Source organism: Cajanus cajan, chromosome 6 (assembly GCF_000230855.2).
Source record: "Cajanus cajan strain Asha chromosome 6, NIPB_CcT2T_4, whole genome shotgun sequence".
NCBI lineage: Eukaryota > Viridiplantae > Streptophyta > Magnoliopsida > Fabales > Fabaceae > Cajanus > Cajanus cajan.
In genome coordinates, this window is record NC_138522.1 from 18,728,848 (window position 1) to 18,800,936 (window position 72,089).

Here is a 72,089-nt window from a genome sequence, read left to right on the forward strand (position 1 = left end):
TTCTCTCTTTCCTCATTAAAAATTCTAAACCTAAACAGAACCAATAAAATAATTATGTCTGTAATTGTTCACTCTGACCGGGATCCGAAAGTGAATGGGTTGAGTTGGAGAGTGATGAGGAGACCATCTCTCCGGATCTGCAAAGACTGCTAGAACGAGAAGCTCGCCTACTCCAACTCGTCAAGAGAAATTGGAGACTGTGAATTTGGGGCATGGCCGAGAGATATAAGAGGTCAACATTGGGACCCATATCAGTGATGAAATAAGGACACATGTTTCCGCTATGATTATAATAAAATCATTCTTCATTGCTTCTTTTCTTGCTTATAATAAAATTCTAAACCACATTATTTTTAACCCTGTTTGAATAAACATGAATGAGGTTAAAATCATCTTAATAATAATAAACCCACATCGTTTTTATGTGGAGGTGTGTGTGACAACTTGGAGCACCTTCCCTTGGCCTTGACAAGTGCCATCATGGGTAAAAAGAAATCTTTCAAAATAAAAGAAGCTCGGCAGGAAACTCAAAAAGGGGACTGCGCAAAAATAAGAGCAAAAGACCCGCTAGGAATCCCACGAAAGGGTGACCTAGGCAAAAGTTAGGGTTACAAAAATAAACAAAAACAAAGGTCCGCTAAAACGCCACAAAAGGGTGTTTTAGGCAAAAATAAGGACAATCAAAAAACAAAAATAAATCCATGATGGTACCATGAACCGAATTCAAAAAGAAAGGTTCAAGGGAAGTTATCTAAGTTGTCAAATCACAACGTCAATAAACAAAGATTTTCTTAACTTCATAAGTGTTTAATCAAACAAGCCTAAACACATAAGCCTACCTTGGCCATCCATTCTTACAAAAACCATTTTTGAAAAATAAATCCCCTCTAAAACACAAACTTCAGAACAAAAAATATCTTTCCTTTCTTTTCTCTCTTGTCCCAAATGATTTTAGAATAATCTAGTGGAAGCATGGAGAAATAAATCATCACTGATAATGGATCTAATCTGAACAACAAAATGGTGGAAGAACTGTGCCAAGAATTCAAGATCCAACACCATAACTCTTCCCCATATCGGCCAAAGATGAAGGGGGCAGTCGAGGCAACCAATAAGAACATCAAGAAAATAGTGCAAAAGATGGTTGTCTCATTTAAAGACTGGCACGAGATGTTACCCTTCGCTTTCCATGGTTATAGGACTTCTGTACGCACATCTACAAGAGCTACTCCATTCTCCCTCGTCTATGGGATGGAGGCAATGCTACCCGTCGAAGTCGAAATACCTTCCCTAAGGGTAATCATGGAAGCAAAACTTTCCGAAGCAGAATGGGTTCAAAGCCGGTATGACCAGTTGAACCTCATTGAAGAAAAACGGCTGAACGCCATATGCCATGGTCAAGCCTATCAGAGGAAGATCAAAAAGGCTTTTGACAAGAAAGTCCACCCTCGAGTCTACCATGAGGGAGAGTTGGTAATGAAGAAATTGCTACCAACTCAAAAGGACAAAATCGGAAAGTGTGCCCCAAATCACGGAGGACCATACGTGGTAAAACGAGCCTTCTCAGGAGGAGCACTGATCCTCACAGACATGGATGGAAAAGAACTTCGATACCCAGTCAACGCTGACGTGGTAAAGAAGTACTATGCTTGAAGACGTTGCTTGCATAGGCCCGCTAGGATGAAAACCCAAAAAGGGCGTCCTAGGCAAAAGTTAGGGCAAAATAAAAAGCCCGCCAGTACAAGGGTACTAGGCAAAACAAAGGCGAATTTATCCCCGCTAGGATATGTCCTAGGCAAAAATTAGGGGCAAAAGAATAAGATACAAAAACAAAGCAAGCAACGATCACTTGAATCGAAAACCGAAAGGCGGCTCAAGTGATTATCTTCTAGAAGCAAGCGTCTTGCAGCATCTACACTCCTGGCTCAGGCATCTCACCCGAAGCAACTAGGGGAATGTAAAGAGCAACAATTACAGATATAATTGTTAAGCCCAATGTATAGCCTACCTTGGCCAGCCATTCTTCAGAAAATCCTTCTGTATATCTTTCTGTAAAAACACTTGTGAATATCAATAAAATATCTATTCATTTTCTCTTCTCTCTTGACCATGTGATTATGCCTCTAAAATTGGTATTTCATAAAAATTGTACGAAATTCCTTTAATAATCAGTCAATAAAGAAAATTGGAGGGGTTCCTATAAAATCCGTAATCTCCTGCATAAAAGGCTCACAAAAATCCTCCCTCGCGTCTATGACAGAAACTCCTCCAAAGAAGAAGAGGATAGGGAGAGCCATTCATTTTCTAAAAAAACATCAACAAAATTAACTTGCATTTTTGTGCATCACACACACATTAGTTGCACATTCAAAGACCTTATCATGAGGCAATTGCATAAAATAGAAAAAATAGAAAATTGCTTGTGTATGACAGCAGTCAACAAAAGCCAAAAAAAAAATGACAAAAAGGCAAAAATACAGAAAAAGCCAAAAAATTGACAAAAAAGGCAAAATACAGAAAAAGCCAAAAATCAACAAAAAAGGCAAAATACAGAAAACCCAACAAATTGTACAGAATAACTGAGCCTGGAGAGGCTTGCCGAAATAATACTCTCTCAGAAATAACTGAGCCTGGAGAGGCTTGCCGAAATAATACTCCTTCTTCATACAGAATAATTGAGCCTGGAGAGGCTTGCCGAAATAATACTCCTTCAGAATAACTGAGCCTGGAGAGGCTTGCCGAAATAATACTCCTTCAGAATAATTGAGCCTGGAGAGGCTCGCCGAAATAATACTCTCTCAGAATAATTGAGCCTGGAGAGGCTTGCAGAAACAATACTCCCTCACAGAATAACTGAGCCTGGAGAGGCTCGCCGAAATAATACTCTCTCAGAATAACTGAGCCTGGAGAGGCTCGCAGAAATAATACTCCCCAGAGAAACCTCAGCTTAAGCTCATGGAACAAATCCCCAGCGAGAGCTATCAAAGCAAGATCGTCAAAATCCCCAATGGAAGCGCGATCATCCAAGCAAAATATTCAGTCAAAGGACTTGAAACTTCCTCAGTGGAAGATAGCTCTCTGACTCAAGCGCTAAGTGAGGCTAAGCCTGCAGAGGCTTCCTAAATAATACTCTGGGATACATAAGATCCCCAAATCCCCAGTCGCCTACTCAAGAGGCACCCCTACAAAAGGAGAAAAATAAAAAAATCAATAACCATTCCCCAAGCGGAATCCGGCACTCAGCCGAACACCAAACATCAAGATAATTCGCCTACTCAGAGGCACTCCTTCAAAAAGAGGAAAAATCGAAAGATCAATAATCATTCCCCAAGTGGAATTCGGCATTCAGCCAAATCATTGAACGTCAAGATGATCCGCCTAACAGAAGAGGCTAATCACAACAAAACGACAAAATCCCCCAGCGGATGATAGCCTACACAGAGGCTACAAAAATCAGAAAATCAAAAGAGACACCCGAATAAGGATAACCGGGATACTCCACCAACGTCAAAGGACGTCAGCCAAACATAAGGCATCGCTCAATTCAAGAAGAGCATCTGTGTCTACACCCCAAGGAGTCAGAAATTCCCCATGGGTACCAACTATGCAAATGCAAGTTGGGGCACAAGAACCTATGAATGACTGCACATCCCCTAGACCGATCCCTGCGTTATCCAGCCCTCAGTGGCACAAAATCAGAAAAACCATCGAAGCAGCATAGTGGACTGTGGAGACAAAAAATCATCTCAGATCCCTGGAGAGGGTAAACTCGCATTGCCGAAGTGATCAGAAGACACGGACGCAGACCCTGGAGAGGGCAAACTCAGTTGCCTAGGTCGTCAGAGACAACCGAAGCAAAGTCTGGAGAGACGGTACTCAAAGTCTGGAGAGACGGTACTCAGAGTCTGGAGAGACGGTACTCAGAGTCTGGAGAGACGGTACTCAGAGTCTGGAGAGACGGTACTCAGAGTCTGGAGAGACGGTACTCAGAGTCTGGAGAGACGGTACTCAGAGTCTGGAGAGACGGTACTCAGAGTCTGGAGAGACGGTACTCAGAGTCTGGAGAGACGGTACTCAGAGTCTGGAGAGACGGTACTCAGAGTCTGGAGAGACGGTACTCAGAGTCTGGAGAGACGGTACTCAGAGTCTGGAGAGACGGTACTCAGAGTCTGGAGAGACGGTACTCAGAGTCTGGAGAGACGGTACTCAAAGTCTGGAGAGACGGTACTCAAAGTCTGGAGAGACGGTACTCAAAGCCTGGAGAGACGGTACTCAAAGCCTGGAGAGACGGTACTCAAAGTCTGGAGAGACGGTACTCAAGGTCTGGAGAGACGGTACTCAACCATCAGCGTCGTCAGAGGCACGTTGGTGTTCAACTTCCGGCTCGGGCGTCGAGTGAAGTTGACCCTGGAGAGGGTAAACTTAGCTACCGAGGTTGTCAGAAGTGCCGAGGTATGCAACACCCTGGAGAGGGCAGACTCAACTGCCTAGGATGTCAGAAGCACCGAAGCAGAGCCTGGAGAGGCGGTACTCACAGCTTCCAGCTTGGGCGGCAAGCGAAGCTAAGCCTGGAGAGGCGGTACTCACAACTTCCAGCTCGGGCGTCGAGTGAAGTTGAGCCTGGAGAGGCGGTACTCACGCTACCAGAGTGTTCAGAAGCACGGAGGTATGCAGCTTCCGGCTCGGGCGACGAGCGAAGCAAAACCTGGAGAGGCTACTCAGCAATTTTCCACCGGAAGACACTACAAGTCGGAAGGATGGCCTTATTCCTCGGACAATTGGGTCAACTCCTTTACTTATCAACCGGTACACTAAAAGGCCATTTGACTAAGTAAAGGGGGGGCAGCTGTAGACCCCTAAAATTGTCCGGGTCGGAAATAAGACTCGAAGACTCTCGAAGATCAAAGGAAAGTCAGCCAAAGGGACTCTTAGAAGACCGTGGGATGACAATCTGTAGGTTTAGAGGTATTAGAGTAGCAAAAAATAAGAAAGTGGAGGGAATGAAGCCCAATACGGCCTCCCAAAAGTTCAGTACGGCCGTATTGAACATTTTAAACTACAATACGGCCGCACTGAACTCAATACGGCCGTATTGAAGTTTCTGAACTTCAATACGGCCGTACTGAATTCAATACGGCCGTATTGTAGTTCAAAACTTCAATACGGACCGTATTGACCCCTAGAGGCCGTATTGCGCCTCATCCCTATAAATATGACGTCAATTGGACGTCATTCGACACTTTTACACACAGTTTTGACTCCCTCCTTGAGTATTCTGGGGTGTTTGAGCAGTGTTCTGCCCTAGAAATCTCTCTGGGAGTCGATCCGACGAAGTTCTGGAATTCCGAGCATTTAGCTTGGAGATTCGAACTTAGTCGAAGGGAAATCTCCGGATTTCCATAGTTAAAATTTTCTAGGAGGGAGCGAGCGGGCTTGTAGAGCGAGGGAACGCCAAAAAGCTTCCCAGTTTTACTTGATATATAAAAAGCACGCTTCAAGAGGTTTCTTTTCTAAAAATCCCTTCTTTTACCGCTTTCTGATTGTTGCATATTTAAATTTATCATCATGTAGATATTTAATTTACAATCGCTTATAATAAATAGGGGTAATTTAGTAATTTTGCGCTATTATTTAATAAATAATCTGTCATAGGGAACCCGAAAGGGGCGCTGTGGGGTGCTAACACCTTCCCCACGCGTAACCGACTCCCTTACCCGACTCTGGTTGTCATGGCCGAAGTCGATTTTTGAATCGATTGCTTTAAACTTCTTTTTCCAATGTTTTGAGTAAAACATTGGTGGCGACTCCATGAACCCTTCCTTTTTATGAAAACCGCTAATCCATGGAGGGTCCCGCTTGGGATTAATATGGATTGGTGAGCCTTTTAATAAAATTGCTCGTTTGACAAGGTCTCAGTTTGAGAATAAGTCATTCCAGCAATCCATATTTTTAAACAAATAAAAGAGTCCAACCATCCTTCGCGAATGCCGAAAGCCCGTTTCGGGCCGGTGGTGACAATTGTGTATATGCATAACTCTCATAGTAGTAGACCTAGTGTTAGAGATGAACTTAGGGAACTAAAAGAGTACCTAAGAAAAAAAGAAGAGGAAAACATAAAAAGAGAGGAAGAAATTAGAAAAAGGGAAAAAGAAAATGCAAAGAATAATGAAGAAATAAGACAATTACTTGCAAAATTAGTTGAGGGGAGAGAAACTAGTGGATCCAAACCTAGGGTTATTCCAACTAGGTCACAAATAGCCAAAGGGGTTAGAATCCTTAAGAGTATGCATGAGGAAGAAAATACAAAAAGAGAGGAAGAACTTATAAGAAAAGAAAAAGAAAAGAAAATAAAAATGATAAAGAAAGAAAAAAAGAAGAAAAGTATAGAGAGGGTTAAAGAATGGTTAGAACAAGAAAAACAACAACCAACACCCCTAATGAAGAGTAAAGAGGATAATATTTCTTCCAAAGGGCTTATGCTTAAAGAGAGTCACTTTACCATTGAAAATGATTTAAAAAAGACTATCTTCATTCATCAAGACCTTAACTCTTTCTCTCGTGTTGCCACTAGTCATGAAGTGGAGGTTAAAAAACAAGTACTTTTTAAAGAAAAAGAATCTCAACTTCAAGAATTAGTGAAGAAGAAGTGGACTTCACTTAGTCCTACTTCTTGTGCTACTTCCTTGGTGGTGCCCAAGGTAGATAAGCCTACTTTCTTTAAGACTCTTTCTACTTTAGTTGTCTTCATAAAGCACCCAACTGTTGGTTTGTACGGTTTGTTGGATACATCTCATGGTGTTGTATTTTCTATTTTTGATCTTGAGGGAAGTTATAACTTATTTGAACTTAACTTGACTATTTCTCTACAAGACAAACTTAGATTATATGAGTCTTCTAGACTTCGCTTAACACCTTTTTCTCATATGTATCTAACAAATAATGCAATACAAAGTAGTTTACATAAATTTTTAGTTAAGTTTTCTTTATTTTCCAAGACATTCCTAGGTTACTACATTGGGTACCTCCAACAAGATATTTTAGTTTTTATGACTAATGCTTTAGTGTGCTATAGTTTTAGTCTTTTTACCTTTTTAGGCTTTAGTTATAAACCTAGACTTCACCATGGGGAGGATCCTACCTTTAGCATTAGAGAGTCTAGTCCTTTTAGTTTATGCAATCTTTTTAGCATTTTTAGTGGAACTCCTCTTAGGATGCACTTTCCATTTATATCATATACTATTGCCCCTAATGCTTATTTTTATGTTTTTGTTGGTCATGACGTCCACCATGAAGAACCTCTTGATTTGAGGTCAAAACCTTTTCAAGAGGGAGGGAATGATGGAATCACACTAAGGCCAAGAAGACCAAGAGGTGATATATTGAAGGAGGCAAGAGGAATGGGTTAGTTTTGAAAACAATAAGAGGAGTGAGACTACTTTTGGGCCTTAGCTCCTAAGTTTTTATAGTATAGGATTTATTCCTATTTTTTCCCTTGTCTTTAATTTCCTATTTTACCCTTGTATTTTGGGTACCTTAGACATAGGATTTATTTTTCTTGTATTTCCTATTTTACCCTTGTATTATAGGGTGTCTTAAATTATAGGATTTTATTTTATAGCTAGGGTATTTGATTAAGGTTGGAAACTAGGCCTAGACATGTTTTTTTGGAGGCATTGGATTTATTTTTGGACTTGGCAAGGCTTAGGCCCAAGTAGAGGGCACCTAGGTTGCATGGTCTTATCATGCACCAAGAAGTAGCTTAACCAAACCCAAAGATTCCATCCTTGGCCACCAAGTAGCATTTAGGGTTAATTTAGGTTTCATTTGAAGTGCATTTGGATTGCATTACTTGGCGATGCACTCTCAAATGTAACCCTAAATGCATCCTCCCTTCTATAAATACCCTAGTCTAGCCTCCTTGTAAATACTTTGAAAATTAATATAGATTGAGCCTTTTGTGTCTTTATATTTTCCTTAGTCTCTCTTGGTCATTTTCAGCCAAGAACCCTACGTATCTCTACCTTGAGTAAAAATGATGGAGGACCATCCTTGAAGCATCATATAGGGCTTATCACAAGGTCCATGGCCAGGAGAGTAGAGGAAGATGAAGAACACACCACACTAAAGGCCATGGTCATCATGTGTGTGGAATTTGAGCCCTCTCCTTAATTTGTTGCTTTCTTTTACCATTTTGCCCTTATATTTTGGGGTAAATTAGATATTAGGATTTTATTTTGTATTTTTATTTAGCCTTTGTATTATGGTGAAAAATTAGTCTTATGATTTATTTTAGGAATTAAGCCTTATTTTTAAGGTCAAAAGTCCATTTCTTTCTTTTTTTTGACCTAAGGGTACTTTAGTCTTTTAGGAGGGATGAGAGCCATTTCATTTGGGATTCATTTAGGGTTCATTTAGGGTGCATCTGGACTCCAAAATTTCTGCCAAATGCTCCCAAGAAACCCTAGATGCCTTTCTCTCTCTATAAGTACTCTAGGTAACCCACCTTGTAGCCACTTTGGAAGTTAATGCTATTGAGTGAGCCTAGTGCCTCTTCATTCTTTCCTTATTCCCCTAGGAACTCCATGGCCCCCTATCCTCTCCTCTCTTCCTTGAGTGAGCTTGGGTCTTCCTTGGTTGGCCTTCATCATCCTAAGTGAAGTGAGCTAGCCTAAAGGAGCTACACCACCAAACACCATCCATTTTTCTCCTTCATTTTGTGCGTCACCCTTCACCTTCCCAAACACCAAATCCTCCACTTCCATACCCTTGAAGAGATAATCCTTCACATCATATCAACCTTGGAGAAGAGAAGGAATCAACCACTAGCTCTTATGGAGAAGTTGGTTCCATCATGTGGTATCAAGAGCCATGGTTGTCTTCAAGGGTAACTTGTCTCTTGTCTTTTGTGTCTTCTAAATGTTTCTTGTCATGTCTGTGTCTTCTCATATGTATTGATGTTATCCTCTAAAATATTGCTTAAAATGTTGTCTTCTTGTTGAGTGGTTCATTATTGGTTCATGAGCCTTCCTTTGTTGTGCTCTAGGTTTCCTTTAAAATAGGTTCTCGTGTGCTTTTCTCCATTTTCACCTTTGCTGGAAAAGTTTTTCAAGAACATGATGAACACTTTATGAACCCCATTTTAATCTTTATTTATCCAAGTTTTGTCTCAAGTTTGTGTTTCTCTCACTTTTTCACCCAAATACCAAGTATATACATAACACCTTCACTTGATGTATGTAACATGGAAATGAATGATGCATGTTTTGTTAGAAAAGAATGGCTCAATCCAAAAGGGGGGTGAATTGGATTCTATGACACTTTAAAAATTTTCAAAGTATTTAGGATCTTTATTTCAATTAAACTTTTCTAAAAATGAATTTTCAATGAAGTTTCTTAAAGACTTGTTATTGAAGAATGAATCTTATATGCTATCTTGATTAACCAAGTATGAGGTTCAAACCAATTTTATTCATGAATAAATATGTAATGCTTTGATTTAGTTCAAACCAATTTTATTCAAACACACATGTTAATCAAGAACAATCTTCTTTAATGCACAATCAAGATATTACACAAAGTAAAAGATAAGGGTAAGATAAGATTGCACAAGTCTTTTATCCTGGTTCAGCCACTCCACATGTGACCTACATCCAGTCCTCAATCATAACCTAATCAAGATTTGTTCCACTATCTTAATGAAGAAGGTTTACAAGCATACCACACATGCATATACTCCTACATTCAAGATAACCACTTTCTTGACCTCAAGAAAGCACCCCTTGTAGAAACCCACTACAAGAATTCCTTACCACTTGAGAAACCCTGTCAAGATTTACAAGTATTCACAAAGAATTAAGGAATGAATTCACCTGGAATTCAGAAGCAAATCTTAATCTCTTTCCTTTCAAGAATGTGATGATGATGATCTTTTCTCAAAGCTTTTCACAAACATTTTTCTTCTTGGATTCACAAAGAAAACTCTCCAAGATTGTCACAAAGACTTCACAAAAACGCTTTTATAATTTTGATTCTCAATTCTAACTCTGTTCTGAAGTTTCAAAATGTTCAAACTATTTATAAAAGTTTCGGATCCAGATAGTCGATTATTTTAAAGAATAATCGATTATTTTGTTCTTCAAATTTTCTGGAAATCCACCAAGAACAATTTAATCGATTATTTTGCTGGATAATCGATTATTCCAGAGAGTCATTTCTGGGATAATCGATTATTTCACAAATAATCGATTATTGCAGCAAGGCATCCCTTTTTTCCTGTTGTAGGAATAATCGATTATATTTAATGATAATCGATTATTTTGAGTTAGTTTTCAAAAATTTGTTTTAAGTCTCAAAATAACTTCTTAATCCTTTTAACTCATCATCATACACTCCCTAATCAGATTAGATATGGATTTAGCTTATGCACACAGCACACACAAAAGATAAACTCAATCAAAACAATTTTATACACTATAAACTACTCCTATTACATAGCATCTTCCTTTGACTTTGTTTTTGACTTCTTTGTTGTTGATGTCCTTGGTACACATTTGTTATCATCAAAACTCTTCAAACTTCAGAGGTGATCTCATTAATCTCAAGCTCTCCAATCCCAACATGTTTCCTCTCCTAAGTGGCTGGCCAAAATTTTTGCATGTTCTTAGAGGTCATTCATGCATGTTATTTAGTTCATGACATGTTCTAAAAGTTTGTTGAATTCCATGTGGATTTGTCTCCTATACATGCATGGTTAGCCACCCCTACATGCTCATCATCACATGATTGTCCCTTGTCCTTTGTATGACAACCAAGTAGTGTTTTGTTGCTGAAAAATCTGCCAAGAATGTGTGTTTTTTTGCTGAAAAAACTGCACCAAGTTAGTACACAGTACAAGACACATTCCACCTTACAAAAGTTGCTTTTTGCATGCCACTTGTCCTTTTTGTCTACTACTTTTTTGTGCTACTTTTAATTTACCCACAAGTGTAAAAACCAAGCAACATAACAAGGTTAAAATAAAAAATAAAAAACTGACCAAGGGGCTGCATCAAAATCTGGCTGGAAAAATACATGAGAAAAAAAATTCAAAAGGAAATTATTGCTAGACTTGTAGACAATTACCATTATATCCTTGCACACTTGGGGTTGGACTTGGACCATTTTTGGACCCATATTTGGACCCATTTTATAACCAAAACCGTGGCTGGACATTATGTAAGAGACCTTGCACTAATTGATTTCATTTAAGGACAAGGAACCTTAAACACTTAATTCTATTCTAGAACCGTTCTAGGATTTTTCTTTGAGTGCTTGCCTTCTTAAATGTGTCTTAATTTTTTGCTTGTCTTTCTTGGAATTCCTTTTGTTTTATCTCATCAATATTCCCCTTGAGTTTAGCCTTTCTAATTGAGCATTTTTAGTTTTTATTTCTTGGCCTCCTTTCTTGCTCTTGGTCGGTTTGTTTCACTTGGTGTAGATTAAGCCTACTTCCACACTTCCATGCAATTTTGGGGAAGATTGAGTTGGAGGAGTTGGCCATGAGATCCAAAGATCTTTGGGAGGGAACCATCACAAACTTAGAGTGCCAAACACATTGGGAGGAAACTAACCAATTTTGCTCATTGTGAAGGGAACACCAAATTGGAGCTCAAAGAATTTTCTTCTTTTGTTTCTTTACTCTTTCTTTTGCGCCAACTTTGTGTTGTTTTGATTGGGCCACTTGTGTCTTAATCCTTATTCATTGTCGCCACCCGCCGAAACGGACGTTGGCATTCGCGACGATGGTCGGACTCTTTTTAAGTTTTGAAAAATGATGGATTGTTAGAACGACTTATTCTCAAACTGAGACCTCATCGAGCTAACAATTTTGTTTAAATGACTCTCACCAATCCATGTTAATCCCAAGCGGGACCCTCCATGGATTAATGGTTTTCGCAAAAAGAAGGGGTTCTTGGAGTCGCCACCAATGTTTTACTCAAAACATTGGAAAAAGATATAAGGCAATTGATTTTCGCAAATCAACTTCGGCCATTACAACTAGAGTCGGGTAAGGGAGTCGGTTACGTGTGAGGAAGGTGTTAGCACCCCACAACGCCCCTTTCGGGTTCCCTATGACAGATTATTTCATAAATAATAGCGTAAAGTTACTAAATTACCCCCATTTATTAGAAACGATTATGAATAAAATATTTACATGATGAAAACTCTAAACATGCAATGCAACAATCAAAAAGCAATAAATAAAAGCGGTAAAAGAAGGGATTTGGAGAGAAAACCTTCGAAGCGGGCTTTTATATATTCAAAACGAAGTTTAGGAGGCTTTTTGGCGCTCCTTCCCACTACACGTCCGCTCGCTCCTTTCCCTAAAGATAATTTTTACTATGGAAATCAAAGAGATTTCCCTTCGACTTGTTCGAGTCTCAAGCTAATGGCTCATGACTCAAGAACTTCGTCGGATTGGCTCTCGGAGAGACTTCTAGGGCAGAGAATAGCTCAAAAACCCAAGAATACTCAGCACGAGGGTCCAAGAGTCTCGAAAAAGTGTGGGAGGACGTGCCAATGACGTCCTATTTATAGGATTGAGGCGCAATACGGCCTGGGAGGTCAATACGGCCCGTACTGGGTTTTTGAACTACAGTACGGCCGTATTGAATTTGGTACGGCCCGTACTGAGCCATTTTGAACTACAGTACGGCCGTATTGAATTTGGTACGGCCGTACTGAAGTTCAAAAACTTCAGTACGGCCGTATTGAGTTCACTACGGCCGTATTGCAGTTCAAATGGCTCAGTACGGCCGTACTGAACCTCTGGGAGGGTGTATTGAGCTCCAATCCTCGCACACCCTTATTCTAAGCTACTCTAAGACTTCTAGACCTACAAAGAATCATCCTAGGGTCTTCCAGGAGTCCTTCCGGCTGACTTTCCTTCGGTCTTTGAGAGTCTTTGAGCTTTATTTCCGACCCGAACAATTTTAGGGGTCTACAGCTGCCCCCCCTTTACTTAGTCGAACGGCTTTTTGGTGTAGCGGTTGACAAGTAAAGGAGTTGACCCAATTGTCCGGGGAGTAAGCCATCCTTCCAACTTGTAGTGTCTTCCGGTGGGAAAATTGTTGAGTGGCCTCTCCAGGTTGAGTATTAGTCGTCGCCTCTCCAGGCTCGTGCATACCTCGGTGTTTCTAACAACCTCGGTAGCGTGAGTTTGCCCTCTCCAGGGTCTGCATGCCTCCGTGTGTCTGACGACGTTGGCAGCTGCATACCTCCGTGTTTCTGACGACGGGGTAGCTGAGTATTGGTCGTCGCCTCTCCAGGCTCGTGCATACCTCGGTGTTTCTGACAACCTCGGTAGCTGCATACCTCCGTGTTTCTGACGACGGGGTAGCTGAGTATCGCCTCTCCAGGCTCGTGCATACCTCGGTGTTTTTGACAACCTCGATAGCTGCATACCTCCGTGTTTCTAACGACGGGGTAGCTGAGTACCGCCTCTCCAGGCTCGTGGATACCTCGGTGTTTCTGACAACCTCGGTAGCTGCATACCTCCGTGTTTCTGACGACGGGGTAGCTGAGTATTAGTCGTCGCCTCTCCAGGCTCGTGCATACCTCGGTGTTTCTGACAACCTCGGTAGCTGCATACCTCCGTGTTTCTGACGACGGGGTAGCTGAGTATTAGTCGTCGCCTCTCCAGGCTCGTGCATACCTCGGTGTTTCTGACAACCTCGGTAGCGTGAGTTTACCCTCTCCAGGGTCTGAGGTTTGCCCTCCCCAGGGTTGCATACCTCCGTGCTTCTAGTCACTTTGGTAGCGTGAGTTTTCCCTCTCCAAGGTCTGCGGTTTGCCCTCCCCAGGGTTGCATACCTCCGTGCTTCTGGTCACTTTGGTAGCGTGAGTTTGCCCTCTCCAGGGTCTGCGGTTTGCCCTCCCCAGGGTTGCATACCTCCGTGCTTCTGGTCACTTTGGTAGCGTGAGTTTGCCCTCTCCAGGGATTTGTGATGATTTTGTCTCGACAGTCCACGATGCTGCTTCGACGGTTGTTTTTGATTTTGGTGCCGCTGAGGGCTGGATAACGCAGGGATCCGTCTAGGGGATGTGCAGTTACTCATAGGTTCTTGTGTCCCAACTTTCCATTGCGTAGTTGGTGCCCACTGGGGAAATTCTGATTCCTTGGGGATGCAGACACAAAGATGCTCTTTCTGAGGTGAGCGATGCCTTATGATTGGCTGACGTCCTTTCGACGTTGGTGGAGTATCCCGGTTATCCTTATTCGGGTGACTCTTTTGATTTTCTGGTTTTGTTGCCTCTGCGTAGGCTGTTATCCGCTGGGGGATTCTGTTGTGATGATTTTGTCTCCACAGTCCACGATGCTGCTTCGACGGTTGTTTTTTGATTTTGGTGCCGCTGAAGGCTGGATAACGCAGGGATCCGTCTAGGGGATGTGCAGTTACTCATAGGTTCTTGTGTCCTAACTTTCCATTGCGTAGTTGGTGCCCACTAGGAAATTCTGATTCCGTGGGGATGCAGACACAAAGATGTTCTTCCTGAGGTGAGCGATGCCTTATGATTGGCTGACGTCCTTTCGACGTTGGTGGAGTATCCCGGTTATCCTTATTCGGGTGACTCTTTTGATTTTCTGTTTTGTTGCCTCTGCGTAGGCTGTTATCCGCTGGGGGATTCTGTCGTATTGATCTTGATTGGCCTCTTCTGTTAGGCGGATTATCTTGACGTTCGGTGTTTAGCTGAATACCGAATTCCGCTTGGGGAATGAGTATTGATCTTTTTGGATTTTCCTTTTTTTTGGAGGAGTGCCTCTGAGTAGGCGAGTGGGGATTGAGGATCTTATGTATCCCAGAGTATTATTTAGAAAGCCTCTGCAGGCTTAGCTTCACTCGTCGCTCGAGTTGGAAAGCTATCTTCCACTGAGGAAGTCTGAGTCCTTTGACTCGGATACTTTGTTTGGATGATCATGCTTCCATTGGGGAATCTTGCTGATCTTGCTCTGATAGCTTTCACTGGGAATTCGGCCCAAGAGTGCAAGCTGAGATGTCTCTGGGGAGTATTATTTCGGCAAGCCTCTCCAGGCTCAGTTATTTTGTACGATTTGTTGGATTTTCTGAATTTTTTGCCTTTTTTGTCGATTTTCGGCTTTTTCTGTACGAAGGGATCTCAAACACACTCACAGATAAAGTATGCAGAGGAATGAAGATGTTGTTGATGTACAAAAGAATGGGCCAATACGGGCCGTATTGAATTCAATACGCCCGTATTGGTGTGGACGTTATGGCCAATGCTGCCGTATTCATTTCAGTACGCCCGTATTTGAGTTGAAAATTTGTTCATAACCCTAATTTTAGTACGGGTGTACTGAACATGGTACGGGCGCTTTGTTTTTTCTGAAGTTTATATGTTTTTTTGTTTTTTTGTTTTTTTTGTTTTTTATTTGTTTTTTCAATAAACAGAGAATAAGTGATCTTCCAGTACACCTATCATTTGTATGCATGTATGCGGTATGATGCACTTAATTCTATTTGATTTATTTTTCAAAAGAATTAACCGATGCGTTTCTTTACTTGGATTTTTGCCATTCCTCTAGACGGGCTGTGCGCTGCCGATTTCTGTAACCGATGAATGATGCGTGTTATATCGAGATTGGTGTCATCAAACCAGTGATCCTTCCCTTCCTTTAGAAGATGTATTAACCTTCCTATTGACCACTATATCTCCATGTTTCCACTAGATTATTCTAAAATCGTTTGGGACAAGAGAAAAGAAGGGAAAGGTATTTTTGTTCAAAAGTTTGTGTTTTAGAGGGGATTATTTATTGTTTTGAAAACGGTTTTTGTAAGAATGGCTGGCCAAGGTAGGCTCATGTGTTTAGGCTTGTTTGATTAAACACTTATGAAGTTAAGAAAGTCTTGTTATTGACGTTGTGATTTGACAACTTAGATAGTTTCCCTTGAACCTTTCTTTTTGAATTCAGCTCATGGTACCATCATGGATTTCTTTTGCTTTTTGATTGTCCTTATTTTTTTGCCTAAAACACCCTTTTGTGGCGTCTCAGCGGACCTTTGTTTTTGTTTATTTTTGCAACCCTAATTTTTGCCTAGGTCACCCTTTCGTGGGATTCCTAGCGGGTTCTTGGCTCTTATTTTTGCGCAGCCCCCTTTTTGGGTTTCCTGCCGAGCTTTTTTGTTTTTATGATTTTTTGTTTTTAAAGGATTTCTTTTTTATCCATGATGGCACTTGTCGAGGCCAAGGAATGGTGCTCCAAGTTGTCATACACACTTCCACATAAAAATGATGCGGGTTTATTGTTATTAAGACAATTTTAACCTCATTTATGCTTATTCAAACAGGGTTAAAATAATGTGGTCTAGAAATTTATTGCAAGCAAGAAAAGAAGCAATAAGAAATAATAAAGAATGATTTTATTATAATTATAGCGGAAACATGTGCCCTATCGAGGCTCGGGGGTCGGGCTGTCCCCGAGGAGTAATCTCTAACAGTCATCAGGTCTATACATCCCTATCGGAAGGAGAAGAGCACTTGATGACGACGACCGGCCTTGACGCTTGTGAACCGGCTTTCCTAAAGATCTGGCTTAAAGAACGCCGAGAAGGATCTTGGTTCCTCTTCGTCCTTTGATCTTTATTAGGGTTGTATCCTAACCCTTGTTTCCCCGGATTATCCTTGATAATGGGTAGCTCGGGAATTCCTTGGGAATCCTTGCCAAGTCCTTGTCCAGGCAAGTATCCGTTCTTGGTGAGCATGTAGGCTACCTTCTTCATTTCTCGGGGAAACGTTTCGACATTGGTGATCTCCAATGCTTGGAAGGCGGTCTCTAGAGCTTCCTCTACTGTATCCACGTAAGGTATGGCAGATGGCTTGCTGATGAGCATGTCATCTTCAGCTTGTACGGTCACCAGCTTGTCACCCACTATGAATTTGACTTTCTGGTGGAGCGTAGAGGGAACAGCTTTCGCATCATGAATCCAAGGTCGGCCGAGGAGACAGCTGTACGTGGGAGTAATGTCCATCACTTGAAATTCGACATCAAAGATGGTGGGTCCAATTTGGATTGGAAGATTAATTTCTCCCACCACTTCTCTTTTAGAACCGTCGAAAGCTCGGACGATCATGTTGCTCGGGCGCATTTGGATTCCCTTGATTGCCATTTCATCGAACGTTCTTTTTGGCATCACATTCAAGGAAGATCCGTTATCCACCAAGACTTTAGCGATGTGGTATTCCTTGCACTTTACAGAGATGTGCAAGGGCTTGTTGTGATTCTGTCCCTCAGCGGGGATTTCTTCATCGGTGAAAGTGAGGTGATCATTAGCCGTGATGTGACTAACAATCCCCTCAAATTTGTCTTGGGAGATAGTGTGCGACACGTATGCCTCGTTCAAGACTTTCAACAGAGCTTGCCGATGCGGTTCGGAGCTTAGGATCAACGACAACAGAGTAATCTTTGCTGGCGTCCTATGAAGTTGATCCACGATGGAGTACTCGCTCTGTCGGATATATTTTAACAGCTCGTCAGTCTCCTCCTCGGATTCCTTATTTTCCTCGGTTTTTTCTTTTTCCTTTCCTTTATTCTTGGGAGCTTTATCATGAAGATCTTCGGGAGTGTAGATCCTGCCACTCCTAGTCATGCCCCCAAGTCCAGCGATGTTAGAGATATCGCTGTCGGCAGAAGAATGGATGTCGTATATCCATGGCACAGCCTTATTCGATTCGTAGGGAAAAGGTCTTGGAACAGTAATCTTCAACGGTGTCGGACCTTCCCCTTTATTCGTCTTGATTACCAACAACGGAGTTGATGTGCGTTCGCTTGGCGCGGTTGTTGGCTTACACTTAATAACAAATGGCGTGCGATCCATTCTGAACATACGCATCGATTAATCCTTTCTTTTTATTACTATTATTAGTAAATTACTAGGAGGGATGTATGAAATGCAAACCTAGATCCCTCCACGATCTTTGATAAGAATGCATGATATGAGATGATGGCGTTGAATATGCATACATTGTGTTTATTCAACTAAGCATTATCATGTTTTCAGGATGTTCCTAAGATGATGCATGATATTGCTTGGTTTGGATAAATAACCCTTTTTCTTTTTTGGGTATTTTGTTTTTGTGTATTTTTTTGGGTGAAAAGGGAAACTACCTATATGAATGTGATGAAGGTAGATGTTAACACCATGTAATGGAAGATTCTTATTCCTATTTATTCTTATTTTAAAAGGGAATGTTGTATGTTTAAAGAATGCAATGTATGCTCAAACAATGTCACATAAACAATGCACAAACAATTCACTCATCCACGAACAGTCACGAGCGAATCACGAGGTAGGGGTATCCTGCAGACAAGTGCATATTCAAGGAGGTTCTAACTGTTCTCACCGGTCCAAGGCCCCCAAGGTGCCCCCATTATAGGGACCCAATCCCTCTCGTCGTAAGTCGATGGAAAGCTCCAACGCACTGTCGGACTTGAGTTCATGGTTTTCACCTTGAGTGATACTTTCCGACAACGGTCTACGGGCACCTATAGACCCATTCGACAACCGGCCGTACTAGCATCCACTCCCTATGGCTTTCCACTCATGCCCCTGGGTATAGAGGGAACTGTTGTGTGCAAAGGTTTGTGTGCAGTTTATATTTCAAACAATTGCGAAAATTTAAACACCCAACAATTATTAAAGCCTGTAGACCCCTAAAATTGTCCGGGTCGGAAATAAGACTCAAAGACTCTCGAAGACCGAAGGAAAGTCAGCCGGAAGGACTCCTGGAAGACCCTAGGATGATTCTTTGTAAGTCTAGGAGTCTTAGAGTAGCTTAGAATAAGGGTGTGCGAGGATTGGAGCTCAATACGCCCTCCCAGAGGTTCATTACGGCCGTACTGAGCCATTTGAACTGCAATACGGCCGTAGTGAACTCAATACGGCCGTACTGAAGTTTTTGAACTTCAGTACGGCCGTACCAAATTCAATACGGCCGTACTGTAGTTCAAAAACCCAGTACGGGCCGTATTGACCTCCCAGGCCGTATTGCGCCTCAATCCTATAAATAGGACGTCATTTGCACGTCCTTCCACACTTTTTACACATTCCTCAACCCTCCTACTGAGTATTCTTGGGTTTTTGAGCTTTTCTCTGCCTAGATATCTCTCCGGGAGCCGATCCGACGAAGTTCTTGAGTCATGAGCCATTAGCTTGAGATTCGAACAAGTCGAAGGGAAATCTCTATGATTTCCATAGTAAAAATTTGTCTTTAGGGGAAAGGAACGAGCGGACGTGTAGTGGGAAGGAGCGCCAAAAAGCCTCCTAATGTTGTTCTGATATATATAAAAGCCCGCTTCGGAGGTTTCTTTCTAAATCCTTTCTTTTACCGCTTTCATTGATTTTTGATTGTCGCATTGCATGTTTAGAGCTTTCATCATGTAAATATTTAATCTATAATTGTTTCTAATAAATAGGGGTAATTTAGTAACTTTACACTGCTATTTATGAAATAATCCGTCATAGGGAACCCGAAAGGGGCGTTGTGGGGTGCTAACACCTTCCTCGCACGTAACCGACTCCCTTACCCGACTCTGGTTGTAGTGGCCAAAGTTGATTTATGAAAATCAATTGCCTTATATCTTTTTCCAATGTTTTGAGTAAAATATTGGTGGCGACTCCAAGAACCCTTCTTTTTACGAAAACCACTAATCCATGGAGGGTCCCGCTTGGGATTAACATGGATTGGTGAGAATCATTTAATAAGTATTGTTAGTTCGATGAGGTCTCAGTTTGAGAATAAGTCGTTCTAACAATCCCACATTTCTAAAACTAAAAAGAGTCCAACCATCGTCGCGAACGCCAAGGTCCGTTTCGGCGGGTGGCGACAAAGCCAATTAGGTAAAACATTTTATCATACAAGCGAGGGGTAATGAAGTAATTTTAAACTATCATTTTCGAAATAATCCATCACTAAATGGGACTGACTCTCGAGGCTTCCCCAGTGGAGTCGCCATCTGTCGCCACCCCGCCGAAACGGACGTTGGCATTCGCGACGATGGTCGGACTCTTTTTAAGTTTTGAAAAATGATGGATTGTTAGAACGACTTATTCTCAAACTGAGACCTCATCGAGCTAACAATTTTGTTTAAATGACTCTCACCAATCCATGTTAATCCCAAGCGGGACCCTCCATGGATTAATGGTTTTCGCAAAAAGAAGGGGTTCTTGGAGTCGCCACCAATGTTTTACTCAAAACATTGGAAAAAGATATAAGGCAATTGATTTTCGCAAATCAACTTCGGCCATTACAACCAGAGTCGGGTAAGGGAGTCGGTTACGTGTGAGGAAGGTGTTAACACCCCACAACGCCCCTTTCGGGTTCCCTATGACAGATTATTTCATAAATAATAGCGTAAAGTTACTAAATTACCCCCATTTATTAGAAACGATTATGAATAAAATATTTACATGATGAAAACTCTAAACATGCAATGCAACAATCAAAAAGCAATAAATAAGGTAAAAGAAGGGATTTGGAGAGAAAACCTTCGAAGCGGGCTTTTATATATTCAAAACAAAGTTTAGGAGGCTTTTTAGCGCTCCTTCCCACTACACGTCCGCTCGCTCCTTTCCCTAAAGATAGTTTTTACTATGGAAATCAAAGAGATTTCCCTTCGACTTGTTCGAGTCTCAAGCTAATGGCTCATGACTCAAGAACTTCGTCGGATTGGCTCTCGGAGAGACTTCTAGGGCAGAGAATAGCTCAAAAACCCAAGAATACTCAGCACGAGGGTCTAGGAGTCTCGAAAAAGTGTGGGAGGGCGTGCCAATGACGTCCTACTTATAGGATTGAGGCGCAATACGGCCTGGGAGGTCAATACGGCCCGTACTGGGTTTTTGAACTACAGTACGGCCGTATTGAATTTGGTACGGCCCGTACTGAGCCATTTTGAACTACAGTACGGCCATATTGAATTTGGTACGGCCGTACTGAAGTTTAAAAACTTCAGTACGGCCGTATTGAGTTCACTACGGCCGTATTGCAGTTCAAATGGCTCAGTACGGCCGTACTGAACCTCTGGGAGGGTGTATTGAGCTCCAATCCTCGCACACCCTTATTCTAAGCTACTCTAAGACTTCTAGACCTACAAAGAATCATCCTAGGGTCTTCCAGGAGTCCTTCCGGCTGACTTTCCTTCGGTCTTTGAGAGTCTTTGAGCTTTATTTCCGACCTGGACAATTTTAGGGGTCTACATTCATTCAATTGGGTTGTAAATTGGCCTCTTAAATTAATTATTTTTTTAGGAGTAGTTTCGTTTATTACTTGTGGAAGTGTCTTGAAAACCTTGAAGGTCACTTCAAGTTTTCACCCTAGGACTTCCGACTAGTATATGCTTTATTGCTCTCCTTTAATTCTCTTAGTTGATAGCATAATTCCTTAGATTTTTTTATGTTCATTTAGAGGCTTTCAAAGTTGCCTACTAGGGGTCTGAACACACACTCACTCTTGTTGTGCTAATATTATTTTTTGTGAGAAAAGTGAAAAGGGGCTTAGTGATTTCTACTTGAAAAGGCTTGGTTTTTAAGAGACTCTTTGTATTCAACCTCCCTTGATAGTTCACTTTGTGCACTTAGGCCTCCTATCACTACTCTTGCACTCCAAAGCTTTTGTGAAAACCTTTTATCACTCACTTTTTGTGAAAATATTTTCAAGAACCTCTTTGTGAAAACCTTTCTTGATCAAAGATGAGTGATCATTCAAGTGTATGTGGTCAAAATACCCATAGTAGTAGACATAGTCTTCGGGATGAAATTAGAGAACTTAGGGAATACATAAAAAGAAAAGAAGAAGAAAATGAAAAAAGAGAGAAAGAATGTAATAGAAAAGAGAGAGAAAATGAGAAAAACAATAAGGAAATAAAAGAGATGCTAGCAAAGCTAGTCATGGGGGGACGAGTTGGAGGACCCAACCTAAGGGTTTCCCCAACTAGGCCTCAAAGAGGCCATGGGGTGAGAACCCCTAGAAGTGAAAATGAGGGTAGTCAACACCCTACAAACCCTCCAAGTGATAGCCATTATAGTAGTCATCACAATGATGACTACTATCAAAGGCCACCAAGAACACAAAGACCAAGGGCATGCTATGTATAGGTGGACCTCCTTAGAAAAAGAAAGAAGATTGCATCATGAGGCCCCAATACAATATTGGAATGAACTCCGTAGTACCTTAAGAAGGAGGCATATTCCCCCATACTATGACTGTTAGCTTATGGATAAGCTTCAAAGGTTGAAACAAGGGTCATCTAGTGTGGAGGAATATAGGCAACAAATGGAGTTATTCATTGTAGACCCCTAAAATTGTCCGGGTCGGAAATAAAGCTTGAAGACTCTCGAAGACTGAAGGAAGATCAGCCAGAAGGACTCCTGGAAGGCCCTAGGAGGGTTCTCTGTAGGTCTAGAGGTCTTAGAATAGCTCAAAATAAGGAAGTGGAGGGAATGAAGCCCAATACGGCCGTACTGAACTTAATACGGCCGTATTGAAGCTTCAATACGGCCGCAGTGAACTCAATACGGCGTATTGAAGTTTCTGAAACTTCAATACGGCCGTACTGAAATCAATACGGCCGTATTGAAGCTTCAATACAGCCGTATTGAACTCAATACGGCCGTATTGAAATTTCTGAATTTCAATACGGCCGTATTGAACTCAATACGGCCGTATTGAAGTTCAAAAATTTCAATACGGCCGTATTGCTTCTGTAGGCCGTATTGCGCCTATTCCCTATAAATATGACGTCAATTGGACGTCATTCCACACTTTTTCAGATAGTTTTAACCCTCTCCTTGAGTATTCTGGGGTTTTTGAGCAGTGTTCTGCCCTAGAAATCACTCGGAGAGTTGATCCGACAAAGTTCTTGAGCCCCGAGCCATTTTGCTTGAGGATCGAACCTAGTCGAAGGGAAATCCTCCGGATTTCCATAGTTAAAAGTTTTTAGGAAGGAGCGAGCGAGCTTGTAGAGCGAGGGAACGCCAAAAAGCTTCCCAGTTTTACTCAATATATAAAAGCACGCTTCAAGAGGTTTCTTCTTAAATCCTTCCTTTTACTGCTTTCTGTGTGCATATTTAAACTGACATCATGTAGATAATTAATTTATAATCGCTTATAATAAATAGGGGTAATTTAGTAATTTTACGCTATTATTTTAGAAATAATCTGTCATAGGGAACCCGAAAGGGGCGCTGTGGGGTGCTAACACCTTCCCCACGCGTAACCGACTCCCTTACCCAACTCTGGTTGTAATGGCCAAAGTTGATTTATAAAATCAATTGCCTTATCCCTTTTTCCAATGTTTTGAGTAAAACATTGGTGGCGACTCCACGAACCCTCCTTTTACGAAAACCACTAATCCATGGAGGGTCCCGCTTGGGATTAATATGGATTGGTGAATCATTTAATAAAATTGCTCGTTTGACAAGGTCTCAGTTTGAGAATACGTCATTCTAGCAATCCATATTTTTAAACAAATAAACGAGTCCAAACCATCCTTCGCGAATGCCGAAAGCCCGTTTCGGGCCGGTGGCGACAGATGGCGACTCCACTGGGGAAGCTTTGAGAGTCAGTCCCATTTAGTGACAGATTGTTTTTAACAAATAATAGTAAAAATTACTTCATTACCCCTTGCTTGTATGATAACATGCTTTATATATTTGGCTTTAAATAACTGTTGTTTGTTTAAATTTCCGCAATTGTTTGAAATAAATTGCACACAAACCTTTGCACACAACAGTTCCCTCTATACCCGGGGGCATGAGTGGTAATCCATAGGGAGTGGATGTTAGTACGGCCGGTTGAATGGGTCTATAGGAGCCTACGAGACCGTTGTCGGAAAAACATCACTCAAGGTGATAACCATGAACTTGAGTCCGACAGTGCGTTGGAACTTTCCATCGACTTACGACGAGAGGAATTGGGTCCCTATAATGGGGGCACCTTGGGGGCCTTTGACCAAGTGAGAACAGTTAGATCCTCCTTGAATATGCACTTTTCTGCAGGAGACCCCTACCTCGTGATTCGTTCGTGACTGTTCGTGGATGAGTGAATTGTTTGTGTAAATGTTTATGTGCAATTGTTTGTGCATTAATAAATAACCTCGTAATAAGGTCTAAGAATAAATCCCCATGCATGAAAATGTCATGACATGAGAGGAAAAACCAATGTGTGAAAATATAAAAGTAAGGGGCATGTGCATCATTACCAATAAGAGACCATGCATCCTCATAAAAACATACATTTTAGGGTCACCAATACCTCTTGACATGAGTGAAAGAGACCCATGACTATAGAGATTCTCCGTTGGGGAGAGATCATGGATAAAGAAGGGTGGTAAACTTCCGTCTTAAAAAGGCAGCGCCTTAAAGATGGAGGTTTATCAAGCTCATGTTAAAGAGTGTATTCATTCCATAAAATAAACTAACTAAACATTCATTTTAGAAAGTGGCTGGTCATCTCTCTGTCCTTACGCGCGCACAGAGAATCAAGAAAATGGAAGCATTGGAGGAGCAAAACAAGAAGCTCACAACCGAGCTTTCACAGCTTAAAGAGCAAATGGCGCAAATGATGGAACTCATGCGTCACCACAACGTCCATGGATCTCATCACAGTGAACATGGGTCCCATCATGAGGGAGAGGAGGAAGAGCATGAAAAAGATCCTCCACACACTGTACCCCTTGGGGCTGGAATCATGATTAAAGAGCCCGAGGTTTCAAAAGAACAATTCCACGCCCTAGAAGATCGGTTGAGGGCTATGGAGGGGCATGATTTTGACATCAAAGATGCCGCTGACATGTGCTTAGTGAGGGACATCCAATTCCCTCCTAAATTTAAAGTGCCGGATTTCCCAAAGTACGTGGGATCGACTTGCCCCAAAAGTCATCTCACCATGTACTGTCGCAAGATGGCTGCATATGCCACAAATGAAAAGCTCTTGATCCACTGCTTTCAAGAGAGCTTAGCTGAAACTGCACTCAATTGGTATATGCAGCTGGATGGAAATCAAGTGTGCACGTGGAGGCAGTTGGCCGACGCCTTTCTCAAGCGCTATAAATACAACATCGACCTAACACCCGATAGGTCTGATCTTCAAGCCTTGAGTAAAAAGAATGATGAATCCTTCAAGGCGTACGCCCAACGTTGGAGGGAGTTGGCGGCACAGATAGAACCCCCGCTGTCGGATAAGGAGACGGTGTCCTTATTCATCAACTCGTTGACTGGTCCCTATTACGATAAAATGATAGGGAACACAACGACACTCTTCTCGGACATCATCACCATTGGAGAAAGGGTGGAACAAGGACTTAAAAGTGGGAAGCTGGCTAAGCCTTCCCAACCATATGAAGCTAAAAAGGCCTTCGGGAAGAAGAAAGAAGGAGGAGTCAACGCTGTAACCATTTCTCCATCTTCTTCCACTTCGAAGTCAGGCAAATCGCAATACAACTCTGTGAAGAAGTTTGACAAACTTCCGACCACTTATAGCGATCTCCTGCCGAAGCTAGTAGAAGCCCAACTTCTAGCCTATATTCCACCAAGAAAGATCGACCCACCTTACCCCGATTGGTACAAGCCTCAAGACAAATGTCTATACCATTCGGGAGCACCAGGGCATTCAACAGAGAACTGTCTAGCTCTCAAACACAAGGTCCAAGGCCTTATTGATGCTGGGTGGGTCACTTTCGATTCGACAGCGCCCGATGTGAGCAAGAATCCTCTACCAAAGCAGGAGTAGAGTATGGCAAGCCACGATAGGGCCCCTCCACATTTTTCTTTTTGGGACTCATGATCAGTACTCGAGATCATGAGGACCTTTTTCATGTAAATAAGGGTTTTGTACAGTTTTACATACATATATCAATAAAAAGGCATTTTTCACATATTATTCTCTCATTTCGTTCTTTTCTCTCTCTCTCATTAACATTAATAATTCTAAACCTAAACAGAACCAATAAAATAATTATGTCTGTAATTGTTCGCTCTGACCGGGATCCAAAAGCCGAGGATGAATGGGTTGAGTCGGACAGTGATGAGGAGACCATCTCTCCGGATCTGCAAAGACTGCTAGATCAAGAAGCTCGTCTACTCCAACCGTACCAAGAAGAATTGGAGACCGTAAATTTGGGGCAGGGTCAAGAAATACAAGAGGTCAACATTGGGACCCATATCAGTGATGAAATAAAATCACAATTGATCCAATTATTAAGGGAATACAAGGATGTATTTGCATGGTCGTACCGTGATATGCCCGGTTTGGACTCTAAAATCGTCGAGCACAAGTTGCCATTGAAAGAAGGGTTTCGACCCGTTAAACAAAAGCTTCGACGAATCAAGCCCGAATGGTCTTTAAAGATCAAGGAGGAGGTGGAAAAACAATTAGACGCGGGATTCTTGGTTGTATCCCAATATCCCGAATGGCTGGCTAACATTGTGCTAGTTATCAAAAAGAATGGAAAGGTTAGAGTGTGTGTTGACTATAGGGATCTGAATCGTGCCAGTCCAAAGGACGATTTTCCCTTGCCACATATTGATACACTCGTGGATCACACAGCCACGAACACGCTCTATTCCTTTATGGATGGATACTCGGGGTATAACCAAATCAAAATGAATATGGAAGACCGCGAGAAAACTTCTTTCATCACACCCTGGGGCACTTTTTGCTATAGGGTAATGCCTTTTGGACTTAAAAATGCGGGCGCCACCTACCAACGAGCGATGGTGACACTATTCCACGACATGATCCACAAGGAAATTGAAGTATACGTGGATGACATGATCGCAAAGTCGAAAGACGAGATGAACCATATTCAATATTTGAGAAAATTATTCAATCGGCTTCGCAAGTATCAGCTTAAGCTAAATCCGGCTAAGTGTACTTTCGGAGTCCGGTCGGGTAAGCTTCTCGGGTTCATCGTTAGTGAAAAAGGCATAGAGGTGGACCCCGATAAAGTAAAGGCAATAATGGAAATGCCTCCTCCTAAAACCGAGAAGGAGATAAGAGGATTCCTTGGCAGGGTGAACTACATTGCAAGGTTCATCGCACAGTTGACTGACACGTGCAAGCCAATATTCAAGCTATTGCGCAAGAATCATTCCGAAACTTGGGATGAGAATTGTCAACGAGCTTTTGACAAGGTCAAACAGTGCTTGGCCAATCCACCAGTATTGGTGCCACCTGTCGAAGGAAGGCCATTAATCCTCTATCTAACAGTGCTTGATGAGTCCATGGGAGCCGTGCTAGGGCAACAGGACGAAACTGGAAAGAAAGAACGAGCCATCTACTACTTGAGCAAGAAATTTCTAGATTATGAAACCCGCTACACGCCATTAGAAAAGACTTGCTGTGCGTTAGCGTGGGCAACACAAAGGCTCAGGCAGTATATGATAAGGCATACTACTTGGTTGGTTTCCAAAATGGATCCAATTAAGTATGTGTTCGACAAGCCAATAATCACTGGGAAGATTGCCCGATGGCAAGTACAATTATCAGAATTTGACATCATACATGTCACACAAAAAGCCATCAAGGGTAGTACCCTAGTTGATTACCTAGCACACGGGCCGACCAATGATTACCAATCCCTTCAGGATGATTTCCCCGATGAGCATATAATGAGTATACAACATGAAGAACCAAAAGATGATGCGTGGACCATGTATTTTGATGGAGCCTCCAACATGCTTGGACAGGGGATTGGGACAGTGTTAATCTCCCCACAAGGAAAGCATATCCCTCTAACAGCAAGACTCAATTTCGACTGTACAAATAATATGGCCGAATACGAGGCTTGCGCGTTAGGAATCCAAGCGGCTATCAACAATGGTATCCTCAAACTCAAAGTATTTGGAGATTCGGCTTTAGTCATCCATCAGCTACGAGGTGACTGGGAAGTCCGAAATCCTAAACTGATACCATATGTTGAGCATATCAAAGATTTGACACAATTCTTCCAAAGTGTCATCTTTGAATACATTCCAAGGGAGGAGAATCAGTTTGCTGACGCCCTTGCTACGCTCTCATCAATGTTCGCCTTGGATAGTGAACATGAAATGCCTGTCATTAATATCCGGCGGCATAATAAGCAAGCGTTCTGCCTTCTGATAGATGAAGATATCGACGATTGTCCATGGTTCCACGATATCAAACAATATCTGAAAAAAGGGGAATATCCTGACAGGGCCAACGATAATGACAAAAAGCATATCCGAAGAAGGGCCATGGGATTTCTGCTAATAGGAGAAACCCTCTACAAAAAGAATTATGACTCGGTCTTGTTGAGGTGTATAGACCAAGTCGAAGCTCAAAATGTGATCAAAGAAATACATGAGGGGGTTTTCGGTACCCACATTCCCGGACCTGCAATGGCTAAGAAAATCCTTAGGGCAGGGTACTATTGGTCGACCATGGAAAGGGATTGTTACCAATACGTTCGGAAATGCCACAAATGTCAAGCATATGCCGACAATATTCATGTCCCACCAATGCCACTCAATGTGTTGGCTTCACCTTGGCCATTTGCAATGTGGGGCATGGATGTTATTGGACCCATCGAACCAAAGGCATCCAATGGACACAGATTCATCCTTGTGGTCATTGACTATTTCACCAAATGGGTAGAAGCGGCATCATATGCTCATGTGACCCGAAAGGTGGTAACATCCTTCATAAGGAAAAACATCATATGTAGATACGGTATTCCCGATAAGATCATCACTGATAATGGATCCAATCTAAATAACAAGATGGTGGAAGGATTGTGCCAGGAGTTCAAGATCCAACACCACAACTCTTCCCTGTAGACCCCTAAAATTGTCCGGGTCGGAAATAAAGCTTGAAGACTCTCGAAGACTGAAGGAAGATCAGCCAGAAGGACTCCTGGAAGGCCCTAGGAGGGTTCTTTGTAGGTCTAGAGGTCTTAGAATAGCTCAAAATAAGGAAGTGGAGGGAATGAAGCCCAATACGGCCGTACTGAACTTAATACGGCCGTATTGAAGCTTCAATACGGCCGCAGTGAACTCAATACGGCGTATTGAAGTTTCTGAAACTTCAATACGGCCGTACTGAAATCAATACGGCCGTATTGAAGCTTCAATACAGCCGCAGTGAACTCAATACGGGCGCATTGAAATTTCTGAATTTCAATACGGCCGTATTGAACTCAATACGACCGTATTGAAGTTCAAAAATTTCAATACGGCCGTATTGCTTCTGTAGGCCGTATTGCGCCTATTCCTTATAAATATGACGTCAATTGGACGTCATTCCACACTTTTTTCAGATAGTTTCAACCCTCTCCTTGAGTATTCTGGGGTTTTTGAGCAGTGTTCTGCCCTAGAAATCACTCGGAGAGTTGATCCGACAAAGTTCTTGAGCCCCGAGCCATTTTGCTTGAGGATCGAATCTAGTCGAAGGGAAATCCTCCGGATTTCCATAGTTAAAAGTTTTAGGAAGGAGCGAGCGAGCTTGTAGAGCGAGGGAACGCCAAAAAGCTTCCCAGTTTTACTCAATATATAAAAGCACGCTTCAAGAGGTTTCTTCTTAAATCCTTCCTTTTACTGCTTTCTGTGTGCATATTTAAACTGTCATCATGTAGATAGTTAATTTATAATCGCTTATAATAAATAGGGGTAATTTAGTAATTTTACGTTGTTATTTTAGAAAATAATCTGTCATAGGGAACCCGAAAGGGGCGCTGTGGGGTGCTAACACCTTCCCCACGCGTAACCGACTCCCTTACCCAACTCTGGTTGTAATGGCCAAAGTTGATTTATAAAATCAATTGCCTTATCCCTTTTTCCAATGTTTTGAGTAAAACATTGGTGGCGACTCCACGAACCCTCCTTTTACGAAAACCACTAATCCATGGAGGGTCCCGCTTGGGATTAATATGGATTGGTGAGACATTTTAATAAATAAATTGGATAAGATCGACAAGGTCTCAGTTTGAGAACAAGTCGTTCTAATAATCCAATACATTTTCAAAACTAAAATAAAAGCGAGCTCGACCGTCTTCGCGACCGCCGAGGCCCGTTTGGGCCGGTGGCGACAGATGGCGACTTCACTGGGGAAGCCTCGAGAGTCAGTCCCATTTAGTGACAGATTATTTTTAACAAATAATAGTTAAAATTACTTCGTTACCCCTTGCTTGTATGATAACATGATTTATTATATGGCTTTAAATAACTGTTGTATGTTTAAATTCCGCAATTGTTTGAAATACAAACTGTACACAAACCTTTGCACACAACAGTTCCCTCTATACCCGGGGGCATGAGTGATTAACCATAGGGAGTGGATGTTAGTACGGCCGGTTGTCGAATGGGTCTATAGGTGCCCGTAGACCGTTGTCGGAAAACATCACTCAAGGTGATAACCATGAACTTGAGTCCGACGGTGCGTTGGAGCTTTCCATCGACCTACGATGAGAGGAATTGGGTCCCTATAATGGGGGCACCTTGGGGGCCTTGGACTGGTGAGAACAGTTAGAACCACCTTGAATATGCACCATTTCTGCAGGATACCCCTACCTCGTGATTCGCTCGTGACTGTTCGTGGATGAGTGAATTGTGTGTGCATTTTTTATGTGACATTGTATGAGCATATATTTGCACCTTTTAAACATACAACATTCTTGTTTACAATAAAAAATAAGAATAAATAGAAATAAAGATTTTCTAGTACATGGTGTTAACATCTACCTCCATTGCATTCATATAGGTAGTTTCCCTTTTCACCCAAAATATACAAAAATACAAAATACTCAAAAAGAAAAAATACGTATTTATCCAAACCAAGCAATATCATGCATCATCTTAGGGACATCCCGAAAACATGATAATGCTTAGTTCAATAAACACTATGCATGCATATCCATCGCCATCATCTCATATCATGCATTGAATTGTAGATTATGGAGAGGTCTAGGGAGGTGCAAAGGCCATTAAAGAAAGTGGACTTCCTATTATACCGTGCTGAGAGGTTGGATCACCTCTGTACCTTGATGTCAAGAGAGGCTCGCGTCGAGTTTGAGAAATCTTATGGGCGAGTTCTCGATTTGATGAGGATTTGTGTGGATCCAGCTTTTCTGAGGGCATTGGTTCACTTCTGGAGTCCCGATCTGCACTGTTTTGAGTTCCCCCAGTTTGACCTGGTTCCTACTCTAGAGGAGTACGAGCTCATGTTACGGTGGCCTAAATCAGCTGGGGTCTACCTTTTTCAGGGGAACCATGTGGCCGTAGAGAGAGTAGCCACTCAGGTCAAACTACCACTACGATCAGCTGCCTTAGTAGGGAACGGCAGTATCAAGGGTTGGAAGCTTGCTATGATCGAAGACCACCTTTCTTCCTTGGCTGGTGAGGGAGATTGGTTAGCTTTCAACAAGACTCTTGCGTTAGCCGTGTTTGGGACGATCCTATTCCCCTTTCACGCTAACACAGTGGACCATGCTGCGATGGACGCTTTCTTTGCTTGGGACGTGCATATGAAGAGTCCCGTGCCCGCTATTCTTGCCGACACCTTGCTATCTGTTCATCTATCTCAACAGAAGCAAGGGAAGATCATCCGATGCTGCACCTCCTTGTTATATGTGTGGGGCATCACACATTTCTACGCCTCCAGTCACATGGGGACCTTGCCCGATCCGTTGAGAAGCTTCTCAAAGATCCCCGTCTGCCGCCGATATGCTTCCGAGTGGAAGGATGAGATGGAACAGTGGAGTATCGAGCACTTCACGTGGGTTTGCCCTTGGTTCCGTCCGAGCCATGTATTGACAAGATGCAGCAGTTATTCGAGCATACCGTTGATGGGCCTCAGAGGTTGCATAACCTACTCACCTAAACTGGTTATGAGGCAACTAATGAGGACCCAAATCGTTCCTACCATAGAGGAGCTGGGAGGGTTGTGTTTCTCTTTCGATCCCGAGCATCAGAGAGATATGCACGCTGTTATAAGAGCGTGGGAGAGACCAACCTATGAGGGAGATCTCGAGCTTGAAAAGCCTCGGGTGTCCGTTTCCATTGACTATGAGAAATGGAGGAATGAGAGGGGGGTGTCACAACCATCCACCTCTTGTGCAACCACGACTACAAGGAGGGTGTTGCATGAACAGGTCGACGCCTTGACCAAGAAACTGGGAATCATGGGAGCTCAGATGAGAGTTCTTGAAGAGAAAAACGAAGAATCCAGTTTCACCATTGATGGTCTTCAAAGGCAATGCAAGAAGAAGGACCATGAGATAGAGCGGCTCAAGGATGAGTGTGCTAACCTCAACGAGGAGACTACTCGGGCATCCAAAATGCCAAAGGTTGAACCGAGTAGTCAACTCCGAGAAGTCAATGAGAAGATAGCACGCCTTGAAGCCGAGCATGCAAAGCAGGCACAGTTGATCAAGGACATGCAAGATAATTTGTTTCTGACTCGATCCGACGCACAGCAATGGCGGGAGGTTGCTCAACGACAAGCCGCAAACCTTTCCGATTTCCGCAGAAAGGAAAGGGAAGGATTGGCACAAATGGCCAAACTCCAAGAGGAGAAGGATCGAGCCGAAGATGAGCTTAATGAGCTACAGGCCATGATCAACTACTATACTCAGAAAGCGAAGGAGGCTCAGAAAATCAGTGACGATATGAGCCAAGCGGTTCATACGCAGATTAAAGCAATGGGTCGTCATGTCGAGGAAGCCGAAGATGAATGGCAAAGAAACATGAACCCGCCTGTGGGTTTTTACCGGCTTTTCTCTTATTGTAAAAAATTGCTTCAAAGCATTGTATAAAGTTGTACACTTTCTTTAATGAATAAAACAGTATTTTTGAGATTTATTGCCTTTGCATCTCATTAGTCATTCATTTTGCATTTATCTCTCCTAGTAATTAATAATAAAGATTAATAAAAAGAAAGAATTAATCGATGCGTATGTTCAGAATGGATCGCACGCCATTTGTGATAAAATGCAAACCAACAACTGCGCAAAGTGAACACACGACGACGCCGTTGTTGGTAATCAAGACAGAAAAAGGGGAGGGTCCCACGCCGTTAAGGATTGTCGCTCCAAGACCTTTCCCTTACGAATCGAATAAGGCTGTGCCATGGATATACGACATCCATACTTCTGCCGACAATGATATCTCCAATATCGCTGGACTTGGGGGCATGACTAGGAGTGGCAGGATCTACTCTCCCGAAGATCTGCACGATAAAGCTCCCAAGAGTAAAGGAAAAGAAAAGGAGAAAACCGAGGAAGATAGAGAATCCGAGGAGGAGACTGATGAGCTGTTAAAAATCATCAAACAAAGCGAGTACTCCATTGTGGATCAACTTCACAAGACACCAGCAAAGATCACTTTGTTGTCGTTGATCCTAAGCTCCGAACCGCATCGGCAAGCTCTGTTGAAAGTCTTGAACGAGGCGTACGTATCACACACCATATCCCAAGACAAATTTGAGGGAATTGTTAGTCACATCACGGCTAATGATCACCTCACCTTCACAGATGAAGAGATCCCCACCGAGGGACCGCACCATAACAAGCCCTTGCACATCTCTGTAAAGTGCAAGGAGTATCACATCGCGAAGGTCTTGGTGGATAATGGATCTTCCTTGAACGTGATGCCAAAAAGGACGTTCGATCAGATGGCAATCAAGGGAGTCCAAATGCGCCCAAGCAACATGATCGTTCGAGCTTTCGACGGCTCTAAAAGAGAAGTGGTGGGAGAAGTCAGTCTTCCAATCCAAATCGGACCCACTATCTTTAACGTCGAATTTCAAATAATGGACATTACTCCTGCATACAGCTGTCTCCTCGGCCGACCTTGGATTCATGATGCGAAAGCTGTACCCTCTACGCTCCACCAGAAAATCAAGTTCATCGTGGGTGACAAACTGGTGACCGTGCAAGCTGAAGATGACATACTCATCAGTAAGCCATCCAACATACCTTATGTGGATGCAGCAGAGGAAGCTTTGGAAACCGCCTTCCAAGCATTGGAAATTGCCAATGTTGAAACGTTTCCCCGAGAAATGAAGAAGGTAGCTCATATGCTCACAAAGAACGGATACTTGCCAGGACAAGGATTAGGCAAGAACTCCCAAGGAATCCCGGAGCTACCCATTATCAAGGACAATCCGGGGAAACAAGGGTTAGGATACAACCCTGTTAAAGATCAAAGAACGAAGAGGAATCAAGATCCTTCTCGACGTTCTTTAAACCAGATCTTTAGGAAGGCTGGTTCACAAACGTCAAGGCCAGCTGTCGTCATCAGGTGTCCTTTTCCTTCTAATAGGGATGTGTAAATCCAGTGACTATTAGAGATCACTCCTCGGGGACAGCCCGACCCCCGAGCCTCGATAGGGCACATGTTTCCATCATGATTATAATAAAATCATTCTTCATTAATTCTTTATTGCTTCTTTTCTTGCTTGCAATAAAATTCTAGACCACATTATTTTAACCCTGTTTGAATAAACATGAATGAGGTTAAAATCATCTTAATAATAATAAACCCACATCATTTTTATGTGGAAGTGTGTGTGTCAACTTGGAGCACCTTTTCTTGGCCTCAATAAGTGCCATCATGGATAAAGAAATCCTAAAGAGCAAAAGACCCGCTAGGAATCCCACAAAAGGGTGACCTAGGCAAAAGTTAGGGTTACAAAATAAGACCAAAAGACCCGCTAGGAATCCCACAAAAGGGTGACCTAGGCAAAAGTTAGGGTTACAAAATAAGACCAAAAGACCCGCTAGGAATCCCACAAAAGGGTGACCTAGGCAAAAATTAGGGTTACAAAATAATGAATAAAAACAAAAGCCCGCTAAGACACCACAAATGGGTGTTTTAGGCAAAAGTAAGAGCCATCAAAAAAGAAAAAACAGAATAAATCCATGATGGTACCATCAATTGAATTCAACAAAGGGGCTCAAGAAAAGCTATCCAAGTTGTCAAAGCACAATCATTAATAACAAAGATGTGCTTAACCTCATAAGTGTTTAAACAAACAAACCTAAACACAATAAGCCTACCTTGTCCATCCATGCTTACAAAAACAATTTTTCAAAAATAAAATAATCCCCTCTAAAACACAAACTTTTGAAAATATATCCTTTCCTTCTTTTCTCTCTTGTCCCAACGATTTTTGAATAAACTAGTGGAAACATGGAGATATAGTGGTCAATAGGAGGGTTGACACATCTTCTAAAGAAAGGGAAGGATCATTTGGTTGATGACACCAAATCTCAAATATAATACGCATCATTCCTCGGTTACAGAAGTCGGCAGCGCACAGTCCGTCTGGAGGAATGGCAAAATCCAAACACAAAAACGCATCGGTTAATTCTTTTGAAAAAAGAATCAAATAGAATTAGGTGCATCATACTGCATACATGCATACAGATGATAGGTGTACTGGAAGATCACTTATTCTCTGTTTATTGAAAAAACAAAAAAAAATAAATAATATAAATTTCAGAAAAAACAATGCGCCTGTACCATGTTCAGTACACCCGTATTAAAATCAGGGTTATGAACAAAATTTCAACTCAATACGGGCGTACTGAAATGGATGCGGCCGTATTGGCCATAAAGAAATTTTCAAAGACCTCGTCATGAGGCAACTACATAAAATAGAAAAAATAGAAAAATTGCTTGTGTATGACAGCAGCAAACAAAATGCAAAGATTCAGAAAATCAACAGCGTCATACAGAATAACTGAGCCTGGAGAGGCTTGCCGAAAGAATACTCTCAGAATAACTGAGCCTGGAGAGGCTTGCCGAAAGAATACTCTCAAAATAACTGAGCCTGGAGAGGCTTGCCGAAAGAATACTCTCAGAATAACTGAGCCTGGAGAGGCTCGCCGAAATAATACTCTCAAAATAACTGAGCCTGGAGAGGCTCGCCGAAATAATACTCTCTCAGAATAACTGAGACATTTCTGTACAGAAAAAGCCGAAAAACAACAGAAAAGGCAAAAATACAGAAAAAGCCAAAAAATGCCAAAAAAGGCAAAAATACAGAAAAAGCCAAAAAATGACAAAAAAGGCAAACATACAGAAAAAGTCAAAAGTCGACAAAAAAGACAAAGATTTCACATCTTTCAGAATAACTGAGCCTGGAGAGGCTCGCCGAAATAATACTCTCAGAATAATTGAGCCTGGAGAGGCTTGCTGAAATAATACTCTTTCAGAATAATTGAGCCTGGAGAGGCTTGCAGAAATAATACTTCCTCAGAATAACTAAAGCCTGGAGAGGCTTGCAGAAATAATACTCCCCCAACTGTACAGAATAATTGAGCCTGGAGAGGCTTGCTGAAATAATACTCTCATCAGAATAACTGAGCCTGGAGAGGCTTACTGAAATAATACTCTCTCAGAAATAACTGAGCCTGGAGAGGCTTGCCGAAACAATACTCATTCAGAATAATTGAGCCTGGAGAGGCTCGCCAAAATAATACTCCACATCAAAGAATAATTGAGCCTGGAGAGGCTCGCAGAAATAATACTCCCCAGAGAAACCTCAACTCAAGCTCACAGAACGAATCCCCAGCGAGAGCTATCAAAGCAAGATCGACGACATTCCCAATGGAAGCACGATCACCCAAGCAGTATATCTAGTCAAAGGACTTAAAACTTCCTCAGTGGAAGATAGCTCTCTGACTCAAGCGCTGAGTAAGGCTAAGCCTGCAGAGGCTTCCTAAATAATACTCTGGGATACATAAGATCCCACATTCCCCAGTCGCCTACTCAGAGGCATCCCTGCAAAAGGAGAAAAATCAAAAAAACATCAATAACCATTCCCCAAGCGGAATTTGGCACTCAGCCGAACACTGAACTTCAAATCCCCAGTCGCCTACTCAAGAGGCACCCCTTCAAAAAGAGAAAAAATCAAAAAGATCAATAACCATTCCCCAAGAGGAATTCGGCATTCAGCCAATCATCAAACATCAAGATAATTCGCCTATTCAGAGGCACTCTTTCAAAAAAGAGAAAAAATCGAAAAGATCAATAATCATTCCCCAAGCGGGATCCGGCTCTCAGCCTATCATTGAACATCAAGATGATCTGCCTAACAGAAGAGGCTAATCACAACCAATGACAAAATCCCCTGGCGGATAACAGCCTACACAGAGGCAACAAAATCCAAAAGTTAAAAAGAGTTACCCGAATAAGGATAACCGGGATACTCCACCAACGTCAAAAGGACGTCAGCCAAACATAAGGCATTGCTCAACTCAGAGAGAAAGAGCATCTGTGTCTATACCCCAAGGAGTCAGAAATTCCCCAAGGGTACCAACAATGCAATGCAAGTTGGGGCACAGGAACCTGTGAATGACTGCACATCCCCTAGACGGATCCCTGCGTTATCCAGCCCTCAGTGGCACAAAATCAAAAAAACAACCGTCGAAGCAGCATCGTGGACTGTGGAGACAAAATCATCACAAATCCCTGAAAAGGAGATATTCACACTACCCCGTCGTCACAAACACGGAGGTACACAGCTTCCGGCTCGAGCAATGAGCGAAGCTATCTCTGGAAAGGAGGCACTCACTGCTTACTGTCGTCACAAAGGTACTTAGCTTCCGGCTCGAACAAAGAGTGAAGCTAAGCCTGGAGAGGCGGTACTCACAGCTTCCAGCTTGGGCAGCAAGCAAAGCAAAGCCTGGAGAGGCGAAACTCACACTGCTCACCGTCGTCACAAAGGTGCTTAGTTTCCGGCTCGAACAAAGGGCGAGACTAAGCCTGGAGAGGCGAAACTCACACTGCTACCGTTGTCACAAGGGTACTTAGCTTCCGGCTCGAACAAAGAGTGAAGCTAAGCCTGGAGAGACGGTATTCACAGCTTCCAGCTTGGGCAGCAAGCAAAGCAAAACCTGGAGAGGCTACTCGACAATTTTCCACCGGAAGACACTACAAGTCAGAAGGTTGGCTTATTACCCGGACAATTGGGTCAACTCCTTTACTTGTCAATCGATGCACTAAAAAGACCGTTTGACTAAGTAAAGGGGGGGCAGCTGTAGACCCCTAAAATTGTCCGGGTCGGAAATAAAGCTTGAAGACTCTCGAAGACTGAAGGAAGATCAGCCAGAAGGACTCCTGGAAGGCCCTAGGAGGGTTCTCTGTAGGTCTAGAGGTCTTAGAATAGCTCAAAATAAGGAAGTGGAGGGAATGAAGCCCAATACGGCCGTACTGAACTTAATACGGCCGTATTGAAGCTTCAATACGGCCGCAGTGAACTCAATACGGCGTATTGAAGTTTCTGAAACTTCAATACGGCCGTACTGAAATCAATACGGCCGTATTGAAGCTTCAATACAGCCGCAGTGAACTCAATACGGGCGCATTGAAATTTCTGAATTTCAATACGGCCGTATTGAACTCAATACGACCGTATTGAAGTTCAAAAATTTCAATACGGCCGTATTGCTTCTGTAGGCCGTATTGCGCCTATTCCCTATAAATATGACGTCAATTGGACGTCATTCCACACTTTTTTCAGATAGTTTCAACCCTCTCCTTGAGTATTCTGGGGTTTTTGAGCAGTGTTCTGCCCTAGAAATCACTCGGAGAGTTGATCCGACAAAGTTCTTGAGCCCCGAGCCATTTTGCTTGAGGATCGAACCTAGTCGAAGGGAAATCCTCCGGATTTCCATAGTTAAAAGTTTTAGGAAGGAGCGAGCGAGCTTGTAGAGCGAGGGAACGCCAAAAAGCTTCCCAGTTTTACTCAATATATAAAAGCACGCTTCAAGAGGTTTCTTCTTAAATCCTTCCTTTTACTGCTTTCTGTGTGCATATTTAAACTGTCATCATGTAGATAGTTAATTTATAATCGCTTATAATAAATAGGGGTAATTTAGTAATTTTACGTTGTTATTTTAGAAAATAATCTGTCATAGGGAACCCGAAAGGGGCGCTGTGGGGTGCTAACACCTTCCCCACGCGTAACCGACTCCCTTACCCAACTCTGGTTGTAATGGCCAAAGTTGATTTATAAAATCAATTGCCTTATCCCTTTTTCCAATGTTTTGAGTAAAACATTGGTGGCGACTCCACGAACCCTCCTTTTACGAAAACCACTAATCCATGGAGGGTCCCGCTTGGGATTAATATGGATTGGTGAGACATTTTAATAAATAAATTGGATAAGATCGACAAGGTCTCAGTTTGAGAACAAGTCGTTCTAATAATCCAATACATTTTCAAAACTAAAATAAAAGCGAGCTCGACCGTCTTCGCGACCGCCGAGGCCCGTTTGGGCCGGTGGCGACATTCCCCATACCGACCAAAGATGAATGGGGCAGTCGAGGCAGCCAATAAGAATATCAAGAAAATAGTACAAAAGATGGTTGTCTCATTCAAAGACTGGCATGATATGTTACCCTTTGCTCTCCATGGATACAGGACTTCAGTACGCACATCCACAGGAGCTACTCCATTTTCCCTTGTTTATGGAATGGAGGCAGTTCTGCCTGTTGAAGTCGAAATACCTTCTCTGAGAGTAATCATGGAAGCAAAACTTTCCGAGGCAGAATGGGTTCAAAGCCGGTATGACCAGTTGAACCTCATTGAAGAGAAACGGCTGAACGCCATATGCCATGGTCAAGCCTATCAGAGGAAGATCAAAAAGGCTTTTGACAAGAAAGTCCACCCTCGAGTCTACCATGAGGGAGAGCTAGTGATGAAGAAATTGCTACCAGCTCAAAAGGACAAAATCGGAAAGTGGGCCCCGAATTACGAAGGACCGTACGTAGTAAAGCGAGCCTTCTCCGGAGGAGCACTGATCCTCACAAACATGGACGGAGAAGAACTTCAATACCCAGTCAACGCTGACGTGGTAAAGAAGTATTATGCTTGAAGACGTTGCTTGCACAAGCCCGCTAGGATGAAAACCCAAAAAGGGCATCCTAGGCAAAAATTAGGGCAAAACAAAAAGCCCGCCAGTACAAGGGTACTAGGCAAAACAAAGGCAAAATTATCCCCGCTAGGATACGTCCTAGGCAAAAATTAGGGGCAAAAGAATAAGATGTAAAAACAAAGCAAGCAACGATCACTTGAATCGAAAACCGGAAGGCGGTACAAGTGATAATCTTCTAGAAGCAAGCGTCTTGCAGTATCTACACTCCTGGCTCAGGCATCTCACCCGAAGCAATTAGGGGAACGGGAAGGGCGACAATTACAGATATAATTGTTTAAAGCTAAAATGTATATAGCCTACCCTGGCCAGCCATTCTTCGGAAATTCCTTCTGTACATCTTTCTGTAAAAACATTTGTGAATATTAATAAAATATCCATTCATTTCTTTTCTCTCTTGACCATGTGATTATGCCTTTAAATTGGTATTTCTAAAAATTGTATGAGATTCCTTAATAATCGGTCAATAAAGAAAATTGGAGGGGTTCCTGTAAAATCCATAATCTCCTGCATAAAAGGCTCACAAAAATCCTCCCTCGCGTCTATGACAGAAACTCCTCCAAAAAAGAAGAGGATAGGGAGAGTCATTCACTTTTCTAAATAAAAGAACAAAAATAAAAACTTGCATCGCGTGCATCACACACATTAGTTGCACATTCAAAGACCTTATCATGAGGCAATTACATAAAATAGAAAAATAGAAAATTGCTTGTGTATGACAGCAGCAAGCAAAATACAAAGATTCAGAAAATCAACAGCATCATACAGAATAACTGAGCCTGGAGAGGCTTGCCGAAAGAATACTCTCAAAATAACTGAGCCTGGAGAGGCTTGCCGAAACAATACTCCCACAGAATAATTGAGCCTGGAGAGGCTTGTCGAAATAATACTCCCACAGAATAATTGAGCCTGGAGAGGCTTGTCGAAATAATACTCCTTCAGAATAATTGAGCCTGGAGAGGCTTGCCGAAATAATACTCCTGCAAAATAACTGAGCCTGGAGAGGCTTGCCGAAATAATACTCTCTCATAATAACTGAATTTAATTTCTTTAGCAATTTAAATTCTGTACAGCAAAAGCCAAAAACATAAAAAAGGCAAAATACCAGAAAAAGCCAAATCAGAAGAAAAGGCAAAATACAGAAAAAGCCGAAAATGAAAAAAGGCAAGGATATAGCTGTAGACCCCTAAAATTGTCCGGGTCGGAAATAAAGCTTGAAGACTCTCAAAGACTGAAGGAAGATCAACCAGAAGGACTCCTGGAAGGCCCTAGGAGGGTTCTCTGTAGGTCTAGAGGTCTTAGAATAGCTCAAAATAAGGAAGTGGAGGGAATGAAGCCCAATACGGCCGTACTGAACTTAATACGGCCGTATTGAAGCTTCAATACGGCCGCAGTGAACTCAATACGGCGTATTGAAGTTTCTGAAACTTCAATACGGCCGTACTGAAATCAATACGGCCGTATTGAAGCTTCAATACAGCCGTATTGAACTCAATACGGCCGTATTGAAATTTCTGAACTTCAATACGGCCGTATTGAACTCAATACGGCCGTATTGAAGTTCAAAAATTTCAATACGGCCGTATTGCTTCTGTAGGCCGTATTGCGCCTATTCCCTATAAATATGACGTCAATTGGACGTCACTAGACACTTTTTCACTCAGTTTTGACTCCCTCCTTGAGTATTCTGGGGTTTTTGAGCAGTGTTCTGCCCTAGAAATCTCTCTGGGAGTCGATCCGACGAAGTTCTGGAATTCCGAGCACTTAGCTTGGAGATTCGAACCTAGTCGAAGGGAAATCCTCCGGATTTCCATAGTCAAAATTTTATAGGAGGGAGCGAGCGGGCTTGTAGAGCGAGGGAACGCCAAAAAGCTTCCCAGTTTTACGAAATATATAACAGCACGCTTCAAAGGTTTCTTCTTAAAATCCTTCCTTTTACTGCTTTCTGTGTGCATATTTAATTGTCATCATGTAGATATTTAAAGTATAATCGCTTATAATAAATAGGGGTAATTTAGTAATTTTACTGTTATTTTAGAAATAATCTGTCATAGGGAACCCAAAAGGGGCGTTGTGGGGTGCTAACACCTTCCCCACGCGTAACCGACTCCCTTACCCAACTCTGGTTGTAATGGCCAAAGTTGATTTATAAAATCAATTGCCTTATCCCTTTTTCCAATGTTTTGAGTAAAACATTGGTGGCGACTCCACGAACCCTCCTTTTGCGAAAACCACTAATCCATGGAGGGTCCCGCTTGGGATTAATATGGATTGGTGAGCCTTTTAATAAAATTGCTCGTTTGACGAGATCTCAGTTTGAGAATAAGTCATTCTAGCAATCCACATTTTTAAACAAATAAACGAGTCCAAACCATCCTTCGCGAATGCCGAAAGCCCGTTTCGGGCCGGTGGCGACAGATGGCGACTCCACTGGGGAAGCTTCGAGAGTCAGTCCCATTTAGTGACAGATTATTTTTAACAAATAATAGTTAAAATTACTTCATTACCCCTTGCTTGTATGATAACATGCTTTATATATTTGGCTTTAAATAACTGTTGTTTGTTTAAATTTCCGCAATTGTTTGAAATAAATTGCACACAAACCTTTGCACACAACAGTTCCCTCTATACCCGGGGGCATGAGTGGTAATCCATAGGGAGTGGATGTTAGTACGGCCGGTTGAATGGGTCTATAGGAGCCTACGAGACCGTTGTCGGAAAAACATCACTCAAGGTGATAACCATGAACTCGAGTCCGACAGTGCGTTGGAACTTTCCATCGACTTACGACGAGAGGAATTGGGTCCCTATAATGGGGGCACCTTGGGGGCCTTTGACCAAGTGAGAACAGTTAGATCCACCTTGAATATGCACTTTTCTGCAGGATACCCCTACCTCGTGATTCGCTCGTGACTGTTCGTGGATGAGTGAATTGTTTGTGTAAATGCTTATGTGCAATTGTTTGTGCATTAATAAATAACCTCGTGATAAGGTCTAAAGAATAATCCCCATGCATGAAAATGTCATGACATGAGAGGAAAAACCAATGTGTGAAAATATAATAAAAGGAGCATAGGCATCATTATCAATAATACCTCATGCATCCTCATCATCATTTATAGGTTCACTAATACCCTCTCGATGTGAGTGAAAGAGACCCGTGACTATTGAGATTCTCCGTTGTGGAGAGATAATAGCCTAGGGAGGGTGATAAACTTTCATCTTAAAAAGGCAGCGCCTCAAAGATGAAAGATTATCAAGCTCACATCAAGAGTGTATTCATATCATAAATAAGCTAATTAGAATAAACATTCATTTTAGAAAGTGGCTGGTCATCTCTCTGTCCTCACACGCGCAAAGAAAATCAAGAAAATGGAAGCGCTAGAGGAACAAAACAAGAAGCTCACGACCGAGCTTTCACAGCTCAAAAAGCAGATGGCGCAAGTGTTGGAACTCATGCGTCACCATAACATTCATGGATCTCATCACAGTGACCATGGGTCCCATCATGAGGGAGAGGAGGAAGAGCATGAAGAAGATCCTCCACATGCCATACCTATTGGGGCTGGAATCATGATTAAAGAGCCCGAAGTTTCAAAAGAACAATTCCACGCCCTAGAGGATCGGCTAAGGGCTATGGAGGGGCATGATTTTGACATCAAAGATGCCGCCGACATGTGCTTAGTGAGGGATATTCAATTCCCTCCCAAATTTAAAGTGCCAGATTTCCCGAGATACGTGGGATCGACTTGCCCCAAGAGTCATCTCACCATGTACTGCCGAAAGATGGCTGCATATGCCACAAACGAAAAGCTCTTGATCCACTGCTTCCAAGAGAGCTTGGCTGATACCGCGCTCAACTGGTATATGCAGCTAGATGGAAATCAAGTATGTACATGGAGGCAGTTGGCCGACGCCTTTCTCAAGCGCTACAAATACAACATCGACCTAACACCCGATAGGTAAGATCTTCAAGCCTTGAGTAAAAAGAATGATGAATCTTTCAAGGCGTACGCCCAACGATGGAGGGAGTTGGCGGCACAGATAGAGCCCCCACTGTCGGATAAGGAGACGGTGTCCTTATTCATCAACTCGTTGACTGGTCCCTATTACGATAAAATGATAGGGAACACAACGACACTCTTCTCGGACATCATCACCATTGGGGAGAGAGTGGAACAAGGACTTAAAAGTGGGAAGCTAGCAAAGCCCTCCCAATCATTCGAAGCTAAGAAGACCTTTGGGAAGAAGAAGGAGGAAGGAGTCAACGCCATAACCATTTCTTCATCTTCTTCCACTTCGAAGTTAGGAAGATCGCAATTCATCCCTGTGAAGAAGTTTGATAAACTTCCGACCACTTATAGCGATCTCCTGCCGAAGCTAGTAGAAGCCAAACTTCTAGCTCATGTTCCACCAAGGAAGATCGACCCACCTTACCCCGATTGGTACAAGCCACAAGACAAATGTTTATACCATTCGGGGGCACCAGGGCATTCAACAGAGAGATGCCTAGCTCTCAAATACAAGGTCCAAAACCTTATTGATGCCGGGTGGGTCACCTTCGATTCGACAGCGCCCGACGTGAGCAAGAATCCTCTGCCAAAGCAGGAGTAGAGAGAAGAACAAGCCACGATAGGGCCCCTCCATTTTCTCTTTTAGGGACTCATGATCTGTACCCAAGATCATGAGAACCTTTTTCATGTAAATAAGGGTTTTGTACAGTTCTACATACATATATCAATAAAGAGGCATATTTCACACATTATTCTCTTATTTTGTTCTTTTCTCTCTCTCTCATTAACATTAATAAATTCTAAACCTAAACAGAACCAATAAAATAATTATGTCTGTAATTGTTCGCTCTGACCGGGATCCGAAAGTTGAGGATAAACGGGTTGAGTTGGACAGTGATGAGGAGACCATCTCTCCGGATCTGCAAAGACTGCTAGATCAAGAAACTCGTCTACTCCAACCGTGTCAAGAGAAATTAGAGACCGTGAATTTGGGGCAAGGCCGAGAGATAGAAGAGGTCAATATTGGGACCCATATCGGTGATGAAATAAGGACACATGTTTCCACTATGATTATAATAAAATCATTCTTCATTGCTTCTTTTCTTGCTTATAATAAAATTCTAAACCACATTATTTTTAGCCCTGTTTGAATAAACATGAATGAGGTTAAAATCATCTTAATAATAATAAACCCACATCATTTTTATGTGGAGGTGTGTGTGACAACTCGGAGCACCTTCCCTTGGCCTCGACAAGTGCCATCATGGGTAAAAAGAAATCTTTCAAAATAAAAGAAGCTCGGCAGGAAACCCAAAAAGGGGACTGCGCAAAAATAAGAGCAAAAGACCCGCTAGGAATCCCACGAAAGGGTGACCTAGGCAAAAGTTAGGGTTACAAAAATAAACAAAAACAAAGGTCCGCTAAAACACCACAAAAGGGTGTTTTAGGCAAAAATAAGGACAATCAAAAAACAAAAGAAATCCATGATGGTACCACGAGCCGAATTCAAGAAAGGTTCAAGGGAAGCTATCCAAGTTGTCGAATCACAACACGACTTTTTAACTTCATAAGTGTTTAATCAAACAAGCCTAAACACATAAGCCTACCTTGGCCATCCATTCTTACAAAAACTATTTTGAAAAATAAATCCCCTCTAAAACACAAACTTCAGAATAAAAAATATTTTTCCCTTCTTTTCTCTCTTGTCCCAAAAGATTTTAGAATAATCTAGTGGAAGCATGGAGAAATAAATCATCACTGATAATGGATCTAATCTGAACAACAAAATGGTGGAAGAACTGTGCCAAGAGTTCAAGATCCAACACCGCAACTCTTCCCCATATCGGCCAAAGATGAATGGGGCAGTCGAGGCAACCAAAAAGAACATCAAGAAAATAGTGCAAAAGATGGTTGTCTCATTTAAAGACTGACACGAGATATTACCCTTTGCTCTTCATGGTTATAGGACTTCAGGAGGCAGTTCTACCCGTCGAAGTCGAAAAACCTTATATAAGGGTGATCATGGAAGCAAAACTTTCCGAGGCAGAAAGGGTTCAAAGCCGATACGACCGGTTGAACCTTATCCAAGAGAAACGGCTGAACGCCATATGCCATGGTCAAGCCTATCAAAGGAAGATCAAAAAGGCTCTTGACAAGAAAGTCCACCCTCGAGTCTACCATGAGGGAGAGTTGGTAATGAAGAAATTACTACCAACTCAAAAGGACAAAATCGGAAAGTGTGCCCCAAATCACGGAGGACCATAAGTGATAAAACGAGTCTTCTCAGCAGGAGCATTAATCCTCACAGACACGAATGGAGAATAACTTCGATACCCAGTCAACACTGACGTGGTAAAGAAGTATTATGCTTGAAGACGTTGCTTGCATAAGCCCGCTAGGATGAAAACCCGAAAAGGGCGTCCTAGGCAAAAATTAGGGAGAAATAAAAGCCCGCCAGTACAAGGGTACTAGGCAAAACAAAGGCAAAATTATCCCCGCTAGGATACGTCCTAGGCAAAAGTTAGGGGCAAAAGAATAAGATGTAAAAGCAAAGCAAGCAACGATCGCTTAAATCGAAAACCGAAAGGCGGTTCAAGTGATTATCTTCTAGAAGCAAGCGTCTTGCAGCATCTACACTCCTGGCTCAGGCCGAAGCAATTAGGGGAACGTAAAGAGCAACAATTACAGATATAATTGTTAAGCCCAATGTATATAGCCTACCCTGGCCAGCCATTCTTCAAAAATTTCCTTCTGTATATCTTTCTGTAAAAAAAAAAAAAAAAAGAAAAAACACTTGTGAATATCAAATAAAATATCCATTTGTTTCTTTTCTCTCTTGACCATGTGATTATGCCTCTAAATTGATGTTTCAAAAATTGTACAAAACTCTTTTAATAATCGGTCAAATAAAGAAAATTGGAGGGGTTCCTATAAAATCCATAATCTCCTGCATAAAGGCTCACAAAAATACTCCCTCGCGTCAATGACAGAAAGTCCTCCAAGAAGAAGAGGATAGGGAGAGCCACTCACTTTTCTAAATAAATGAACAAAAAAAAAAAAAAATTGTATTGCATTTGTGCATCACACACACATTAGCTGCACATTCAAAGACCTTATCATGAGGCAATTGCATAAAATAGAAAAAATAGAAAAAATTGCTTGTGTATGACAGCAGCAAACAAAATGCAAAGATTCAGAAAATCAACAGCGTCATACAGAATAACTGAGCCTGGAGAGGCTTGCCGAAAGAATACTCTCAGAATAACTGAGCCTGGAGAGGCTTGCCGAAAGAATACTCTCAGAATAACTGAGCCTGGAGAGGCTTGCCGAAAGAATACTCTCAGAATAACTGAGCCTGGAGAGGCTTGCCGAAAGAATACTCTCAGAATAACTGAGCCTGGAGAGGCTTGCCGAAAGAATACTCTCAAAATAACTGAGCCTGGAGAGGCTCGCCGAAATAATACTCTCTCAGAATAATTGAGCCTGGAGAGGCTCGCCGAAATAATACTCTCTCAGAATAACTGAGACATTTCTATACAGAAAAAGCCAAAACCAACAAAAAAGGCAAAAATACAGAAATCAACAAAAATACAGAAAAAGCCGAACTCAACAAAAAAGCAAAAACACAGGAAAAGCCAAAAACATAAAAATGGCAAAATACAGAAAAAGCCAAATCAGAAGAAAAGGCAAAATACAGAAAAAGCCGAAAAATAAAAAAGGCAAGGATACAGAAAATCCAACAAACAGTTTGTACAGAATAACTGAGCCTGGAGAGGCTTGCAGAAATAATACTTCCTCAGAATAACTAAAGCCTGGAGAGGCTTGCAGAAATACTACTCCCCCAACTGTACATAGTAAATGAGCCTGGAGAGGCTCGCAGAAATAATACTCCCCAGAGAAAACCTCAACTCAAGCTCATGGAACGAATCCCCAACAAGAGCTATCAAAGCAAAATCGACGCAATCCCCAATGGAAGTGCGATCATCCAAACAGTATATACAAGTCAAAGGACTTAACACTTCCTCAGTGGAAGATAGCTCTCCGACTCAAAGCACTGAGCGAGGCTAAGCCTGTAGAGGCTTCCTAAATAATACTCTGGGATACAATAAGATCCCCAAATCCCCAATCGCCTACTCAAGAGGCATCCCTGCAAAAAGGAGAAGAAAATCAAAAATATCAATAAGTATTCCCCAAGTGGAATCCGGCTCTTAGCCAAACATCGAACGTCAAGCCGATACGCCTAACAGAAGAGGCTAATCAAAATCAACGACAAAATCCCCCAGTGGATAACAGCCTACACAGAGGCAACACAATCAGAAAATCAAAGAGAGACACCCGAATAAGGATAACCGGGATACTCCACTCACGTCAAAAGGACGTCAGCCAAACATAAGGCATCGCTCAACTCAGAGAGAGAGCATCTGTGTCTACACCCCAAGGAGTCAAAAATTCCCATGGGTACCAACTAAGCAATGCAAGTTGGGACACAAGAACCTATGAATGACTGCACATCCCCTAGACGGATCCCTGCGTTATCCAGCCCTCAGCGGCACAAAATCAGAAAAACAAACCGTCGAAGCAGCATTGTGGACTGTGGAGACAAACTATACTCAACTACCTCATCTTTGAGAGGCAAAGTCTGGAGAGACGATACTCAAACGAAGTCTGGAGAGACAGTACTCAAACAAGGTCTGGAGAGACAATACTCAAACAAGGTCTGGAGAGACAATACTCAAACGAGGTCTGGAGAGACAATACTCAAACAAGGTCTGGAGAGACGATACTCAAACGAAGTCTGGAGAGACAGTACTCAAACAAGGTCTGGAGAGACAATACTCAAACAAGGTCTGGAGAGACAATACTCAAACGAGGTCTGGAGAGACAATACTCAAACAAGGTCTGGAGAGACGGTACTCAAACAAAGTCTGGAGAGACGGTACTCAAGGTCTGGAGAGACAGTACTCAAGGTCTGGAGAGACAGTACTCAAGGTCTGGAGAGACAATACTCAAGGTCTGGACAGACAATACTCAGCCATCAGCGTCGTCAGAGGCACGTTGGTGTTAAACTTAGCTACCGAGGTTGTCAGAAGCGCCGAGGTATGCAACAACCTGGAGAGGCTACTCTATAATTTTCCACCGGAAGACGCTACAAGTCAGAAGGTTGGCACATCACCCGGACAATTGGGTCAACTCCTTTACTTGTCAGCCGGTACACCAAAAGACCGTCCGACTAAGTAAAGGGGGGGCAGCTGTAGACCCCTAAAATTGTCCGGGTCGGAAATAAAGCTTGAAGACTCTCAAAGACTGAAGGAAGATCAACCAGAAGGACTCCTGGAAGGCCCTAGGAGGGTTCTCTGTAGGTCTAGAGGTCTTAGAATAGCTCAAAATAAGGAAGTGGAGGGAATGAAGCCCAATACGGCCGTACTGAACTTAATACGGCCGTATTGAAGCTTCAATACGGCCGCAGTGAACTCAATACGGCGTATTGAAGTTTCTGAAACTTCAATACGGCCGTACTGAAATCAATACGGCCGTATTGAAGCTTCAATACAGCCGTATTGAACTCAATACGGCCGTATTGAAATTTCTGAACTTCAATACGGCCGTATTGAACTCAATACGGCCGTATTGAAGTTCAAAAATTTCAATACGGCCGTATTGCTTCTGTAGGCCGTATTGCGCCTATTCCCTATAAATATGACGTCAATTGGACGTCACTAGACACTTTTTCACTCAGTTTTGACTCCCTCCTTGAGTATTCTGGGGTTTTTGAGCAGTGTTCTGCCCTAGAAATCTCTCTGGGAGTCGATCCGACGAAGTTCTGGAATTCCGAGCACTTAGCTTGGAGATTCAAACCTAGTCGAAGGGAAATCCTCCGGATTTCCATAGTCAAAATTTTATAGGAGGGAGCGAGCGGGCTTGTAGAGCGAGGGAACGCCAAAAAGCTTCCCAGTTTTACGAAATATATAAAAGCACGCTTCAAAGGTTTCTTCTTAAAATCCTTCCTTTTACTGCTTTCTGTGTGCATATTTAATTGTCATCATGTAGATATTTAAAGTATAATCGCTTATAATAAATAGGGGTAATTTAGTAATTTTACTGTTATTTTAGAAATAATCTGTCATAGGGAACCCAAAAGGGGCGCTGTGGGGTGCTAACACCTTCCCCACGCGTAACCGACTCCCTTACCCAACTCTGGTTGTAATGGCCAAAGTTGATTTATAAAATCGATTGCCTTATCCCTTTTTCCAATGTTTTGAGTAAAACATTGGTGGCGACTCCACGAACCCTCCTTTTGCGAAAACCACTAATCCATGGAGGGTCCCGCTTGGGATTAATATGGATTGGTGAGCCTTTTAATAAAATTGCTCGTTTGACGAGGTCTCAGTTTGAGAATAAGTCATTCTAGCAATCCACATTTTTAAACAAATAAACGAGTCCAAACCATCCTTCGCGAATGCCGAAAGCCCGTTTCGGGCCGGTGGCGACAATAGAAAATCCAGCAAACAGATTGTACAGAATAACTGAGCCTGGAGAGGCTCGCCGAAATAATACTCTTTCAGAATAATTGAGCCTGGAGAGGCTTGCCTAAATAATACTCTCAGAATAATTGAGCCTGGAGAGGCTTGCCTAAATAATACTCTCAGAATAATTGAGCCTGGAGAGGCTCGCCGAAATAATACTCCCCAGAGAAATCTCAGCTTCCACTCACGGGCCAAATTCCTCAGTGAAAGCTATCAAAGTGAGATCAGCAAAATTCCTTAACGGAAGCATGATTCAAACAGTATATCTAGTCAAAGGACTTAAAACTTCCTCAGTGGAAGATAGCTCTCCAACTCAAATGAAGAGTGAAGCTAAGCCTGAAGAGGCTTTCTAAATAATACTCTGGGATACATAAAATCCCCAAATCCCCAGTCGCCTACTCAAGAGGCACCCCTACAAAAGGAGAAAAATATAAAATATATATATATATCAATAAATATTCCCCAAGCGGAATGTGGCATCCAGCCAAGCACCAAACATCAAGATCATTTGCCTAACAGAAGAGGACAGTCAAGAAATGAATGACAAAATCCCCAGCGGATAAACAGCCTACACAGAGGCTACAAAAATCAGAAAATCCAAAAGAGATACCCGAATAAGGACAACCGGGATACTCCACCCACGTCAAAAGGACGTCAGCCAAACATAAGGCATCGCTCAACTCAGAGAGAGAGCATCTGTGTCTACACCCCAAGGAGTCAAAAATTCCCCATGGGTACCAACAATGCAATGCAAGTTGGGGCACAAGAACCTATGAATGACTGCACATCCCCTAGACGGATCCCTGCGTTATCCAGCCCTCAGCGGCACAAAATCAGAAAAACCGTCGAAGCAGCATCGTGGACTGTGGAGACAAAAATCATATCAAATCATTGCCGAAGTGATCAGAAGACACGGAAGCAGGCCTGGAGAGGCAATACTCAACTGCTGAATGTTAAGAGGCAGGACCTGGAGAGGGTAAACTCAACTGCTGAATGTTAAGAGGCAGGACCTGGAAAGGATAAACTCAACTGCTGAATGTTAAGAGGCAGGACCTGGAGAGGGTAAACTCACACTGCTGAATGTTAAGAGGCAGGACCTGGAGAGGGTAAACTCACACTGCTGAATGTTAAGAGGCAGGACCTGGAGAGGGTAAACTCACACTGCTGAATGTTAAGAGGCAGGACCTGGAGAGGGTAAACTCACACTGCTGAATGTTAAGAGGCAGGACCTGGAGAGGGTAAACTCACACTGCTGAATGTTAAGAGGCAGGACCTGGAGAGGGTAAACTCACGTTGCTGAATGTTAAGAGGCAGGACCTGGAGAGGGTAAACTCACACTGCTGAATGTTAAGAGGCAGGACCTGGAGAGGGTAAACTCACGCTACTGAATGTTAAGAGGCAGGACCTGGAGAGGGTAAACTCACGCTGCTGAATGTTAAAAGGCAGGACCTGGAGAGGGTAAACTCACACTGCTGAATGTTAAGAGGCAGGACCTGGAGAGGGTAAACTTAGCTACCGAGGTTGTCAGGAGCGCCGAGGTATGCAACAACCTGGAGAGGTTACTCAACAATTTTCCACCGGAAGACGCTACAAGTCAGAAGGTCGGCGCATCACCCGGACAATTGGGTCAACTCCTTTACTTGTCAGCCGGTACACCAAAAGACCGTTTGACTAAGTAAAGGGGGGGCAGCTGTAGACCCCTAAAATTGTCCGGGTCGGAAATAAAGCTTGAAGACTCTCGAAGACTGAAGGAAGATCAGCCAGAAGGACTCCTGGAAGGCCCTAGGAGGGTTCTCTGTAGGTCTAGAGGTCTTAGAATAGCTCAAAATAAGGAAGTGGAGGGAATGAAGCCCAATACGGCCGTACTGAACTTAATACGGCCGTATTGAAGCTTCAATACGGCCGCAGTGAACTCAATACGGCGTATTGAAGTTTCTGAAACTTCAATACGGCCGTACTGAAATCAATACGGCCGTATTGAAGCTTCAATACAGCCGTATTGAACTCAATACGGCCGTATTGAAGTTCAAAAATTTCAATACGGCCGTATTGCTTCTGTAGGCCGTATTGCGCCTATTCCCTATAAATATGACGTCAATTGGACGTCATTCCACACTTTTTCAGATAGTTTTAACCCTCTCCTTGAGTATTCTGGGGTTTTTGAGCAGTGTTCTGCCCTAGAAATCACTCGGAGAGTTGATCCGACAAAGTTCTTGAGCCCCGAGCCATTTTGCTTGAGGATCGAACCTAGTCGAAGGGAAATCCTCCGGATTTCCATAGTTAAAAGTTTTTAGGAAGGAGCGAGCGAGCTTGTAGAGCGAGGGAACGCCAAAAAGCTTCCCAGTTTTACTCAATATATAAAAGCACGCTTCAAGAGGTTTCTTCTTAAATCCTTCCTTTTACTGCTTTCTGTGTGCATATTTAAACTGTCATCATGTAGATAATTAATTTATAATCGCTTATAATAAATAGGGGTAATTTAGTAATTTTACGCTATTATTTTAGAAATAATCTGTCATAGGGAACCCGAAAGGGGCGCTGTGGGGTGCTAACACCTTCCCCACGCGTAACCGACTCCCTTACCCAACTCTGGTTGTAATGGCCAAAGTTGATTTATAAAATCAATTGCCTTATCCCTTTTTCCAATGTTTTGAGTAAAACATTGGTGGCGACTCCACGAACCCTCCTTTTACGAAAACCACTAATCCATGGAGGGTCCCGCTTGGGATTAATATGGATTGGTGAATCATTTAATAAAATTGCTCGTTTGACAAGGTCTCAGTTTGAGAATACGTCATTCTAGCAATCCATATTTTTAAACAAATAAACGAGTCCAAACCATCCTTCGCGAATGCCTAAAGCCCGTTTCGGGCCGGTGGCGACATTCATGATGAGGGCTGGAGTAAGGGAAGAAGAGAGAACCACCATTTCTAGATTTCAAAGTGATCTAAATCTTGAAATAAGAGACAAAGTCAAACTTTTTCCCTATAGAGATTTAAATGAACTTGTTCAACTTTGTTCAAAAATGGAGCATCAACTCAAAAGGAAAAGTTTTAGAAAAGACTCCACTCCCTCTTATTACAAGAATTTCAAGAAGGAGGGATCCTCTTCCAAACCTTATTTCAAAGAAAAAGAAAAATAACAAGAAAAATGAAAATCTTCTCTTAAAGCTCCTTCTAAAGAATCTAAGTCAAGTGACATCGAGTACTTTAAGTGTCTTGGGAGGGGACATATTGCTTCTCAATGTCCCACAAAGAAAACCATGATTTTAAGAGGCCAAGACCACTATAGTAGCCTTGATGAAGCTATTTCTTCTTCATCTACTTCAAGTAGTGAGGATGAAGCCATAGATTTGGAAGAAGAAATCTTACCTTGTAGTGGAGACTTACTCATGGTTAGGAGGCTTCTTAACAACCAAACTAGTGATATTGACCAATCTCAAAGAGAGAACTTATTTCACCCAAGATGCAAGGTTTTAAAAAATACTTGTTCTCTCATTGTAGATAGTGGGTCTAGTTGCAATTGTTGTAGCATTAGATTGGTTGAGAAGTTAGCCTTGACTACAATACCCCATCCTAGACCTTATAAATTGCAATGGATTAATGAGGAAGGAGGAATTGTAGTCAACCAACAAGCAAACATACCAATCTCCATTGGCAAATATAAGGATGAAGTTTTGTGTGATATAGTGCCATTGGAGGATAGTCATGTTTTTCTTGGAAGGCCTTGGAAATTTGATAAGAAAACAATCCATGATGGCCTCACCAATAAGATAAGTTTCCAACACTTAGGAAGAAAAATCATTTTGTGTCCTCTATCACCTTCTCAAGTGAGTAAGGATCAAATCAAAATGAAAGCCAAGAGAGAAGAAGAGGAAAAACAAAGAAAACAAAAACAAAAATAAAAAAAAAGAAAAAAAGGTCTTTCTTCAAGGACTAAAGAAATGAAAGAGGAGGTATCAATTTAGAGGAAATTGTCCCCTCTAAAGAAGTTGTTCACAAGAGTCACTTATCTCTAAAAAATGATATTAAGAAGACACTTTTTGATGGAGGACCATCCATGGTACTTCATGTGAGACCCATCACATGGACCATGGCTAGGAGATTGGAGAGATACCATGTATGAATCCATCTCCTAGGCCCAATTTGAAGTAGTATAGAATTTTATTGCTTTATTCCAATTTTACCCTTGTATTTTGGGTTGTTTAGGACTTAGAATTTACTTTCCCTTGTATTTCCCATTTTACCCTTGTATTATAGGGTGCTCTAGATAATTAGGTTTTTAATTTTGGGCTAGGGTGTTAATTAGAGGGTGAAGCATGTTTTTGGTGTTATTGGGTCTATTTTTGGTGTTAGAAAGGCTTAGGCCCAAGTGGAGGGCAAAGGTTGCATGGTCTTATCATGCACCTAGATATAGCCAATCTAAATCATGCACCTAGATATAGCCAATCTAAACCCAAAGATTCCATCCTTGGCCACCAAGTTGCATCTAGGGTTCATTTGCATTTCATTTGGAGTGCATTTGCCTACTCCAAATGCAACCCTAGATGCCTCCCCTCCTATAAATACCCAATGCACCACACCTTGTAAATACTTTGGATTATATAGATTTTGAGTGAGCATTTCATGCCTCAACATCTCTTCCTTAGTCACTAGGTTTGATTCGTCTAACCTCCTCCTATCTCCACCCTTGGAGAGTAGGAAACCTAGAGTGGCCTCCACCTACACTTGGAGTGAGCCAACCTTGAGCAATCCTACACCATAACCCAAACACTTCCGCCACCCTAAACCCATTTCACGCCTATCACCCTTTGTGCACCATAAACAATCCTTTGCTTAACCTTTGGTGAGCCTAGATCATGGGCAAGGTGTCTCCCTTCAACACACTATCATCAACAATGGAAGGAGGGACTCCATCACTTTTGCTTGAACAACCTTTATACCTTGTTTGTTTCAAAGAGACACTCATTGCCACTAGTCATGAACTCAAGTCTCTACCTCAAGAGGTCCAAATACTTTTGAAAGTGTTTGATGACCTATTTCCTCAAGAAGTTCCAAGTGGACTTCCACCTTTAAGAGGGATAAAGCATCAAATAGACCTCATAGCGGGAGCTAGTCTTCCTAATAGGCCCGCCTATAGGACTAACCCTCAAGTGACCAAAGAGATAGAATCTCAAGTTGATGACTTGTTGAAGAAGGGATGGGTTCAAAAGAGCCTTAGCCCTTGTGCCGTCCCCGTTCTTTTGGTGCCCAAGAAAGATGGCAAATGGAGGATGTACACAGATTGTAGAGCCATCAATAACATCATTATAAAATATAGGCACCTAATCCCTAGGGTAGATGATATGTTAGATGAGCTACATGCGGCCATCATATTCTCCAAAATTGATCTTAAGAGTGGTTATCACCAAATTAGAATCAAAGAGGATGATGAATGGAAAACCGCTTTTAAAACCAAGTTTGGTTTGTATGAATGGTTAGTGATGCCTTTTGGACTCACTAATGCTCCTAGCACCTTCATGCGTTTAATGAATCATATACTTAGGGATTGCATAGGGAAATTTGTAGTTGTTTATTTTGATGAAATTCTAGTTTTTAGCAAATCCTTAGATGAGCATCTTGGACATCTAAGAGGAGTCTTAATAATCCTTAGGGACAACCACCTCTATTCTAACTTGGAAAAAATGAACCTTTTGTAAAGAAAATGTGAACTTTTTGGGATTTATAGTTGGCAAAGAGGGAGTGCAAGTTAACCCCGAGAAAATAAAATCCATCCAAGATTGGCCCACCCCAAAATGTGTGGGAGATGTGAGGAGCTTCCATGGTTTGGCAAGCTTCTATAGAAGATTTGTGAAAGACTTGTCCACACTTGCATCCCCTCTTAATGAGTTTGTTAAGAAGGATGTTCCTTTCATTTGGGGTGAATCCTAAGAAAAAGCTTTCAATGATCTTAAAGAAAAGCTCACCAATGCACCCATTCTAGCCCTCCCAAACTTTGCTCAAACCTTTGAGCTAGAATGTGATACATCTGATTTTGGCATAGGTGCCGTGTTACTTCAAGGAGGCCACCCCATTACTTACTTTAGTGAAAAATTTCATGGGGCCACCTTGAACTATCCCATCTATGACAAAGAGCTTTATGCCCTTATTAGAGCTCTCTAAGTTTGGGAGCATTACTTAGTGACTAGGGAATTCATCATACACACCGATCATGAGTCACTTAAGTACATTAGAGGGCAAGGGAAGTTAAACAAAAGACATGCCAAGTGGGTTGAATATCTTGATGAATTCCCTTATATTATCAAATATAAGAAGGGAAAGAATAATGTGGTGGCAGATGCTTTATCTAGAAGGCACTCATTACTCTTTTCCTTAGGGTCTCAAATCCTTGGTTTTGATAATATAAAGGAGTTGTATGAGGATGATAAAGATTTCCAATTCATCTTCACCAAATGCCTCCAAAAGCCTTTTGATGGGTTCTATCTTCTTGAGGAGTACCTTTTTAAATTGGGAAAACTTTGTATACCCCAAGGATCCATTAGAAAGCTTTCGGTTAAGGAAAGTCATGAGAGAGGTCTCATGGGCCATTTTCGGGTTGATAAAACCCTAAGCCTTTTGAAATCTAAATTTTATTGGCCACAAATGAGAGTGGACGTTCAAAGGCATTGCTCCAAGTGTATCACTTGCCTTCAAGCAATATCAAGAGTAATGCCTCATGGACTCTACAGCCCTCTTACTATAGCTAGCTCCCCTAAGGTTGACATTAGTATTGACTTTGTGCTTGGTCTCCCAAGGACCCAAAGGGGGTTTGACTCTATCTTTGTGGTTGTGGATCGTTTTAGCAAAATGGCTCATTTTATACCATGCCACAAAGTAGATGATGCTAGCTATATTGCTAAACTTTTCTTCAAAGAGGTGGTCCATTTGCATGGGTTAACCAAGACTATTGTGTCCGATAGGGATGCTAAGTTCCTTAGTCACTTTTTGGAAAATTCTTTGGGAAAAACTAGGAACAAAGCTTGTTTATTCCACTAATTTCCACCCACAAACCGATGGGCAAACTGAAGTAGTGAATAGGTCCTTATCCACATTGTTGAGGGTCATTTTAAAAGGGAACAAGAAAACTTGGGATGAATGCCTCCCCCACATAGAGTTTGCCTATAATCGAGTAGTCCACAAGACTACTAACCTTTCTCCTTTTGAGGTTGTATATGGCTTTAATCCCTTTACCCGTCTTGACTTGATTTCACTCCCTAATACTACTTCCTTGTACCACGAAGAAGGAGTATCTAAGGCTGAATTTATAAGAAAATACCATGAAAAAGTCAAGAGCCAAATTGAAAAACAAACCGAAAAATATGCCAAGTACAACAACAAAAGGAGGAAAAAGGTAACCTTTGAAATTGAGGATTGGGTTTAGCTTCACTTGAGGAAGGATAGATTCCCTACTCAAAGGAAGTCAAAACTAAACCCTAGGGGGACTACCCCTTTCAAGTTCTCAAAAGGATTAATGACAATGCATACATTCTAGACCTTCCCTCTGATTATGGAGTTAGTTCCTCTTTTAACGTTTGTGATCTTACACCATTTGTAGGGACTAATGACATGGATGAGGATGACGATTTGAGGTCAAATCCTTCTCAAGAAGGAGGGGATGATGGAGGACCATCCTTGAAGCATCATATAGGGCCTATCACACGGTCCATGGCTAGGAGAGTAGAGGAAGATGAAGAACACACCACACCAAAGGCCATGATCATCATATGTGTGGAATTTGAGCCCTCTCCTTAATTTGTTGCTTTCTTTTCCCATTTTGCCCTTGTATTTTGGGGTACATTAGATATTAGGATTTTATTTTTTATTTTTATTTAGCCTTTCAATTATGAGGAAAAATTAGTCATAGGATTTATTTTAGGACTTAAGCCTTATTTTTAAGATCAAAAGTCCATTTCTTTCTTTTTTTTGACCTAAGGGTACTTTAGTCTTTTAGGAGGGATGAGAGCCATTTCATTTGGGATTCATTTAGGGTTCATTTAGGGTGCATTTGGACTCCAAAATTTTGGCCAAATGCTCCCAAGAAATCCTAGATGCCTTTCTCTCCCTATAAGTACTCTAGGTAACCCACCTTGTAGCCACTTTGGAAATTAATGCTATTGAGTGAGCCTAGTACCTCTTCATTCTTTCCTTAGTCCCCTAGGAACTCCATGGCCCCCTATCCTCTCCTCTCTTCCTTGAGTGAGCTTGGGTCTTCCTTGGTTGGCCTTCATCATCCTAAGTGAAGTGAGCTAGCCTAAAGGAGCTACACCACCAAACACCATCCATTTCTCTCCTTCATTTTGTGTGTCACCCTTCATCTTCCCAAACACCAAATCCTCCACTTCCATACCTTTGAAGAGATAATCCTTCACATCATATCAACCTTGGAGAAGAGAAGGAATCAACCACTAGGTCCCTATAATGGGGGCACCTTGGGAGCCTTTAACAATTAGTGAGGATAATTAGAACCTTCATGTACAAAGAACTTTCTTTAATAGGGACCTTAAACCATGAATTTGAGTGTGAGTGTTCATGGGTGTACATTGTGTGAGCATATGTTTGTTGCATTCATTGTGTGTTTTTGTTTATTTTAAATGGATAAAGATTCTAGGCAAGCCAATGGATAATAAAGGAATAATAAAAAAAAAACTAACACCCTTCTGAATACCCTAATCTTAAAGCATCATATAGGATAGTTTATTTCAAAAACAAAAAAAAAAAGTGTATAACAAGAGAAATTCATGCATCATAACCCTTAGTTAAAAACATGATAAAATTTAGGTAGAGAATAAATATCACGCATCTCTTAGGATAGTACATTAACATACATCCATTATAAATGGAAGGCATAGATAATAGCATGCAAAGAGCTTTGGGAAAAGAGAATATTCCAAACTCTAGGGATCATTAGCCTATTTCACCTAATACTAGAGGAGGCCTCCGTGAGATTTTGGGATCGTCATCACTCTTTCAAATGAAGCAAATTCTACATCTTCTTAGGCTTCTCGCGATCTTCCAATTTAGAAGGAGATCTGAGTCACTACCCGATTTCACTTCCACTACTCGCCAAAGATTCTACAAAGGCACAAGCATTCCTGACCTGGTTTTCAAGTTGCGAATTGCTTATGAACACTTCGAACGAGTTGAAGAGAAATCATTAAAGAAGGAAAACATACTTAAAATAAAGTTGGAGTCATTCAAAGAAATGATTTAGGAGGATAAACGCGGAAGAACTAAAGCTAAAAAAAATTGAAAATAAAAAAGAGAAAATATTGTTTCACAAGAACACCGTTGAGAAAGCCAAGACAGAAGAACCTTACCTTGGCACGAGGAAATCATCACTCCTAACCGTCTTCTCCAAATAATCAACCTTGCCAATGAAGTCAAGAATTTTGGTAACCACCAAAGCAGTGATGAAAAAAAAAATATTTGTTGACACTTGATTCTGATGGGGATAGTAAGATCGAAAATCTTCATTTTTGTTGACGGTTGATTCTGATGGGGATAGTAAGGAGTGAAGAAGAATTTGAAAATCCAAAAAGAGTTGAAGACTGAAAACCAAAATGACAAATGAGAAGACATGTCTACAGAATATCAATCAAGCATGAGTTTCTCTAGATTGCTACAACCTTGTCAAATGTTGTACAAAGAATTTTTTCTAAACAAACAAATCAATGAGAATGATATTTGTTGAATTTCTCAATTGTCTTTGCATTCTATTTTGCAATTCATTTAGAATAATATGCCTTCCTTGTAATTGAATAAATAAGAATAAAAAGGGAAATCTAATTTGTGCGTGATAATCAAATAATGAAATCAGTGGTAATCAAATGCAAACTTGACACATCAAATCGGGAAACACTTAACTTAAAACCAGTAATTGCGCAAAAAGACGGGGGGTATAATATGCCCAGGTTGATGATTTAAACATCGAGACTTTCCCATTTGGAAGTGACAAGGCAGTTCCATGGACGTATAGAGTTCGTCAATAATGGACTCCTTAAATATTACTGGGATAGGAGGAATGATTAGGAATGGACGAATCTTTGCTCCTAAGGAATTACAAGAAAAATGTTCCAAAAAGAATAAGAAGTCCAAGGAAGAAAGGAAAAGAACTAAGAGTAGGATGAACTTTTCAAACGTACAAAGCAGAGGGAATGAGGCTTCCTCATCAAGACAAATCAAAATTGAAGAAGAAGCATTACGATCAAATTCGTTGCATATTAAGAACCTACTAGGAAGAAAACACGCAAAGGTCATTCTACGCAAAAATTAGGGTAAAGGAAAAGAATCAAAATCCTGATAGGATATGTCCTATGCAAAAGTTAGGGATAAAAGAATAAGAAAAAAAATGTTCGCTCGAATTAAAAATCGAAAGGCAGCTCGAGTATTCTGTCTAAGAAGCAAGACTCCATAGAGGGTTTACTCTGAACTTCACTATCATTCCCACCTATAGTTGCATCCTTGGAAAACCATGAATATGCCAAGCTAATGTCGTACCCTTCACGCGTCATCAAAAAGTCAAGATTCATGGTTGATGACAAGTGACCAAAAGAAAACATGATCATCAGCAAACTGTTAACCATCCCATACAAAGATAGAGCTAAGGGAATCTTGGAGATAACTTTCAAAGCATTGGAAATCATCTGTGTTGAAAAGGTCCCAAGAAAAGGGACCTTGGCATCCCAAAATCATATTCAAAAATGGTTACCAACTAAGAAAAGAGCTCGGTAAAAACATTCAAAGGACAACAAAACTATTATACTACTGACGCAACACAAGGTGACAAGGTTTGGGATATGAATCCACAACTATCCTCAAGGAAAAAGCTAAACAGTCTACCATTACGTGAAATCTTCCAAAGCGCTAGTATTCAATCAAGTGGAAGGATGTTTCCAAAATAGTCAGACCAACTGTACTTCTCTTTTGGGGCAACCTTTGTCTATCTCTCTGTGTATGAATCACGAACTCAACGCATGCTCGGGCCCTCGAGCTCCATTAAAAGGGCATGTGTAAATTGAAAATACCGTTTTAATGCCATAACACTCTTTCTATTTTATTTCTCAGCTCTTTTTAAATATTCATGTTAAGCCTCATCCATTTACCCCTAATAAACAAGTCATATTTGCGGCAAAGACATTCCTAGGATTATAGCTTAACATACGCTAAAACGAAAAGAATAACGAAGGAGTAATCACACGACTAGAGCATGACTGGGGTTAATAAAAATCAAACTAAGAATATCCCACATCTTAAACAAATGCTGCAAAAATGAAAGTCTAGTAGAAAACCCACTAAGGGGGTTATGCAAAAATTAGGGCAAGGTCTGCTAGGAGACCCATAAACAAAAATGGGTAACCTAGGTAAAATAAGGATCAAGAGAAAAATATCCACTAGGGAACACATTCCAAATAACCTAGGAAAAAGTTAAGACAGTAAAGCAGCAACTTGAGTCGAAAATTGAAAGGCGGCCCAGATGGGATCAGCTAGCCAAAACGTGACCCCAAGTCATCAATCAATTTTCAAAAAAGGTTAAAAACACAATGATAACTTCCATGTAACAAATATATTTTGTTTAATAAGCCTAAACTCTAAAGCCTACCTCAGCCAGCCATTCTTCTGAAAACTTTTTTTTTGAAAAAGTCTCTTTTAACAACCCTTTTAAAAAAGGTATATAAATATCCCTTTCCTTATTTTCTCTCAACCCTTATAGCATTAGAATGGTAACGAAAAGATACAAAAAAAATGTCTAGTGAATACTCATAGAGGGGAGACTGAGACGTCCCTAAATAGAGTCTGGAGACGTTTGACTACACATTGATCAGATGAATAAAAAGCAACTAAAACCTCGAGATGTATCTCAATAATAATAAAAAATGGCAAGGACAAGAAAAAAATCGTCAACATTAACCATAACACGTACAGTTTAATTTCCCGATCTTAAAATTTGAATTGCATTTTTTAGGAATAAAAGATGAGCATAAATTGCATTACATGTATATGTTGTAAGGGTGTATTAAACAAAATTTTTTGTAATAATAATAATAATAATAATAATAATAATAATAAATCCATTCCTATTTTTCATTTGCATTGCATTCCTTGTCGTTTTCCACTTGCTACGAGTTAGAAGGAATCATCAGGCTAAAACACTCGTAATAAGCTCAAAAGCCAAGGAAGGCCTCAAGAGTTGAAGCTGTGTCAAAAGCCTAACCCAACAGGGGCACTCCCTACAAATGATGCTATGTATCCACCAAGCAATCAAAGACACGTCAACGACATAATATAGTAGAATTCTACCGAGTTTTACTCTTCAACTGAATAAAGGATGATCCAAGAGAATGCTGAGACTAGGAATGGTTATCACCAAAGCCAGGAATGACTTTCAAAATAATACTTATCACAAACACCATCGACATCATCCCCCAACAAAAGAAAGACAATTCACCGTCCACCAACACAGGGGCACTACCCATCGTACATCCTCCCTACAAGCAAGGATAAGAACCCCCACAATACATCCCATATGTAAAGGCAAGTCAAATATCTCAACTCAAGCAGAGATCTGGGAGCCGACAAATCAACTAGAAAACCCTCAAGCCACATCAGCCAACACCACATCAAGATCAACAACAGCTCTCCTACTCCACAGACAAACACTCCCTAACACTCCAACAACAACAAAACATCCAAGTCATCGATATCAAAATCCTTATGCTTAAGACATCACCACGATAAGCATTATTAGGGGGCTGCACCCCAACACCCAACAAAAACAATAAAAACATCCAAGTCAATCACTTCACCACCATAATGAGCACTGTTGAGGGCAACATCCCTTGCCACCAAATCAAAGAAATCACCTTAAGTAGGCGGCTTGGAGAGGCTGTCACAACAATACTCATTACCAAGCAGGCGTCCTGTAGAGGCCGACACAATAATACTCACAATCACAAGCAGGCAGCTTGGAGAGGCCAGCACAATAATACTCATTACCAAACAGGCATCCTGTTGAGGACAAAACAATAATACTCACAATCACAACCAAGTGGCCTGGAGAGGCCAACATAATAATACTCACAATCACAAATAGGCAGCCTAGAGAGGCAGACACAATAATACTGAACATCAACACGCCAATACCACAAGAGTTTTCTTAGACAGACAATCTGATGGGTTCCTTCTCCATGAAATGATGTAGAGATGAAGGAGAGGAAGCCTTGCCCTTGATCTAGGTTCAACAAGGTGGACAAAAGGAGGATATATGGTGAATGAAAGGAAGTTGGCGTGAAATGATGGTGTTTGGGCGGAAGCACTTAGGGTGGAGGTGTTTGGGTGCTCAAAGTTGGCTCACTCCAAGGTAGGTGGAGGCCACTCTAGGTATCACTCTCCAAGGGTGGAGAATGAAGGTAGGCTAGCCGAATTTAGCTAGGGACTAAGGATAGGGACTTGAGGCATAAGAATGCTCACTCAAATTCATATACATCCAAAGTGTTTACAAGTGGTGGGGTGTGGGGTTTTTATAGGAGGAGTTGCATTTAGGGTTGCATTTAGGGTTGTATGGCCGAAAATGCCAAGGCCAAATGCACTCCAAATGCAATGCCAAATTAACCCTAGATGCAACTTGGTGGCCAAGTTTGGAATCTATGGGTTTAGATTGGCTATAACAAGGTGCATGATAAGACCATGCAACCTTTGCCCTCCACTTGGGCCTAAGCCTTTCTAACACCAAAAATAGGTCCAAACTTTGCCAAAAATTGCGTCACCTCCTCTAAAACACCCTAGCCCAAAAATTGAAAACCCTAATTATCTAAAGCACCCCATAATACAAGGGTAAAATAGGAAATACAAAGAAAATAAATCCTATGACTAAAATACCCCAAAATACAAGGGTAAAATTGGAATAAACCAAATAAATCCTACACTACTCAAAATTAGTCATAGCATTGGACCATGTGATGGGTTTCACATGAAGTACCATGGATGGTCCTCCATCATACCCTCCTTCTTGAGAAGGATTTGACCACAAATCTTCAAGTTCTTCCATTCCATTGATCCTTCAAAAGAAGTGAAACCACAATTAGGGGAGTAAAATATTAAAACTTAACTATGCAATCCTTAAGTACATAATTTGTTGAATGAAGGTGCTTAGGGCAAAAGGGAAGAGCCAAAGAGGCATCACCATTTAAAATTTATTGACCCATGCAATTCATTCACCAAATCATCTAACTTAGGATTGGGTGCCTTTTATTCAATGATGGCTTTTAAAAAGGTGCTCATCCTCCATTGCCATCTTTCTTTGGCACCAAAAGAAGGAGGATGGCACAAGGGTTAAGGTTCACTTGAACCTAGCCCTTTTTCTTCAAAGGAAAAATTCTTTTTTTTCTTTTCTTTTCTTTTTGTTTTTGTTTTTACTTTTCTCTTCATCATCTTTCTTAGCCTTTAGTTTGAGTTGGTCCTTATTCACTTGAGAGGGTGATAGAGGACACCACACAAACTTCTTACCTAAGTGTTGGAAACTTATTTTATTTGTGAGGCCATCATGGATTATGTGCTTGTCAAATTGCCATGGCCTCCCAAGCAAGACATGACTAACCTCTAATGGCACTATGTCACACAAAACAATTTCTTTATAGTTGCCAATAGAGATTGGTATGTTTGCTTGTTGGTTAACTACAACACCTCTTTCCTCATTGATCCATTGCATTTTGTAAGGTTTAGGATGAGGTTTTGTAGTTAAGGCTAGCTTATCAACCAATCTAGTACTACAACAATTAGAAGTAGACCCACTATCGACAATGAGAGAACAAGTACTTTCTAAGACCTATTATTTTGTTTGAAACAAGTTCTCTCGTTGTGATTGGTCAATTTCACTAGATTGATTGTTAAGGAGCCTTCTAACCAACAATAGGTCTCCTTCACAAGGTAAGATTTCTTCCTCGGATGCTAAAACTTCTTCTTCATCACTTGAAGATGAGGAAGTAGCTTCATCAAGGCTACTATAGTGATCTTGGCCCTTTAAAAGCATGGTTTTTTTGGTGGGACATTGTGAAGCAATGTGCCCACGGCCAAGACACTTGAAACACTTGATGTCACTTGTTTTAGTGTCTTTGGAAGATGCGTTAAAAGATGGTTTTTCTTTTTCTTTTTCTTTTTCTTTTTCTTCCTTGGGATAAGGTAGGGAAGAGTGGCCCTCCTTCTTAAAACTCTTGGAATAAGAGGGAGTGGAGTCTTTTCGAAAAGTTTTTCTTGTAAGTTGATGCTCCACTCTTGAACAAAGTTGAACTAGTTCGTTTAAATCCCTATAAGGTAAAAGTTCAACTTTGTCTCTTATCTCAAGATTAAGACCACTTTGAAATCTAGAGATTGTGGTCCTCTCTTCCTCCCTAATCCCAGCCCTCATCATTAGCAACTCCATAGATTGCCTATATTCTTCCACACTAGAGGACCCTTGTTTCAATCTTTGAAGCTTATCCATAAGCTCTCGGTCATAGTATGGAGGAATATGCCTCCTTCTTAAGGAACTACGAAGCTCATTCCAATATTGGATTGGGGGCTCATGATTTATTCTCCTTTCTTTTTCTAAGGAGGTCCACCAATACATAGCATGCCCTTGGAAGCTAAGGGTTGTTAAAGAAACCTTCCTATCTTCACTTATTCCATGGCAAGAGAAAAGTTGCTCAACTTTCATTTCCCAATCTAAATAATTTTCAACATTATCCTTGCCATGAAATGGGGGAAGATTGATGTTAGGTTCCCTATTGGAGGACTCCCTATTTCTATGATGTCTTGGGGGCCTTTGATAGTAATCATCATTGTGATGACTACTAAAGAAGATATCACTTGGAGGTTGGGTATGATGCCCTTCCTCCTCATGAGCACTTGCATACATATGCCCCTTTCCTCTTGAAGGTTGAGGAGAAGTGACTTTTGGTCTTGAACCACTAGCCTCTCCTCCCACAACTAATCTTTCTAGCAATCTTTTTATTTCATCATTATTCTTTTCCAACTCTTTTTCTTTTCTTCTTAATTCTTCCTCTCTTTTTATATTTTCCTCTTCTTTTTTTCTTAGGTACTCTTTCAATTCCCTAAGTTCATCCCTAACACTAGACCTAGTGCTACGAGAATTATGACCATGGACACTAGAATGATCACTCATCTTTGATCAAGAAAAGGTTTTCACAAATTGTTTTCAAAAAGGGATTGAAAATGGTTTTCACAAAGAGTGAGTGATAAAAGGTTTTCACAAAAAAGGTTTTCAAGGTGCAAGATAGGTAGGAAAGGCCTAAGTGCACAAAGTGAACTTTCAAGGGGAGGTGGACTACAAGGAATCACTTAATAACCAAGCCCTATCAAGTAAAAATCACTAAGCCTTTTCTACTTTTTCTTACAAAAACGATTTGGCACAATCAAAGGTGAGTGTGTGCACGTTACCCCTAGTAGGCAAAACAAGCCTTCTAAACGTAATTGCACAAAGATAAAGTCCTAAGCAATTATACTACTAAAAGCTTTAAAACATGCAAAAGGAAAGCACTTAAAACATGTTCTAGTCGAGGTCCTAGGTGAAGGTTTTCAAATCACCTTCAACTACACGAACTAAAACCAAGTCGAAGAGGTTTAATAATGGCCAAATTACAAACCAAAATAAAGAAGCTAAGGCCAAAACACAAAGAGGCCGAGAGAGAAAATATTAAGCAAAAAATCAAGTAAAACAAAGATTCAAGTCTTCAAACTCCTCCAAATGGGTTCCTTCACAATGAACAAACGTGTTAGACCTCTCCAAGTGTTTGTTCACTCCTTTACGTGTGGTGTAAGTCCCTCCAAAGGCTAGGCTTGGATTCGGTTCACCCCTCCACTCAAATCAACCAAAGGTGTGAAAATTGACTAGAGTGGGTTTTGACCTACAACGAAATTAAAACCAACCCAAAGCAAGAGTCCAAGAAATAAAAACTGAAAAGCACAATTAAGAAAGGCTAAACTCAAAGAGAATTTAAGATGACAAAACAAAAGAGGCCAAGAAAGACAAGCAAAAAAAATTAAGACTCAATCAAAGAAAGGAAGCACACAAAGAATAATCCTAGAAAGGCACTAGAATTAGGTTAGTGTTTAGTCCACTTGATTAAGTTCTTTTTGGTGTTTCGGTCCAGCCAAAGGAAAGTCCCAAAATAAGGTCAAAATGTCATAAGTCCAACTCCCAAATGCATAGGTAATTGTCCAAGTCCACAAGTCTAGCAACAAGTCCTTTTTGGTCCAAGATTTTTTTTTTTTGTTCTTTGATGTTGTTCCATGAAATGATGTAGAGATGAAGGAGAGGAAGCCTTGCCCTTGATCTAGGTTCAACAAGGTGGACAAAAGGAGGATATATGCTGAATGAAAGGAAGTTGGCGTGAAATGATGGTGTTTGGGCGGAAGCACTTAGGGTGGAGGTGTTTGGGTGCTCAAAGTTGGCTCACTCCAAGGTAGGTGGAGGCCACTCTAGGTATCACTCTCCAAGGGTGGAGAATGAAGGTAGGCTAGCCGAATTTAGCTAGGGACTAAGGATAGGGACTTGAGGCATAAGAATGCTCACTCAAATTCATATACATCCAAAGTGTTTACAAGTGGTGGGGTGTGGGGTTTTTATAGGAGGAGTTGCATTTAGGGTTGCATTTAGGGTTGTATGGCCGAAAATGCCAAGGCCAAAAATGCAATGCCAAATTAACCCTAGATGCAACTTGGTGGCCAAGTTTGGAATCTATGGGTTTAGATTGGCTATAACAAGGTGCATGATAAGACCATGCAACCTTTGCCCTCCACTTGGGCCTAAGCCTTTCTAACACCAAAAATAGGTCCAAACTTTGCCAAAAATTGCGTCACCTCCTCTAAAACACCCTAGCCCAAAAATTGAAAACCCTAATTATCTAAAGCACCCCATAATACAAGGGTAAAATAGGAAATACAAAGAAAATAAATCCTATGACTAAAATACCCCAAAATACAAGGGTAAAATTGGAATAAACCAAATAAATCCTACACTACTCAAAATTAGTCATAGCATTGGACCATGTGATGGGTTTCACATGAAGTACCATGGATGGTCCTCCATCACAATCCTCAATATTCCGATATCCCCAAACAACATTGTACCAACACATGTCTTCACCTCAACAAGTAGCAAACATCTACAAAAAGCTCAACATACACTTCTCACAATAATAATCAGACATCAACAAAGGAAAAACTCAAACAACACTTTGACACAACATCCATCCGGATTCACCTCAGCAGTCAATACCCATCCACAAAGGAAAAGCTAAGTTTTCAGAAGACGCCTGGAGAGGCATTATAATACTCGCCTAGTATAAGCAACACAAGATTCCTGCTAACCAACCAACTAGTAAAAAAAACACTAAAAGACGTATCAAGAGGTACCATAATATTCACATAGTAGGAAGAACACAAAATTCTCGCTATACATCCCCGGTACAGACGCTTAGAGAGGCATCACAATACTCACACAACAAGAACAACACCGGAATCCCTGTCATATATCACATTCCCCAATGGAGACGCCTAGAGAGGCATCACAATATTCACATGGCAGAGGAAACACCATAGTCTCTACCACTCATCCATTCCCTAGTACAAGATGCCTGGAGAGGCATCACAATACTCACACGGCAAGAACAAGATAGAATTTTGTAACATATTCCAACCCTAATGAAAATGCCTAGAGAGGTATCTTGATACTCACACAGTAGGGACATCACCAACACCCTACTAACCTCAGCTCAGATTGAGGGGTATGTCAGGCATCCCTAGGCACCAATTTGAGGGCATCATTAAGTTCCTCAAAACAAAGGACCAAACAAGTATCACTAGAACACGATCCTATAGAAGTTTCTTGCGTCCACCATCACAGAGGAAGCACATCATCCATACACCTTAGGCTTGGAAAGGCTAACAAAAAATACTCATCAAAGATTGGAAAAGGTTCGCTAGATCCTCAAAACCAGTACAAGATTAGAAAAGGTTCGTTGGACCCTCAAAACCAGTACAAGATCAAAAAAGTTTCGTTAGACCCTCAAAACCAGTACAAGATCAAAAAAGGTTCGATGGACCCTCCAAACCAGTACAAGATCGAAAAAGGTTTGCTGGACCCTCAAAACTAGTATCAAATCGGAAAAGGTTCACTGGACCCTCCAAACCAATACAAGATCGAAAAAGGTTCATTGGACCCTCAAAACCAGTACAAGATCAGAAAAGGTTCGTTGGACCCTTAAAACCAATAGAAGATCAAAAAAGGTTTGTTGGACCCTCAAAATCAGTACAAGATCGAAAAAGGTTCACTGAACCCTCAAAACCAGTACAAGATCAAAAAAGGTCGGTTGGAGCCTCAATACCAGTCCCATCTACATGAAGATAGAAGATCAGGTGGTACATTTTGCCATCCATGTCACTCAATGGAGTACACAACCCAACAATTAGCTATTCAAAAGAGTAGGGATATAGGCAAACACATCTATCCGAAGGAAACAACGTGGAAGCACCTGCATGAAGAGACCAAAGGAAGACTCGGATGAAATGTCTACATCTTTACTTACTTTTGGAAAAGCAACACATAACTATCCAAAAGGACAAGTAAATAGGGGCATCTATAGACACCCAATTTTGTTTGGGGTGCCCTAAAATATGAAGAACGAGGTTAAGAAAGGAAAAGAAGACCCTAAAGGCCCATTGTAATGCAAGAATGGACTAGAGCAGCATCTAGAAGCCCAAAATGCTAGGGGCCAAAATTAGGAGCCCGAAATGGGCCGTTTCCAAACTAGAACTGGTCGTTCCAAGATTTGAAAATAGCCTATAACCCTGGGTCAAAATGGCATTCTAACCTAGTTTGTTGCGTGCAAAATTTAAATCCAAAATGGGTCAATCCGGTTTGGGAATGGGCCATTCTAGTTTCAAATTATGTAACAAAAAGGTCTAGAACGACTCATTCTAAATTTGGAACGACCCATTCTGGTTGATTTTTGTGCCTATAAATAGGAGGTTCGTAAATAGTGTTAAGGGCCTCAAACTTTAGTCTCTAAGAGTCTTTATAGAGTCTATATAATTTTCTTCTCCTTCTTATATTACTTTAGTTTTGTGAGGTAATTGTAGTGCGAAAGGCTGACAAAAAGTGCCTAGATTCGGCCAGTGAAGATCAAATAAAGCTCGATCAAGAGGTATTTCATAAAAATCCTTCCTTTAATTTATTATTCTTGTCATACAACATTGTTAATCAATAAAAACAATCATTTAGACATCTTAGGTGAGATTGTAATTTTAAATTCAAATGTAAATAGTTTATTAACAAAAAGGGAGTAAATATTCGAATTATTATTCTACATTATGCTAATTTTGTCATAGGGTACCGAGTTAGGGCGTTGAAGGGTGCCTAACATCTTTCCTACATATAACTGACCCCCGAACCCAACTCTAGCTATAAAGGCCATTATTGAATTTTTGAAAAGTTATTCTTTTTTCCAATGTTTTGAGTAAAACATTGGTGGAGATACCTTCGAACCGTTTTCAAAACCATTAATTAAGGATTAGTCTGGTTTTTGGGCATTCCTTGATTGATGAGATTTTCAAAAGGAAGTTTGAACTATTTGTGGGTAAGATTGGAATTTTTCAGGTTCTGACAGTCAAAACCCAGTTCTATTAGAAAAAGGCAAAGGAAACACGTATAGCTTGCAACCAGATGAGTCAAGCTATACATACACAGGCCGAGGCATTGAGGCAACATGTCATAGAAGTTGAAGATGATTTATGAGTATGACAACCACTTGTTGGCTTCTTCAAACTTTTGCAATATTGTCAAAATCTATTTAAAAGCATTGTATCAGATATTCATTGACAAACATATCAATAAAAATGATATTTGTCACTTCTCAACTGTCCTTGCATTTTGCATCGCATGCATATAGAGTATATGCCTTCTAAGTAATTAATAATTAAGAATAAAAAGAGAAATTTAATCTATGCACGTTAATTAATTAGAAAACAAAACAAAAGATGTTGGACGTCAACTTTAAACTCGATACGCCAAATCAGAATGCGCGTAAAGCTAAACCAATAACAATAAATGTGGGTAAAGAGCAAAGCATGCCAAAACAAATGACAATCAATACGCAGAGTCCTTTCCAATACGCTAGCAATAAGGTCATGCCTTGAGTTTGTGAAATTAAAGTTCAAACAATGGAAGACTCATCAAATATTATTAGGGTCAGAGGAATGACTAGAAGTGGTCGAATCTATACTTTTAATGAATTGAGTGCCAAAGCCTCCAGACAAAAGGAGAAGAAGGAGGAGGAAAAGAAAACAAAAGAACTTGAGGAGGAGGACGAGCTCCTCAAGCACATAAGGAAAAATGTGTACTCTGTCATTGATCAGTTGAATCGGACTCCCACGAAGATCATGTTGCTTTCACCGATCATGAGCTCTAAACCTCATCGACAAGCCTTGTTAAAGGTATTGAACGAAGCTTATGTTGTGCACAACATCTCCAAGACAAGTTTGAAGGGATTACATGCCATATCATGACAAACGAT